The sequence below is a fragment of the Stegodyphus dumicola genome, chromosome 9 (genome assembly GCF_044657685.1).
Source record: "Stegodyphus dumicola isolate Sdum_Otavi_A_Nest chromosome 9, ASM4465768v1".
NCBI classification, from domain to species: domain Eukaryota; kingdom Metazoa; phylum Arthropoda; class Arachnida; order Araneae; family Eresidae; genus Stegodyphus; species Stegodyphus dumicola.
Window position 1 is genome coordinate 84,008,454 of NC_140776.1, and position 72,089 is coordinate 84,080,542.

Below are 72,089 nucleotides of genomic sequence, written 5' to 3' on the forward strand. Positions count from 1 at the left end.
ATTTTTTCACTGGATTATTTGCATACAAAGTTTGCAGCAAATATTCCTGCAACAGAAGTGACAATTTTTATTTTGCCAAGACAGGAAATTTAGTTAGTGAAAGCAGTAACCCTATTTTGAGATGTTAAACAGGAAGGCAAATTTTTGAATTTAAATTGATTTTTGAAGGAAGACTTATTTAGTCTTGCTATCATTCTACGTGGCTCTTAACTTTTTTATGGTATTTATAATTTTATTGTTATTCAGCATTCTGTTTGCTTAGAATGCACATGAATGTAGACTTGAAATATTTTATATTGCAAACTGAGATGCCATTGTTATCATAATTAAAGATTTTTGCTCTGATTTTGGAGGAATTTACTGATAATACTTTTGATTGTGTATTGGTTTCTGGTTTATTGAAATGTGTAAAATAGCCTGTTAATGCATATACGTATGTTAATGACATGTATATGTTTATGAAGTATTCTGTTATATGTATATAGTGTTGTGATTAGTTTTCTGCTTACTCTTTATTTAAGAAAAAGTTATCTGTAAGAAAGTGAATATTCTTTACTATATGTAGGAGTAAAATTGAAAAGGCTAATGCAATATAATTAATACAAAATTAAGTTTTTTCTCATGTACTTAAATACAAACGTAGCCATTAAAGACTTTCTCAACCTTGCAGTTCTAAACAAATCTTAAGTATTTTTCACTTGAAATTATAGGCATTGTGTAAGGTATATAATTGAAGCTTACTGTGTGATAGTGTGAAATTAAATTTTTAGTTACTGAAATGTAAATTTTTAAATATGAAATACTCAGTGCATTTTATATGCATCTTTTAATACTTCAACTATATTTAAAAACTGAAAACCTCTGAAGTGTGAAATTGTTACAAATTTTTCTTTTTCTTGTTTAGGAGCTGTTCTCAAAACATTGGGTGACAAAGAATTCACTTTTACAAAAATTGAGCAGGATATTAAAGACAGCAAACTATAGAACAAATATGGCGAAGCTGCATGAAGTCTATGTTGAATTTTATTATTGAAAAAAATATGCTCTTCAGATTTAATGTTAGTTTTTATTGTTTAACAGTAATTGCAGTTTTTGAATACTTGTAAAATAAACCTAATTCTTAAATTAAATTCATGTGAATTTCTTTTGCAAGTATTACAGTTCATAATACTTCAAACAACTTGAAATTTTATACTTGTTAATTTATGTGGGATATGTTCATAATAATTTTATAATTTAAATAACTCATTGTCATCATATGAGCATAATCTAAAATGCACAGCGTTTGACAACAAATTAATAAAAAATTAGCCAACTTCTAATTGCTTTCTTTTGTCCAGTTGCCTCTTTTTAAATCATTTAATACCATAAAGATATTTGATGAAAAAAATAATTGATATGTCCACATCAACATGCACATTTATAATGATGTTATAGAAAAAGTCACATGAGATAAATATTAAAAAATTCAATATTCCTAAACAAATTAACTTTTTGAAATTTTATCTGGTATATAAGATAAAATAAAGAACATATTTAGGTAATTTTGAATTTGCATAATTTTATGAACTTATTTATGAAATTAACAGTTACCTTGTAAAAGGGAACTTTTTAAAAATACCTCAATAAAGCATTTCTTTTGTAGAGGTGAACTTTTAGTACTGATCTAATATATTTATAAGATTTTAAACTGAAAAAGACAACAATAATAGATTACAATACATTGCAAGATTGACTGATAAATGTAAAATTTTTACATATCATAATTATGTGTGTAATTAAAACAGAAGTTACTCGATTAACTTGCATGCAAATTAATATTTTCTTTAACATGTTTGGGATAAACAGAATTTTAATAAATAAATATGTATAGATTTGTGTATTATCTGAAGATATGAATGAAATATTTGTGACATTAAACATTCATCTTCAAGGAAAATAACAAAGTCAACTTGGTAAACTATTGGAAAAGGTAAGTTTTATACAATTTCCTGGTCTTTTTTAACAATTTTAAAATTTAGCACACTCATTCAAATAATCTAAACGTATGATGTTTTCTTTTGTGCTACATTCGTTTACTGAATTTGTTAATTAACTATATTGTACTTTAGATAGAAATTAACGTAGATATTCCTTGTATTTTACGGTATAAAAACTTATATATTTGATAATAATTGACCTAAATCTCCCTATGTTTTCTTTGCATATACGAATGACTTTGGTAAAAATTTAGTCCGATGTCTTCTCCTCTTTACTGTGTAAAGTGCACATTTTTGGTAAAAAATTTGCATAAATCTCCAATTACGTATTTACTATATTTTTCGTAAAGTGTGCTTATTTTAATCTCTTATTTTTTATATAAATCTATGCAAAAATGTTCTGCATATTATGATTAAAAGATAAAATTAATTTAATATCAAATTTTTACATATCCACCTTTTAGGTATGTACAGCAATATGGAATATATATAACTGGAAAATTTAAATGCAAAAAAATTAATTTCTATTCAAAAATTACATAACACTAAAAGGCTGAAAATCACTTTTAATATTTCATTTAAAAGTGACTACAATATATGCAATAAATTTTGTAAACCTGAGTTCTATGTTTTAAATCAATTAATGCTATCGTTCATTTACATGGCATAAGAAAATGTCCTTCGGAAAAGCAAATAATTTATTTAAAGTGTTATTTAGTAAACAACTGTTTGCTACAGTTGTTTACTAAATTTAAATTTATGAAATGAATTTAGTAAACAAAAATGCAAATGAACGATAGCATTAATTGATTTAAAACACAGAATTGATGTTTACAAAATTTATTGCATATTTTGTAGTCACTTTGAAATGAAATATTAAAAGTAATTTTCAGCCTTTAAGTGTTACATAATTTTTTAATAGAATTTTTTTTTTTTTTTTTCATTTACTAGTGCATTTAAATTTTCCAGTTATATATATTCCATATTGCTGTACATAACTAAAAGGCAGATATGTAAGAATTTGATATAAAAATTATTTTACCTTTTAATCATAGCATACAGAAAGTTTTTGCATAGATTTATATAAAAAATATGAGATTAAAATAAGTACATTTTATGAAAAATGCAGTGAAAAGGTAATTGGAGATTTATGCAAATTTTTTACCAAAAAATGTGCATTTATACACAGTAAAGTGGAGAATACATCGGATTAAATTTTTACCAGTCATTCGCATATGCAAAGAAAATATAGGGAAGATTTAGGTCAATTAGCCAACTTCTAATTGCTTTCTTTTGTCCAGTTGCCTCTTTTTAAATCATTTAATACCATAAAGATATTTGATGAAAAAAATAATTGATATGTCCACATCAACATGCACATTTATAATGATGTTATAGAAAAAGTCACATGAGATAAATATTAAAAAATTCAATATTCCTAAACAAATTAACTTTTTGAAATTTTATCTGGTATATAAGATAAAATAAAGAACATATTTAGGTAATTTTGAATTTGCATAATTTTATGAACTTATTTATGAAATTAACAGTTACCTTGTAAAAGGGAACTTTTTAAAAATACCTCAATAAAGCATTTCTTTTGTAGAGGTGAACTTTTAGTACTGATCTAATATATTTATAAGATTTTAAACTGAAAAAGACAACAATAATAGATTACAATACATTGCAAGATTGACTGATAAATGTAAAATTTTTACATATCATAATTATGTGTGTAATTAAAACAGAAGTTACTCGATTAACTTGCATGCCATATTACTTTTTCACAGGAAAGTAATTTTATTGATCTAACATCTGCATAAATCAAACTTTTTTAAGAATGATTACAGTTTCTAAGCTAACTTAAAATTTTCAGATTTAGAAAATGTATGTTTAATGTAGCATTAGTTTTCCATGGAATAGAAAAGGTTTTCAAAATGTTCAGTTGTTAGAGGGAAATAATATAAATGAGATTGTCCTGATACAGTTTCAGCTGGAAATGAAACTGAATTTTCGGATAGTGAAGATTTCATTTAAGAATTCTGATAAAACTGATTAATGTAATTCCTCTGCATTTAAAAATTCTAATAAAACATTAATGTAAATCCTCTGCATTTAAGAATTCTAATAAAACTCATTAATGTAAATCCTCTGCATTTAAGAATTCTAATGAAACTGAATAATGTAAATCCTATGATTCATGTAGGTATGCTTCTGTTATCAGGAGATTCAGAAATGTGTGTTTATATGCATGCATTTTTAAATGTAGGTGCTTGTGTGTGCATGTGTATATTCTTTATGTATGTATGTGTATATGCGCATACATGCATATACACATGCTTACATATCTACAGTGGAACCCCGAGATACGAGTTTAATTCGTTCCAGCATTCAAATGGTATAGCGAATTTCTCGTATCTAGAAACAAGCTTCCCCATTGAAAATAATGGAAATTCAGTTAACCCGTTCCACACCCCAAAAAATATTAATTTTTATATCATCATTATTTTAATATCAAGTCAATTTTTCCTAATAAATAACACTGGTAAATAATATAACAATAGTTTAACTTTGTTACCAACATTTTAACTCATTCTCATTAATCCACACCAACAACAGCTTCTCAACATCTAGGAGTACTTTTATGGTGCTTGGAAGCAACGATAATTCCTTTGGCTACATCAGGTTTCTTAATTTCTTCCTGCTTCTTCAGAATAGTATAGATTTTCGATATTGAAAGGCCGCAAGTCTTCGCCAATTCCGTCACCATGCTTATGTTTATCTACGATTTCTTTCTTGATATCGACGGCCATGGCCTCCTTATTTTTCTTTGCAGCACTATCTGAGGCAACGATTTTCTTGCGAGGCATCTTGAAATAATTATTTTCACGTTAAATGTCAAAACAATTAACTTGCAAGTGCACAAACACGTATATAAAAGAACATTGAGTGATCTAACGAGGGGATTCCCCGAGTTGAGCCGGATAGGGAAATGGCGCTACCCATACCAACAGCCTGGCTCATTGCTCGTTACTCGAATTAATCTCGTATTTTGCTCACACTTTCCTCGTATCTCGAGGTTTCATTGTACATTTCTGAATCCCATCCTAATAACAGAGGAGTACCTTTGCCAGTATTGCAACAGAGCTAGAATGAATTATTGTGTTAAATATGTGGAAATTGCATGCTTAAAGTACTGTTATTTTCTAAAAATATTATGTATGTCTATTTTTTACAAGAAGAAAAAATAGCTAAAAGCTGTTAATTTACTCGGATTTATTAGTCCAAAGGGGCTTTGTCCCTAAAGAACTATTGTTTTTGTTTTGCATTGGTTCACTATAAATATCTGTTTCACTTTTCAAACTGTTCCTACCAAATGTTAGAGTCCCTAGTGTGGGATTAATACTCTCTATCTTAGTGCCCTCTATAACCTGTATAACCTACAAGGATTGCCAGTTTAGGCGAGATATCTAGGTAGTCATCATAATACGTACCTTATTTTTTATTATTTTTAAATTAAATTGAAAGTAATAAACTAGTTTTCAAGAATGGAGTTAAACTAGATTTGCATTCAACTCTGGTTTATTGTATTAATGATGTTTTGCTGTAACAAATATGAATTTTTTGTTTAGGTATAATAATTTAAAATGTTTTTTCTAGAGAATGAAGTACTGCCACTAAGGTAAAGGTGCTAACTTGCAAGGTAATTTTCTATTCTACATTAACTCAATCTTTATGTCCTGTTACAGATATATTGGCAGAAATAATGAAAACCTGACATTCAAAAAGAAAAGTAATAATGTTGAATGTAGTATATTAGATGGTTAACTGCGGTTTGGCAGCTCATTAATAATCTTACACATATTGAGTACGAATAACTTTGACTATTACCGGTATTTTCAATAGTATAAAATTAGGCAAGAAAGCAGTTTTAGCTTAGCACCGATTTTAAATACAACTCTCTTACCAATATCGGTTTGACAAAGGTAAAATATAATTGAATTTAATAAGTTGGAAATACTGTCTGTCTTTCCATGAGTTAAAAAATAATTTCAAATAAAATTTCTTTTTTTCAGTTTTTCATGTTATTTGTTTAATGTTATTGTAATCTGATTTATCATATTTAGTCACATATTCCATCCCTCTTTGCACCATAGTATATAATTCAAAGGACTTATCAATTTCAGCAATATTTTTTTTACCAGTATACATTTTTACCATAACTCTGTTTCTAAATCATATCCTGAAAAATTAAGGAGTAAAGTACACAAAGAAGGAAAATATGCAAGTAAATAATTGGCATTTAGTGTTGTTTATGTGTCTATTATTTGTACTAGATTGTAAAAATTATATAATTCTATTAGCTTTTTTAAATTATTCTTTTTGAAATTCAGGTGCTTCTTTGCACCCAAATGGTTAAAGCCCTAGTGTGACTTTGGTACTTTGATCTAACTTCTATTCCTAATAAATAATCCAGCTGCATACAGTTTACTCAATTTCTGCTATGTGTAAGGTAAACAATATTAGCTTTTTTTAAATATATCTTTTACAATTATTCCATCAGGTAGATTTCTTTCATATTTTGCCTTAATTGAGTCATCCTGCTAATTAAGAATTTATTAAAGTTAATATGTTAAGTTTTTGTGTGTATAATTCATTTTAAGTATGTGCAAGCAAATGCATACATTAACAGTTATGTAGAATTATGTTTTGGGTATCAAATTCAGAAAATTTGGGGCTGTTTTTAGAAGATTTATTAATGATTTATACTATATTAATATTGGTAAAAAAATTCTGTGGCTTTTATATGAGAGTATATATTTTAAAATAGCTGCATGATATGGTAGAGGTAAAAAGCTTCATGTGGATCATAAATTAATATTATGTGGCAATTTTTCATTTATTTAATAAAGAAAATATTCAAGCCACAATTAAAATTTTTTCACTGGATTATTTGCATACAAAGTTTGCAGCAAATATTTCCTGCAACAGAAGTGACAATTTTTATTTTGCCAAGACAGGAAATTTAGTTAGTGAAAGCAGTAACCCTATTTTGAGATGTTAAACAGGAAGGCAAATTTTTGAATTTAAATTGATTTTTGAAGGAAGACTTATTTAGTCTTGCTATCATTCTACGTGGCTCTTAACTTTTTTATGGTATTTATAATTTTATTGTTATTCAGCATTCTGTTTGCTTAGAATGCACATGAATGTAGACTTGAAATATTTTATATTGCAAACTGAGATGCCATTGTTATCATAATTAAAGATTTTTGCTCTGATTTTGGAGGAATTTACTGATAATACTTTTGATTGTGTATTGGTTTCTGGTTTATTGAAATGTGTAAAATAGCCTGTTAATGCATATACGTATGTTAATGACATGTATATGTTTATGAAGTATTCTGTTATTGTTGTGATTAGTTTTCTGCTTACTCTTTATTTAAGAAAAAGTTATCTGTAAGAAAGTGAATATTCTTTACTATATGTAGGAGTAAAATTGAAAAGGCTAATGCAATATAATTAATACAAAATTAAGTTTTTTCTCATGTACTTAAATACAAACGTAGCCATTAAAGACTTTCTCAACCTTGCAGTTCTAAACAAATCTTAAGTATTTTTCACTTGAAATTATAGGCATTGTGTAAGGTATATAATTGAAGCTTACTGTGTGATAGTGTGAAATTAAATTTTTAGTTACTGAAATGTAAATTTTTAAATATGAAATACTCAGTGCATTTTATATGCATCTTTTAATACTTCAACTATATTTAAAAACTGAAAACCTCTGAAGTGTGAAATTGTTACAAATTTTTCTTTTTCTTGTTTAGGAGCTGTTCTCAAAACATTGGGTGACAAAGAATTCACTTTTACAAAAATTGAGCAGGATATTAAAGACAGCAAACTATAGAACAAATATGGCGAAGCTGCATGAAGTCTATGTTGAATTTTATTATTGAAAAAAATATGCTCTTCAGATTTAATGTTAGTTTTTATTGTTTAACAGTAATTGCAGTTTTTGAATACTTGTAAAATAAACCTAATTCTTAAATTAAATTCATGTGAATTTCTTTTGCAAGTATTACAGTTCATAATACTTCAAACAACTTGAAATTTTATACTTGTTAATTTATGTGGGATATGTTCATAATAATTTTATAATTTAAATAACTCATTGTCATCATATGAGCATAATCTAAAATGCACAGCGTTTGACAACAAATTAATAAAAAATTAGCCAACTTCTAATTGCTTTCTTTTGTCCAGTTGCCTCTTTTTAAATCATTTAATACCATAAAGATATTTGATGAAAAAAATAATTGATATGTCCACATCAACATGCACATTTATAATGATGTTATAGAAAAAGTCACATGAGATAAATATTAAAAAATTCAATATTCCTAAACAAATTAACTTTTTGAAATTTTATCTGGTATATAAGATAAAATAAAGAACATATTTAGGTAATTTTGAATTTGCATAATTTTATGAACTTATTTATGAAATTAACAGTTACCTTGTAAAAGGGAACTTTTTAAAAATACCTCAATAAAGCATTTCTTTTGTAGAGGTGAACTTTTAGTACTGATCTAATATATTTATAAGATTTTAAACTGAAAAAGACAACAATAATAGATTACAATACATTGCAAGATTGACTGATAAATGTAAAATTTTTACATATCATAATTATGTGTGTAATTAAAACAGAAGTTACTCGATTAACTTGCATGCAAATTAATATTTTCTTTAACATGTTTGGGATAAACAGAATTTTAATAAATAAATATGTATAGATTTGTGTATTATCTGAAGATATGAATGAAATATTTGTGACATTAAACATTAATCTTCAAGGAAAATAACAAAGTCAACTTGGTAAACTATTGGAAAAGGTAAGTTTTATACAATTTCCTGGTCTTTTTTAACAATTTTAAAATTTAGCACACTTATTCAAATAATCTAAACGTATGATGTTTTCTTTTGTGCTACATTCGTTTACTGAATTTGTTAATTAACTATATTGTACTTTAGATAGAAATTAACGTAGATATTCCTTGTATTTTACGGTATAAAAACTTATATATTTGATAATAATTGACCTAAATCTCCCTATGTTTTCTTTGCATATACGAATGACTTTGGTAAAAATTTAGTCCGATGTCTTCTCCTCTTTACTGTGTAAAGTGCACATTTTTGGTAAAAAATTTGCATAAATCTCCAATTACGTATTTACTGTATTTTTCGTAAAGTGTGCTTATTTTAATCTCTTATTTTTTATATAAATCTATGCAAAAATGCTCTGCATATTATGATTAAAAGATAAAATTAATTTAATATCAAATTTTTACATATCCACCTTTTAGGTATGTACAGCAATATGGAATATATATAACTGGAAAATTTAAATGCAAAAAAATTAATTTCTATTCAAAAATTACATAACACTAAAAGGCTGAAAATCACTTTTAATATTTCATTTAAAAGTGACTACAATATATGCAATAAATTTTGTAAACCTGAGTTCTATGTTTTAAATCAATTAATGCTATCGTTCATTTACATGGCATAAGAAAATGTCCTTCGGAAAAGCAAATAATTTATTTAAAGTGTTATTTAGTAAACAACTGTTTGCTACAGTTGTTTACTAAATTTAAATTTATGAAATGTATTTAGTAAACAAAAATGCAAATGAACGATAGCATTAATTGATTTAAAACACAGAATTGATGTTTACAAAATTTATTGCATATTTTGTAGTCACTTTGAAATGAAATATTAAAAGTAATTTTCAGCCTTTAAGTGTTACATAATTTTTTAATAGAATTTTTTTTTTTTTTTTTCATTTACTAGTGCATTTAAATTTTCCAGTTATATATATTCCATATTGCTGTACATAACTAAAAGGCAGATATGTAAGAATTTGATATAAAAATTATTTTACCTTTTAATCATAGCATACAGAAAGTTTTTGCATAGATTTATATAAAAAATATGAGATTAAAATAAGTACATTTTATGAAAAATGCAGTGAAAAGGTAATTGGAGATTTATGCAAATTTTTTACCAAAAAATGTGCATTTATACACAGTAAAGTGGAGAATACATCGGATTAAATTTTTACCAGTCATTCGCATATGCAAAGAAAATATAGGGAAGATTTAGGTCAATTAGCCAACTTCTAATTGCTTTCTTTTGTCCAGTTGCCTCTTTTTAAATCATTTAATACCATAAAGATATTTGATGAAAAAAATAATTGATATGTCCACATCAACATGCACATTTATAATGATGTTATAGAAAAAGTCACATGAGATAAATATTAAAAAATTCAATATTCCTAAACAAATTAACTTTTTGAAATTTTATCTGGTATATAAGATAAAATAAAGAACATATTTAGGTAATTTTGAATTTGCATAATTTTATGAACTTATTTATGAAATTAACAGTTACCTTGTAAAAGGGAACTTTTTAAAAATACCTCAATAAAGCATTTCTTTTGTAGAGGTGAACTTTTAGTACTGATCTAATATATTTATAAGATTTTAAACTGAAAAAGACAACAATAATAGATTACAATACATTGCAAGATTGACTGATAAATGTAAAATTTTTACATATCATAATTATGTGTGTAATTAAAACAGAAGTTACTCGATTAACTTGCATGCCATATTACTTTTTCACAGGAAAGTAATTTTATTGATCTAACATCTGCATAAATCAAACTTTTTTAAGAATGATTACAGTTTCTAAGCTAACTTAAAATTTTCAGATTTAGAAAATGTATGTTTAATGTAGCATTAGTTTTCCATGGAATAGAAAAGGTTTTCAAAATGTTCAGTTGTTAGAGGGAAATAATATAAATGAGATTGTCCTGATACAGTTTCAGCTGGAAATGAAACTGAATTTTCGGATAGTGAAGATTTCATTTAAGAATTCTGATAAAACTGATTAATGTAATTCCTCTGCATTTAAAAATTCTAATAAAACATTAATGTAAATCCTCTGCATTTAAGAATTCTAATAAAACTCATTAATGTAAATCCTCTGCATTTAAGAATTCTAATGAAACTGAATAATGTAAATCCTATGATTCATGTAGGTATGCTTCTGTTATCAGGAGATTCAGAAATGTGTGTTTATATGCATGCATTTTTAAATGTAGGTGCTTGTGTGTGCATGTGTATATTCTTTATGTATGTATGTGTATATGCGCATACATGCATATACACATGCTTACATATCTACAGTGGAACCCCGAGATACGAGTTTAATTCGTTCCAGCATTCAAATGGTATAGCGAATTTCTCGTATCTAGAAACAAGCTTCCCCATTGAAAATAATGGAAATTCAGTTAACCCGTTCCACACCCCAAAAAATATTAATTTTTATATCATCATTATTTTAATATCAAGTCAATTTTTCCTAATAAATAACACTGGTAAATAATATAACAATAGTTTAACTTTGTTACCAACATTTTAACTCATTCTCATTAATCCACACCAACAACAGCTTCTCAACATCTAGGAGTACTTTTATGGTGCTTGGAAGCAACGATAATTCCTTTGGCTACATCAGGTTTCTTAATTTCTTCCTGCTTCTTCAGAATAGTATAGATTTTCGATATTGAAAGGCCGCAAGTCTTCGCCAATTCCGTCACCATGCTTATGTTTATCTACGATTTCTTTCTTGATATCGACGGCCATGGCCTCCTTATTTTTCTTTGCAGCACTATCTGAGGCAACGATTTTCTTGCGAGGCATCTTGAAATAATTATTTTCACGTTAAATGTCAAAACAATTAACTTGCAAGTGCACAAACACGTATATAAAAGAACATTGAGTGATCTAACGAGGGGATTCCCCGAGTTGAGCCGGATAGGGAAATGGCGCTACCCATACCAACAGCCTGGCTCATTGCTCGTTACTCGAATTAATCTCGTATTTTGCTCACACTTTCCTCGTATCTCGAGGTTTCATTGTACATTTCTGAATCCCATCCTAATAACAGAGGAGTACCTTTGCCAGTATTGCAACAGAGCTAGAATGAATTATTGTGTTAAATATGTGGAAATTGCATGCTTAAAGTACTGTTATTTTCTAAAAATATTATGTATGTCTATTTTTTACAAGAAGAAAAAATAGCTAAAAGCTGTTAATTTACTCGGATTTATTAGTCCAAAGGGGCTTTGTCCCTAAAGAACTATTGTTTTTGTTTTGCATTGGTTCACTATAAATATCTGTTTCACTTTTCAAACTGTTCCTACCAAATGTTAGAGTCCCTAGTGTGGGATTAATACTCTCTATCTTAGTGCCCTCTATAACCTGTATAACCTACAAGGATTGCCAGTTTAGGCGAGATATCTAGGTAGTCATCATAATACGTACCTTATTTTTTATTATTTTTAAATTAAATTGAAAGTAATAAACTAGTTTTCAAGAATGGAGTTAAACTAGATTTGCATTCAACTCTGGTTTATTGTATTAATGATGTTTTGCTGTAACAAATATGAATTTTTTGTTTAGGTATAATAATTTAAAATGTTTTTTCTAGAGAATGAAGTACTGCCACTAAGGTAAAGGTGCTAACTTGCAAGGTAATTTTCTATTCTACATTAACTCAATCTTTATGTCCTGTTACAGATATATTGGCAGAAATAATGAAAACCTGACATTCAAAAAGAAAAGTAATAATGTTGAATGTAGTATATTAGATGGTTAACTGCGGTTTGGCAGCTCATTAATAATCTTACACATATTGAGTACGAATAACTTTGACTATTACCGGTATTTTCAATAGTATAAAATTAGGCAAGAAAGCAGTTTTAGCTTAGCACCGATTTTAAATACAACTCTCTTACCAATATCGGTTTGACAAAGGTAAAATATAATTGAATTTAATAAGTTGGAAATACTGTCTGTCTTTCCATGAGTTAAAAAATAATTTCAAATAAAATTTCTTTTTTTCAGTTTTTCATGTTATTTGTTTAATGTTATTGTAATCTGATTTATCATATTTAGTCACATATTCCATCCCTCTTTGCACCATAGTATATAATTCAAAGGACTTATCAATTTCAGCAATATTTTTTTTACCAGTATACATTTTTACCATAACTCTGTTTCTAAATCATATCCTGAAAAATTAAGGAGTAAAATACACAAAGAAGGAAAATATGCAAGTAAATAATTGGCATTTAGTGTTGTTTATGTGTCTATTATTTGTACTAGATTGTAAAAATTATATAATTCTATTAGCTTTTTTAAATTATTCTTTTTGAAATTCAGGTGCTTCTTTGCACCCAAATGGTTAAAGCCCTAGTGTGACTTTGGTACTTTGATCTAACTTCTATTCCTAATAAATAATCCAGCTGCATACAGTTTACTCAATTTCTGCTATGTGTAAGGTAAACAATATTAGCTTTTTTTAAATATATCTTTTACAATTATTCCATCAGGTAGATTTCTTTCATATTTTGCCTTAATTGAGTCATCCTGCTAATTAAGAATTTATTAAAGTTAATATGTTAAGTTTTTGTGTGTATAATTCATTTTAAGTATGTGCAAGCAAATGCATACATTAACAGTTATGTAGAATTATGTTTTGGGTATCAAATTCAGAAAATTTGGGGCTGTTTTTAGAAGATTTATTAATGATTTATACTATATTAATATTGGTAAAAAAATTCTGTGGCTTTTATATGAGAGTATATATTTTAAAATAGCTGCATGATATGGTAGAGGTAAAAAGCTTCATGTGGATCATAAATTAATATTATGTGGCAATTTTTCATTTATTTAATAAAGAAAATATTCAAGCCACAATTAAAATTTTTTCACTGGATTATTTGCATACAAAGTTTGCAGCAAATATTTCCTGCAACAGAAGTGACAATTTTTATTTTGCCAAGACAGGAAATTTAGTTAGTGAAAGCAGTAACCCTATTTTGAGATGTTAAACAGGAAGGCAAATTTTTGAATTTAAATTGATTTTTGAAGGAAGACTTATTTAGTCTTGCTATCATTCTACGTGGCTCTTAACTTTTTTATGGTATTTATAATTTTATTGTTATTCAGCATTCTGTTTGCTTAGAATGCACATGAATGTAGACTTGAAATATTTTATATTGCAAACTGAGATGCCATTGTTATCATAATTAAAGATTTTTGCTCTGATTTTGGAGGAATTTACTGATAATACTTTTGATTGTGTATTGGTTTCTGGTTTATTGAAATGTGTAAAATAGCCTGTTAATGCATATACGTATGTTAATGACATGTATATGTTTATGAAGTATTCTGTTATTGTTGTGATTAGTTTTCTGCTTACTCTTTATTTAAGAAAAAGTTATCTGTAAGAAAGTGAATATTCTTTACTATATGTAGGAGTAAAATTGAAAAGGCTAATGCAATATAATTAATACAAAATTAAGTTTTTTCTCATGTACTTAAATACAAACGTAGCCATTAAAGACTTTCTCAACCTTGCAGTTCTAAACAAATCTTAAGTATTTTTCACTTGAAATTATAGGCATTGTGTAAGGTATATAATTGAAGCTTACTGTGTGATAGTGTGAAATTAAATTTTTAGTTACTGAAATGTAAATTTTTAAATATGAAATACTCAGTGCATTTTATATGCATCTTTTAATACTTCAACTATATTTAAAAACTGAAAACCTCTGAAGTGTGAAATTGTTACAAATTTTTCTTTTTCTTGTTTAGGAGCTGTTCTCAAAACATTGGGTGACAAAGAATTCACTTTTACAAAAATTGAGCAGGATATTAAAGACAGCAAACTATAGAACAAATATGGCGAAGCTGCATGAAGTCTATGTTGAATTTTATTATTGAAAAAAATATGCTCTTCAGATTTAATGTTAGTTTTTATTGTTTAACAGTAATTGCAGTTTTTGAATACTTGTAAAATAAACCTAATTCTTAAATTAAATTCATGTGAATTTCTTTTGCAAGTATTACAGTTCATAATACTTCAAACAACTTGAAATTTTATACTTGTTAATTTATGTGGGATATGTTCATAATAATTTTATAATTTAAATAACTCATTGTCATCATATGAGCATAATCTAAAATGCACAGCGTTTGACAACAAATTAATAAAAAATTAGCCAACTTCTAATTGCTTTCTTTTGTCCAGTTGCCTCTTTTTAAATCATTTAATACCATAAAGATATTTGATGAAAAAAATAATTGATATGTCCACATCAACATGCACATTTATAATGATGTTATAGAAAAAGTCACATGAGATAAATATTAAAAAATTCAATATTCCTAAACAAATTAACTTTTTGAAATTTTATCTGGTATATAAGATAAAATAAAGAACATATTTAGGTAATTTTGAATTTGCATAATTTTATGAACTTATTTATGAAATTAACAGTTACCTTGTAAAAGGGAACTTTTTAAAAATACCTCAATAAAGCATTTCTTTTGTAGAGGTGAACTTTTAGTACTGATCTAATATATTTATAAGATTTTAAACTGAAAAAGACAACAATAATAGATTACAATACATTGCAAGATTGACTGATAAATGTAAAATTTTTACATATCATAATTATGTGTGTAATTAAAACAGAAGTTACTCGATTAACTTGCATGCAAATTAATATTTTCTTTAACATGTTTGGGATAAACAGAATTTTAATAAATAAATATGTATAGATTTGTGTATTATCTGAAGATATGAATGAAATATTTGTGACATTAAACATTCATCTTCAAGGAAAATAACAAAGTCAACTTGGTAAACTATTGGAAAAGGTAAGTTTTATACAATTTCCTGGTCTTTTTTAACAATTTTAAAATTTAGCACACTTATTCAAATAATCTAAACGTATGATGTTTTCTTTTGTGCTACATTCGTTTACTGAATTTGTTAATTAACTATATTGTACTTTAGATAGAAATTAACGTAGATATTCCTTGTATTTTACGGTATAAAAACTTATATATTTGATAATAATTGACCTAAATCTCCCTATGTTTTCTTTGCATATACGAATGACTTTGGTAAAAATTTAGTCCGATGTCTTCTCCTCTTTACTGTGTAAAGTGCACATTTTTGGTAAAAAATTTGCATAAATCTCCAATTACGTATTTACTGTATTTTTCGTAAAGTGTGCTTATTTTAATCTCTTATTTTTTATATAAATCTATGCAAAAATGCTCTGCATATTATGATTAAAAGATAAAATTAATTTAATATCAAATTTTTACATATCCACCTTTTAGGTATGTACAGCAATATGGAATATATATAACTGGAAAATTTAAATGCAAAAAAATTAATTTCTATTCAAAAATTACATAACACTAAAAGGCTGAAAATCACTTTTAATATTTCATTTAAAAGTGACTACAATATATGCAATAAATTTTGTAAACCTGAGTTCTATGTTTTAAATCAATTAATGCTATCGTTCATTTACATGGCATAAGAAAATGTCCTTCGGAAAAGCAAATAATTTATTTAAAGTGTTATTTAGTAAACAACTGTTTGCTACAGTTGTTTACTAAATTTAAATTTATGAAATGAATTTAGTAAACAAAAATGCAAATGAACGATAGCATTAATTGATTTAAAACACAGAATTGATGTTTACAAAATTTATTGCATATTTTGTAGTCACTTTGAAATGAAATATTAAAAGTAATTTTCAGCCTTTAAGTGTTACATAATTTTTTAATAGAATTTTTTTTTTTTTTTCATTTACTAGTGCATTTAAATTTTCCAGTTATATATATTCCATATTGCTGTACATAACTAAAAGGCAGATATGTAAGAATTTGATATAAAAATTATTTTACCTTTTAATCATAGCATACAGAAAGTTTTTGCATAGATTTATATAAAAAATATGAGATTAAAATAAGTACATTTTATGAAAAATGCAGTGAAAAGGTAATTGGAGATTTATGCAAATTTTTTACCAAAAAATGTGCATTTATACACAGTAAAGTGGAGAATACATCGGATTAAATTTTTACCAGTCATTCGCATATGCAAAGAAAATATAGGGAAGATTTAGGTCAATTACTATCAAATATATACGTTTTTGTACCGTAAATTACGCAAATATGTACGTTAATTTCTGTCAAATATATACGTTTTTGTACCGTAAAATACGGGGAATATCTATCTTAATTTTTACATAATATGTACGTTTATATACAGTAAAAAATCGGAGAAATTTACGTAAATTTTTACTAAATATATACGCATACGTGAAGCAAAAAATTGAGATTTACGTATATGCGATAAATATACGTAAATTTTTACTAAAAATATACGTAAATCCCTGAAATTTACGTATATTATACGTAAAAGTAGCGAATGAACAGTAGTCTCTCGCGTAAATATACCTAAATTTTACGTAAAAGTTACGTATAGTATAACGTAAAAATATACGTAAATATTAATAATTGCCACTGGACACTTTTTATGATATTTTTACGTTCAACTTGAACGTTTTTTATACGAAAGGCCATTCGTAAATTGCACGTATTTTTCTCGTGCAATTTACGAACGCATGCTGCCTGGGTTCTTGGATGCGACATGAACAAACATGATATTTTTGGTTTTACCCCTTTACATTATGCCTGTCAATTACGATGCAAACTCATCGTGGATATGTTGTTGCTTGCTGGTGCGAATGTTCGGTGTTGCGATCCCAAAACCGTTTTAGAACGCTGGCGAAAAAATGGAAAATTGGAAGAGGAAAATATGCGGTTACTCAATTATGCTGTTGAACCACGTATTCTTAGCCTGGAAAATTTATGTTACATAACTATTAGAAAACATATGAGGCATGTCAAAAGGAATGCTCATCATCTCGGATTACCTGACTTAATGGTAAGACGTCTCACCCTCGAAGAATGGTAATAATATTCTTTAAAATAAGATCCCTTAGCCACCCCGCATTTCCCACTTGAAGAACCCATCCTATCTATTCTTTTTTTAAATGTCTAGGGATGTCATCCGACGCATTCTCTCCACCAAAAAAAACGAGTTCCTCCCACCTACCTCAAAAAGAAGAAGAGGAAATTTGCCATGAGTCTTTTCGAGAACCCTCCCCCCTCTCTCTTCCTATATATAAAAGAAGCCGAGAGAAAAGTTGTCTTTTCTTCTTTTCCATCTCATCCTCAGGAGAGAGAGAGAGAAAACCAAATGCCATGGAGTGGTTACGGCGAGAGTCTTTTTCCCTCGCGATTCGTTTCCGGTTCGCCAAGACGATCCCCCTCACGTTTTACTTGGGGTTGGGCACGCTCTATTTTCGAGGATCGGAACTCGTGACTTGCCTTTCCCAGCAAGGGACTTGGATGAGTCCGAAAGGTCAACGGACCCTTCAGCAATGGATCTCTCGAGCCCCTTTTCGCCCTTACCGATCCTTAACGACGGATCTCTGGATCGATACGTCGGACCGCCCCAGACGGATTCTCCGCCATACCCCTTTTATCACCTTCGATTCCCTGGAAAGACTGCTCAACGATTTGGGTCCAGACGCTCTCCTCTTTTCAACCTGGCTTCAGAGTGTGATGAGAGAACCTCTTCAAATCCAAGAAGATCCTCAGACCGGGGAAACTTATTTTAGTCCCGTGGAGAACAAGGTGATGGACTTTCAGTTTCAAAATTTATCGGAACTGTTTCAATGTGCTTTATGTTTTTATTCTTCTTAAAGAGTTGGGGGGAGGGGAACTAAAAATTGTAGAATAATCATAAAAAATAATTTTGTTTTCTTTAAAAAAATATTGAGATAGTCCAATCTTGGGGAGGAGGTGGATAATTCAAAACTATTATCTAAAACAGATGTGACGGTCAGTCCATTTCGATCCACGGAGGAGGATATGCGTGAGATTCTCTGATCCATAGAGGGTTTCAGAAAAAAAAACTGCAAAAGTTTCCCCCTACCTCCAAAGAATGGGTATCCAGGTTGAATGCACAGTACAGACTGATGGGAAGCCGAAACTCGAGTTCCTTAAATAGAAAAAAATAAGAGCTCCTTCTAGAAACAATTTATATGTCTTGTTTGGATGAGTGAGTCGACTGGGAAAAATTTCTCAGCGCTCTGGAAAAAAATTTTAAGTTATAAAAAAAAAAAAAAAAAAAAACTTTTGGTTAATTTTTATCATGTCTTATAGACATGATATAAATTAACTCTCTCTTCTTTTTGTCTGGGAATGATGTCTCACCGTTTCGAAAAATAGAACATATCCCATTCTTGAAATTCTATTACTCGTATTTTAGAAAGGATGATGAGTGATGGTCTATTTTTCGAAACGGTGAGACATCATTCCCAGACAAAAAGAAGAGAGAGTTAATTTTTATCATGTCTTAAGACATGATAAAAATTAACCAAAAGTTTTTTTTTTTTTTTTTTTTTTTTTCAAATTCAGAAATTTTTCTCTGAGCTTTGCCAATTTTTTCCCAGCCAGCTCCATCAACATCTCTCAAAATCTTTTCTCACTTATCTATTTAAACCACTCGAATTTTGCTTCCAATGAGTCCACGCATCTTGGCCTTTCTTCCACTCTGCTCTGAGAAAGCTAAGGTAGATTGTTTTGGGTGGACCGTCCTGTTGACGCTTGCGATTCATATAGAGAGCTATATATAGATAAGGTCCCTCCTAACTCCCTCTATTATGACTATAAGTCTTTTCTTTTTTTTTCCAAGAAATATACAGAGAATGATCCACAGTTTTTTTCCGTTAATGAAAAAAAAAAAATGCTTCCACCTTCCGACTTCTTTTTAGTACCTCTTTAGGTGTCTCCTCCTTCTGGATCTTTTCCTTCTCCTCTCTTCCTCGCGAGCAGGGAATTGGAAATGCTGTTCAGGATGCAACGCTCGTAAAGGCTCCATTTTCTTCTTGGAGAGGGCGTCTACGGGAAACACCGTCTTGTCATGAAATTGGAGTTGGTAGTAAAGAGGTCCGTGAATAATGTACACTGAGCGAGCTCGCAGTCGATAGGGAATCATACGATACCCGTCGGCTTCTGATTCCATTTCCCATCCATAAAGACGGATGGAAGCTTCTCCGGTTTGAAGAATATGAACCCACTCGGGTGAAACGTAAAACAGTTTTAAAAAGGTTCCAGCATCGACGGCGATCACATTTTCCCATCGCAGATAAACGTGTAAGCGAAAGGTTCCTGCCTCTATCATCGATTGGAAAGCAAAATGCTTGAAAGCTTCGATGGACGAAAAATAATGCAGGGTTTTTCCATCGTAACAGGATAAATAGCACATGGTTTCTTGGACGATTTGTTCCATACGCTCCGGGTCCCGAAACCATTCCTCGAAACGGGAGAGAGGTTCCGATTGATGAGCTCGTTCGAGATGACAGACGGGCGTGATTTCCACCAGGGTAGGTAGAACTGCAACGGCATCGGTCGACATTTTAGTTTTGCTTGGTTGGGAAGGAAGAACGAGAATGAACCCTGTAGGCAGAAAAACTCGGATCTATATAAATACTAGTGGAAAAAAGGCGGGGGGAAGGGAAGTTCTTTCTTCCTCCCAAAGAAAGAAAAGTGGGTGGAAAGAAAAAAATCATTTCGCTCACAGGAAAAAAAAAGAATTTTTTTCTTGTCAACATGTTGTCTAGACATGTTTCTAAAAACAGATTTCCAACAAAGGTTCATTCTTTTCTTAGAAATCTATTTTTAGAAAAGAATTGACATATCCTTCACAACAAATTTCTTTTTTCTTTTTTTTTTTTCTCCCTCCAGCCAACTGGATGGGCAAGCGTTTCGGGTCAGATCAGTCCGTGCTGACATTATTTTTTTTTAAATACAATGGAATTAGTATAGGAATGTACTAGAAACTGACCCAAGGTTGAAAAAAAATATCAAAATCAATACTCACTTCTTGACGATTTCTTTTTCCAAAAACCTGTCGAAGAATTCTTGATGGGTTATCCACTCTCTAGACCTGTCTGAAGGGAATCCACTCTAAGGTGAGCGCGCATTTACCTGACGCGAAACTCGGAATATCTGTATAAATAACAAAACGTCCATTCTTAAAAACTCATCGTCTAGTCCATTGAGTTGGTTGGGGGAGAAAAAATTCTCAGAGCTATGGAAAAAATTTCTGAGTAATGAAAAAAAAAAACTTTTTGTTAATTTTTATCATGTCTTATAGACATGATAAAAATTAACTGTCCCCTCTTTTTGTCAAGGAAGGATGTCTCACCGTTTCGAACATGAAACCATAACTCATCCTTCTCATGGCAATTATTCCAAGAATGAGTCACAGTTTGTTTTTCGAAACGGTGAGACATCCTTCCCAGACAAAAAGAAGAGAGAGTTAATTTTTATCATGTCTAGAAGACATGATAAAAATTAACAAAAAGTTTTTTTTTTTCACTCATAAATTTTTTCCAAAGCTCTGAGAATTTTTTCCCAGCCGACTCGATGATCCAAACAAGACAGATCCAAATTGTTTCTAGAAGGAACTCTCCCTTCTCTATTTAAACCACTCGTGTTTCCAACTTCAGTTCAGTCTGTGCTGTGAATTCGACCTGGATACACACTTCTCCCTCCTGGAAAGAATTTCTGTAAAGGTATGCGAACATTTTTCTCAGCTCTTAGAAAATTTTACCAGCTGACTCGATTGACAAGAGACATCTCGAACATTCTGTTATCTGCGGAAGCCGTTTCATTTTCGTGCAGTCCATGCTGTGGACTCACCTGAATATCCATTGCCCCTCCCTTCTGGAAAGGGTCGTAGCTTTTTTAGATCCTCGTCGCTCTTTTTACGTTTCGTTGGATATCTAGGACGAACTTTTTTACCTTATTCCTTTCAAACTCTAATATTGCGGTTGGAGAGCCATCATGGAAAATCAGCCATGATCCTGACGGATCTAAACCGACTCCTTGAAAGCAGAGCTATGTCATGTTTTTTTGATGACAGATTTCCAAGCTCCGAGTGATGAGAAATTTAGAAATTTTGCAGTGTTAACGGAAAGGAGGAGACAGAAACCTGGAGAATGGAAATGAAGCTGAGAAAAAATGCTAAGAGCTCAGAAAAAAAAAAGGCTCTTTCCAGGAGGGAGGAGAAGCGCGTAACTAGTTGAGTGCACAGCACACACGGATCTGAAGTTGGAAACGCGAGGGGTTTAAATAGAGAAGCGAGAGTTTCTTCTAGAAACAATTTTGGATGTCTTGTTGTTTGGATCATCGAGTCGACTGGGAAAAAATTCTCAGAGCTCTGGAAAAAATTTTCTGAGTGAAAAAAAAAAAAAAAAACTTTTGGTTAATTTTTATCATGTCTTCTAGACATGATAAAAATTAACTGTCCCTCCTTTTTGTCTAGGAAGGTTGTCTCACCGTTTCTAAAAATAATCATGACTCATTCTTGGAATAATTGCCTTGAGAAAGAGTGAGTGATGGTCTATTTTTAGAAAGGGTGAGACTTCCTTCCCAGACAAAAAGAAGAGAGAGTTAACCAAAAGGGTTTTTTTTTTTTTTTTCAATCTGATCTAGAGAAATTTTTCTAGCCGACTCGATCGACAAGACATGACATGACCGTTGTTTTTTTTTTTTTTTTTTTTTTTTTTTTTTAATAATGGACTTTCACCAATTCCTTTCAACCCTCCGAGTTTGGCTTTGGATCCGTGTCCGTGCTTCCACATTCAGAGCTCTTTTCTTCAACATTTCGATGCAGGGGAAGAATCAATTCTTTCACGACGTTTAGATATTCTTTCAGAATGCTAGAAAACTCATTCAAAGAAGAAGTATCTAAGGGTGGAGTTGCCGGTTGAGGAAAATTCACGAGTCTTGGAACCGGATTATGCGAATCCGTCTGTATACCAAACTGTAAAGGAGAACCACCCGCTTTAGGAGAGCAGATAATAGTAAGATCCATCTTTTTCCAATTTTGATTTGAATATACTTGTTTGTTCTTACTCGAAACATTTTCCTTTTTCTTCCTCCTCATCCAGGAACTGAATTCCAGGTGGAACGGAAGCATTTGTAATAAACTGTTGTTTCTTGGTTCCACACGCCTGACATTTTCCCGTGACCATCGGCCGTCGATTTTTGGACATGCGATAGTGGACGTCGACCGTATCGGTCTTGGTTCGGCATTTCACACACCAAATGGAATACGAAACAGGTTCCGCGTCAGAATGCTCCATTGCAGTAACACACTCTTTATTATTTTCTTCTCTTTCGATAGAGAGAGAGAGATCTTAACCAGAAGTGTAGATATAAAATTTAGGATACGTTTCGGATCCGTCGGCTCTTTTCGCATACCCCACTTCTTCACAGAGGTATTCCGTTTGCTGATCCGCTCTTCGAGGATAAAACTCGTTTCCCCAAGCATCGCGAGCATAACGAATTCGATCGCCGGCCGTTAAACAATATTCGACTCCATCCGCCTTTTTAAGATACATTTCATGCCCCGATTCGTCTTTGGCATAAGGGAATAAAACAGACGTATAAAGCGAATACTCGTCCCCATTTTGAAATTTCGGGTAGTATTCTCGTCCAAAAGACGTTCGGGCATACCGTCGAGGAGCTAAAATGTATTGGTTTCCGTTTAAATCTACCGCGTAATTCTCATGACCGTTTTCGTCTCGAGCCAAGATAGGATTTCCTTCAGGATCCGTGACGTATAATTCGTAATGAGGATGTTGGGGGTCGGTCGGGTATCGTTCTTTCCCCGATGCGTCTACTCGATAAACAGACATGCTTAGTTCTCGTCGCCTGCTACTTCCTCCTCCCACTCGAGACCCGTTGAGATGAGGGTATGAGGTTGATATCTATAAAATGGGTTGACCCTTTCAAACTATTCCATTGTTTAAAGACGGGTGGGTTAGGAAAAAAAAATATTAATAAAAGCAAATACCCAGGCAGCATGCATTCGTAAATTGCACGAGAAAAATACGTGCAATTTACGAATGGCCTTTCGTATAAAAAACGTTCAAGTTGAACGTAAAAATATCATAAAAAGTGTCCAGTGGCAATTACTAAATATTTACGTATATTTTTACGTTATACTATACGTAACTTTTACGTAAAATTTAGGTACATTTACGCGAGAGACTACTGTTCATTCGCAACTTTTACGTATAATATACGTAAATTTCAGGGATTTACGTATATTTTTAGTAAAAATTTACGTATATTTATCGCATATACGTAAATCTCAATTTTTTGCTTCACGTATGCGTATATATTAGTAAAAATTTACGTAAATTTCCCCGATTTTTTACTGTATATAAACGTACATATTATGTAAAAATTAAGATAGATATTCCCCGTATTTTACGGTACAAAAACGTATATATTTGATAGTAATTGACCTAAATCTTCCCTATATTTTCTTTGCATATGCGAATGACTGGTAAAAATTTAATCCGATGTATTCTCCACTTTACTGTGTATAAATGCACATTTTTTGGTAAAAAATTTGCATAAATCTCCAATTACCTTTTCACTGCATTTTTCATAAAATGTACTTATTTTAATCTCATATTTTTTATATAAATCTATGCAAAAACTTTCTGTATGCTATGATTAAAAGGTAAAATAATTTTTATATCAAATTCTTACATATCTGCCTTTTAGTTATGTACAGCAATATGGAATATATATAACTAGAAAATTTAAATGCACTAGTAAATGGAAAAAAAAAAAAAAAAGAAAAAGAAAAGAAAAGAAAATTCTATTAAAAAATTATGTAACACTTAAAGGCTGAAAATGACTTTTAATATTTCATTTCAAAGTCACTACAAAATACGCAATAAATTTCATAAACATCAATTCTGTGTTTTAAATCAATTAATGCCATCATTCATTTGCATTTTTGTTTACTAAATTCATTTCATAAATTTAAATTTAGTAAAAAACTGTAGCAAACAGTTGTTTACTAAATAACACTTTAAATAAATTATTTGCTTTTCTGAAGGACATTTTCTTATGCCATGTAAATGAACGATAGCATTGATTTAAAACATAGAACTCAGGTTTACAAAATTTATTGCATATTTTGTAGTCACTTTGAAATGAAATATTAAAAGTGATTTTCAGCCTTTTAGTGTTATGTAATTTTTGAATAGAAATTATTTTTTTTGCATTTAAATTTTCCAGTTATATATATTCCATATTGCTGTACATACCTAAAAGGTGGACATGTAAAAATTTGATATTAAATTTTATCTTTTAATCATAATATGCAGAACATTTTTGCATAGATTTATATAAAAAATAAGAGATTAAAATAAGCACATTTTACGAAAAATGCAGTAAATAGGTAATTGGAGATTTATGCAAATTTTTTACCAAAAATGTGCACTTATACAAAGTAAAGAGGAGAAGACATCGGACTAAATTTTTACCAAAGTCATTCGTATATGCAAAGAAAACATAGGGAAGATTTAAGTCAATTATTATCAAATATATAAGTTTTTGTACCGTAAAATACAGGGAATATCTACGTTAATTTCCATCTAAAGTACAATATAGTTAATTAACAAATTCAGTAAACGAATGTAGCACAAAAGAAAACATCATACGTTTAGATTATTTGAATGAGTGTGCTAAATTTTAAAATTGTTAAATATAGACCAGGAAATTGTAAAAAACTTACCTTTTCCAATAGTTTACCAAGTTGACTTTGTTATTTTCCTTAAAGATTAATGTTTAATGTCACAAATATTTCATTCATATCTTCAGATAATACACAAATCTATACATATTTATTTATTAAAATTCTGTTTATCCCAAACATGTTAAAGAAAATATTAATTTGCATGCAAGTTAATCGAGTAACTTCTGTTTTAATTACACACATAATTATGATATGTAAAAATTTTACATTTATCAGTCAATCTTGCAATGTATTGTAATCTATTATTGTTGTCTTTTTCAGTTTAAAATCTTATAAATATATTAGATCAGTACTAAAAGTTCACCTCTACAAAAGAAATGCTTTATTGAGGTATTTTTAAAAAGTTCCCTTTTACAATGTAACTGTTAATTTCATAAATAAGTTCATAAAATTATGCAAATTCAAAATTACCTAAATATGTTCTTTATTTTATCTTATATACCAGATAAAATTTCAAAAAGTTAATTTGTTTAGGAATATTGAATTTTTTAATATTTATCTCATGTGACTTTTTCTATAACATCATTATAAATGTGCATGTTGATGTGGACATATCAATTATTTTTTTCATCAAATATCTTTATGGTATTAAATGATTTAAAAAGAGGCAACTGGACAAAAGAAAGCAATTAGAAGTTGGCTAATTTTTTATTAATTTGTTGTCAAACGCTGTGCATTTTAGATTATGCTCATATGATGACAATGAGTTATTTAAATTATAAAATTATTATGAACATATCCCACATAAATTAACAAGTATAAAATTTCAAGTTGTTTGAAGTATTATGAACTGTAATACTTGCAAAAGAAATTCACATGAATTTAATTTAAGAATTAGGTTTATTTTACAAGTATTCAAAAACTGCAATTACTGTTAAACAATAAAAACTAACATTAAATCTGAAGAGCATATTTTTTTCAATAATAAAATTCAACATAGACTTCATGCAGCTTCGCCATATTTGTTCTATAGTTTGCTGTCTTTAATATCCTGCTCAATTTTTGTAAAAGTGAATTCTTTGTCACCCAATGTTTTGAGAACAGCTCCTAAACAAGAAAAAGAAAAATTTGTAACAATTTCACACTTCAGAGGTTTTCAGTTTTTAAATATAGTTGAAGTATTAAAAGATGCATATAAAATGCACTGAGTATTTCATATTTAAAAATTTACATTTCAGTAACTAAAAATTTAATTTCACACTATCACACAGTAAGCTTCAATTATATACCTTACACAATGCCTATAATTTCAAGTGAAAAATACTTAAGATTTGTTTAGAACTGCAAGGTTGAGAAAGTCTTTAATGGCTACGTTTGTATTTAAGTACATGAGAAAAAACTTAATTTTGTATTAATTATATTGCATTAGCCTTTTCAATTTTACTCCTACATATAGTAAAGAATATTCACTTTCTTACAGATAACTTTTTCTTAAATAAAGAGTAAGCAGAAAACTAATCACAACACTATATACATATAACAGAATACTTCATAAACATATACATGTCATTAACATACGTATATGCATTAACAGGCTATTTTACACATTTCAATAAACCAGAAACCAATACACAATCAAAAGTATTATCAGTAAATTCCTCCAAAATCAGAGCAAAAATCTTTAATTATGATAACAATGGCATCTCAGTTTGCAATATAAAATATTTCAAGTCTACATTCATGTGCATTCTAAGCAAACAGAATGCTGAATAACAATAAAATTATAAATACCATAAAAAAGTTAAGAGCCACGTAGAATGATAGCAAGACTAAATAAGTCTTCCTTCAAAAATCAATTTAAATTCAAAAATTTGCCTTCCTGTTTAACATCTCAAAATAGGGTTACTGCTTTCACTAACTAAATTTCCTGTCTTGGCAAAATAAAAATTGTCACTTCTGTTGCAGGAAATATTTGCTGCAAACTTTGTATGCAAATAATCCAGTGAAAAAATTTTAATTGTGGCTTGAATATTTTCTTTATTAAATAAATGAAAAATTGCCACATAATATTAATTTATGATCCACATGAAGCTTTTTACCTCTACCATATCATGCAGCTATTTTAAAATATATACTCTCATATAAAAGCCACAGAATTTTTTTACCAATATTAATATAGTATAAATCATTAATAAATCTTCTAAAAACAGCCCCAAATTTTCTGAATTTGATACCCAAAACATAATTCTACATAACTGTTAATGTATGCATTTGCTTGCACATACTTAAAATGAATTATACACACAAAAACTTAACATATTAACTTTAATAAATTCTTAATTAGCAGGATGACTCAATTAAGGCAAAATATGAAAGAAATCTACCTGATGGAATAATTGTAAAAGATATATTTAAAAAAAGCTAATATTGTTTACCTTACACATAGCAGAAATTGAGTAAACTGTATGCAGCTGGATTATTTATTAGGAATAGAAGTTAGATCAAAGTACCAAAGTCACACTAGGGCTTTAACCATTTGGGTGCAAAGAAGCACCTGAATTTCAAAAAGAATAATTTAAAAAAGCTAATAGAATTATATAATTTTTACAATCTAGTACAAATAATAGACACATAAACAACACTAAATGCCAATTATTTACTTGCATATTTTCCTTCTTTGTGTACTTTACTCCTTAATTTTTCAGGATATGATTTAGAAACAGAGTTATGGTAAAAATGTATACTGGTAAAAAAAATATTGCTGAAATTGATAAGTCCTTTGAATTATATACTATGGTGCAAAGAGGGATGGAATATGTGACTAAATATGATAAATCAGATTACAATAACATTAAACAAATAACATGAAAAACTGAAAAAAAGAAATTTTATTTGAAATTATTTTTTAACTCATGGAAAGACAGACAGTATTTCCAACTTATTAAATTCAATTATATTTTACCTTTGTCAAACCGATATTGGTAAGAGAGTTGTATTTAAAATCGGTGCTAAGCTAAAACTGCTTTCTTGCCTAATTTTATACTATTGAAAATACCGGTAATAGTCAAAGTTATTCGTACTCAATATGTGTAAGATTATTAATGAGCTGCCAAACCGCAGTTAACCATCTAATATACTACATTCAACATTATTACTTTTCTTTTTGAATGTCAGGTTTTCATTATTTCTGCCAATATATCTGTAACAGGACATAAAGATTGAGTTAATGTAGAATAGAAAATTACCTTGCAAGTTAGCACCTTTACCTTAGTGGCAGTACTTCATTCTCTAGAAAAAACATTTTAAATTATTATACCTAAACAAAAAATTCATATTTGTTACAGCAAAACATCATTAATACAATAAACCAGAGTTGAATGCAAATCTAGTTTAACTCCATTCTTGAAAACTAGTTTATTACTTTCAATTTAATTTAAAAATAATAAAAAATAAGGTACGTATTATGATGACTACCTAGATATCTCGCCTAAACTGGCAATCCTTGTAGGTTATACAGGTTATAGAGGGCACTAAGATAGAGAGTATTAATCCCACACTAGGGACTCTAACATTTGGTAGGAACAGTTTGAAAAGTGAAACAGATATTTATAGTGAACCAATGCAAAACAAAAACAATAGTTCTTTAGGGACAAAGCCCCTTTGGACTAATAAATCCGAGTAAATTAACAGCTTTTAGCTATTTTTTCTTCTTGTAAAAAATAGACATACATAATATTTTTAGAAAATAACAGTACTTTAAGCATGCAATTTCCACATATTTAACACAATAATTCATTCTAGCTCTGTTGCAATACTGGCAAAGGTACTCCTCTGTTATTAGGATGGGATTCAGAAATGTACAATGAAACCTCGAGATACGAGGAAAGTGTGAGCAAAATACGAGATTAATTCGAGTAACGAGCAATGAGCCAGGCTGTTGGTATGGGTAGCGCCATTTCCCTATCCGGCTCAACTCGGGGAATCCCCTCGTTAGATCACTCAATGTTCTTTTATATACGTGTTTGTGCACTTGCAAGTTAATTGTTTTGACATTTAACGTGAAAATAATTATTTCAAGATGCCTCGCAAGAAAATCGTTGCCTCAGATAGTGCTGCAAAGAAAAATAAGGAGGCCATGGCCGTCGACATCAAGAAAGAAATCGTAGATAAACATAAGCATGGTGACGGAATTGGCGAAGACTTGCGGCCTTTCAATATCGAAAATCTATACTATTCTGAAGAAGCAGGAAGAAATTAAGAAACCTGATGTAGCCAAAGGAATTATCGTTGCTTCCAAGCACCATAAAAGTACTCCTAGATGTTGAGAAGCTGTTGTTGGTGTGGATTAATGAGAATGAGTTAAAATGTTGGTAACAAAGTTAAACTATTGTTATATTATTTACCAGTGTTATTTATTAGGAAAAATTGACTTGATATTAAAATAATGATGATATAAAAATTAATATTTTTTGGGGTGTGGAACGGGTTAACTGAATTTCCATTATTTTCAATGGGGAAGCTTGTTTCTAGATACGAGAAATTCGCTATACCATTTGAATGCTGGAACGAATTAAACTCGTATCTCGGGGTTCCACTGTAGATATGTAAGCATGTGTATATGCATGTATGCGCATATACACATACATACATAAAGAATATACACATGCACACACAAGCACCTACATTTAAAAATGCATGCATATAAACACACATTTCTGAATCTCCTGATAACAGAAGCATACCTACATGAATCATAGGATTTACATTATTCAGTTTCATTAGAATTCTTAAATGCAGAGGATTTACATTAATGAGTTTTATTAGAATTCTTAAATGCAGAGGATTTACATTAATGTTTTATTAGAATTTTTAAATGCAGAGGAATTACATTAATCAGTTTTATCAGAATTCTTAAATGAAATCTTCACTATCCGAAAATTCAGTTTCATTTCCAGCTGAAACTGTATCAGGACAATCTCATTTATATTATTTCCCTCTAACAACTGAACATTTTGAAAACCTTTTCTATTCCATGGAAAACTAATGCTACATTAAACATACATTTTCTAAATCTGAAAATTTTAAGTTAGCTTAGAAACTGTAATCATTCTTAAAAAAGTTTGATTTATGCAGATGTTAGATCAATAAAATTACTTTCCTGTGAAAAAGTAATATGGCATTGAACAACACGATTTTACACATCAAGATATACTGAGTGAAAATTCCTGAAATGTTTTATTTCTTGGTATCTCTGCAAGAATTGTATAAATAAGACTACCTCCCTTTTATAAAAAAAAAAAAAAAAAAAAAAAAAAAATGTTTAGTAAATATACTATGAAGAAAATTTGTTACATTATTTACAGTTCATAATTAATAGAAAATAAATCATTTCTTATCTTATCAGAATTTATTTTTATCACATTCATAAACAGTACTAATTTAAACAAACATACCATTACGATTTCAATAACTATGAACTAGAAAATCCAAATCTGCATCTTTGCTGGTTAGTAGATTGGACGTCTCGTTTACTACAATTCAGCAGGGTGCTGACTCCCCAGACTGTAATATATATAGATAATTAATTTACAAGGGAAAAAGCAACAAAAATATAAACAATTTCTTCGTTTTATATAAGCATTTCTGCACATTTACAATTTAAATTTTTTTAACTATCTAGTTATATCAAAATACATGATTTTGTAAAATATCATTCAAATAATTTAAGGTATTTTAGATCATATACCAATTTTTCAATAAATTTTTTCATGCAAGTCTAATAATCAACATAACTATCAAGTTTTGACTTCGAAAATTATGTTTAGAGAAACTTGAAGCTGCAGTAAATAGTAATAAATTTATTCAAAACTGAAAGTAAAGCATTCTTACTTTATTTTCTTTCTTTAACTATGGCAGATCTTTTAAAACAACAAAATCAAACAAACAAAAAAGAAATGCATTCATGAAAGGACTTAGGACTTACTTATTATTCATGAAAGGATATATTTCAGTAATTACTAGTGCATAAAAATTCAGTATATATATAAAAAAAAAAATGAACACAGATTTGGAACAAAGTACCTGTGTTTCTATGGCATAAAGTTTCCTTTTTTAATAGCACAATATCTTTGAGTTAAAGATTATATATTAAAGCAAATTTATAAAACTAAATTCAAAAATAAGAAATTAAATTATTTTTAGGGAAAACACTAAGCAAATAAAAAATTTTGAATTTCATAAATAAATGAAAGTTACATGCTTTATTTTTTGGCATAAGGTAGATAACATTTCCATAACAGATTTCTGAACAATTAGTCATGTTAATATTGGCTTTCTTTTTCCATTAAAAGCTATTTCCTGCTTAATTACAGTATGCTTTAAGATAAATATTAAAACGTTTGAGTAAAAATAATATAACTATAAAAAGATGAGACACATACAAAAAGGAGTGACACAAACAGTAAGAAACAGACTAGTGCAAAATTTAACAGTACCAAATCCTGAAAATGAATCATTAGGCACGTACACAAAAGAACAACACATGGAAAATCACATTTCCTACACAGACGCTATTTATAAAATTTTATATAGGTGAAAAAGGTACGAGTATTAAACACTGAAAATATAAAATATTGGGTTTTCATCCGCAGAGAACCCGTTGGCGCCGTTGCGATGAGCCGAGCCGCAAACGTGATATTTTGTAAACGTGATTTTTAGTGCATGTAAATTCAAGTTAGCAGACAAAACAATATATTAAGCATATGGTAGTAGAAATTCACAGATAATAAGCATGTAGATGTAAAACTAACCTGTTAAACGTGATATACGAAAATTATATTAAATTCAATTTAGCACAGAAAACAATATATTAAGTATAAGACAATATAAAGCATTTATAACGGAAATAAAAATTCATTTGAAAAATATAAATTAGTATTAATGTACTGAAATTAACCTGTTAAACGTGATAAACAAAAACAAACAAAAAAAATTGTTTTAAATTCCAGTTAACACAGAAAACAATATATTCCTTACACCAGCAGTGGTTTGCAAATTTTGATGACCATGGTGATGCATCAAACTATTCTGTCATGTTAGATAATCAATATTTTTTATTTCAATTTAATCATCTATTTATGTCACACTTGCCATCCTCTGAAAGGTTAATGTTAGAAAAGCATTAACAATATATTATCTTGTTAAAATTTTACGCCAGAAAATTGATTTATTCTCATAATTTTAGATGACAATAGCCAATAATAAAAATAAAAGCATTACTTAGTAATTTAAATTGCTGGTTCTTAGAGCTGTTAATAATTAAGAACACAACGTGAACAGCCGTGTTATAAATTAGCTTCACCCCTCCCGCCGTATTTTCTTCCTTTCATCCCGAACCGAGAACCGGCATCTATCTACGAAAATATTTCTATCTATTCGTTGTTAAAAAATTCAGAAAAAATAATAATAAGTAAGAGAATAATAATATAAATCTGCAAATGCGAACAACGACAGTAATAATTCAACAAAATGAACGCAAGAGGAATGGTTGCAAACTTCGAACAAGCGAATAGGATAAATCCGCTGGGTTACCAGGTTTGAACTATTATCGCCAAAGTTGGCGATGTTTACATTTACCGGGTTATCTGCGGAAGTGCTTCCAAAATATTCACTTACTTTCTTCAAATAATTAGTAACTTCGATGGATTCTGTCACAAACGCCAATCCACGAACAAACAGTATTCTTTGCGACTTTACCATTTTTTTTGACCGCCATTGCTGAGTGCTGACTTCACAAATATCCCGCCACAACCGGAAGTAGAAAGTGTCTGCTTTGCCATTGGTCAGTGAACAAGAATTGCAACGCTTTTTTTTTCTTTATAATTAAACATATTAAGAAAGCAAGGAGGTTAGAATAGAAGGAGGGAAGGTTCAACTCAAACGGTGAAGCTTGGCGGCCATCTTCCTGTTATCACCGTGACTTGTGCAAGGAAGTCTGTCATTGCAACATTTTTTTCTTTTCTTTTTGAAGCATGTCAGCTTGTATTGCATATGGATGCACAAATAGATTCTCGAAAAAAATTCCGGGTATTATTTTTAACACGTAAGTATTAATTTTCTTTTTTTATGTAATATGACAACTATGTCAAAAAATATCACAATGTCATGTGGTTTTCTTTCCAGATGTGGAAAAAAAGGACTTAAAATAGGTTATTTAATATAACTATAATCAAAATATATTAAATACATTTTAATGTTTCTGTTTATAGCTCGTATCTTCGTTCCTTAAGATACAATGCTATATGGTAGGATTTAAATTGTATAATTTGAACGTTTTAGTTAATTCGTTTTATAACTTTCATGAAAAGTAAGAAATCAATTGTTACTATTTTTATTAATTGTAAAGGTGTTAAATAAAGCAATGCTTTTCTTTATATATTAATTATTATTCATTTTTTTAAGTTAAGATAAACTGTTGTGTTGTTAAAAATTTTTTGCATAAACTTACAAATTTCTGGGCAGTATAGTGATAAAATTAAGTAAAATATTTACACCATTGAACATGTGGAAAGATGTATCCAAAAACTTATATAGGTGTATTTCTGTAATTCAACTTTATTAAAGGCAGTTTCTTTGAGATTAATAAATATGAAATGCGCATAAACTGAAATCAATGAATTCACATAAATTTGTTTCATTTTATTAAGATTTATTTTCTAACCTAAGCGAATCCGTGAAATATGCAGAAACATCATTTTTTAAAGGCTTTAATGTTATGCGCATGCATTTAGATTTCGAACTATTTCTTAATAATTTGCTGTACATAGTAAATTATGGATATCATCTTTATTACTTTAAAACAAAAATTCAACAATAGCGAGGGATTTCATTATAAATTTAACATATTTTTACTGGAAAATAAATGCACAGAACAGCTTAGAAACACGTACAGTCGGTCACAAAAGTATTCGAACACCGGTACCCATTCAGAAAATTTACTTTTCCGTTGAGAAACAAAATTGTCTCCAGAGTCCATCTTGGTTCGATAGAAAAAAAAAAACAAAAGGATGGCTCATGTCCAAAATTGGCTAGGTGTATGAAACAAAATACAACATGACCTATCTGGGTGAGATGGGAAACAAAATGGCTGCTCACGTGATCCTTTATTGCGCTCAGAGAAAACGCAATGTGTCGCTGCGGCTCGTCTCGGTTCGCGAAGAGTGAAAACCCAAAACGGTCTGCAGTGTCTATCTTTGTTGGATGAGAAAACAAAAGGATGGCTCATGTCCAATTTATTTAGGTGTGGGAAAAAATATAACGTGACCTATCTGGGTGAGATGTCTCCAGCGATCCAGTATAGACTTTTTCCCCATCTGCAATAGGTGACATCTATAAACAATTTCATTGAAATCTCCTCGAAATATAAGAAACAGCTAGCTCGTGAAATTGTAAGGTATTCCCAAAGAATTCCACTTCTTGAAGAAGGAAAAACATGCTAGATGCAGATGAAGTAGAGAGAGAGAGAAAAAGCATGTTGCACTATGGAGAGCCCGCACGGTTCTGAACAGAAAACGTGGAATGCTTTTATAGAAAAGAGTTGAAAGTGAAAGTAAAAGCCGATTGGAAATTTTTCACTTGGTTGCCGACTGGGAAAAAATTTTCAGAGCTCAGAAAAAAAAATCTGAGATGTAAAAAAAAAAAAAAAAAAAAAAAAAAAACTTTTTGTTAATTTTTATCATGTCTTCTAGACATGATAAAAATTAACCCTACGCCCCTTTTGTGTGGGAATGTTGTGTCACTGTTTCTAAAAATAGACCATGACTCATTCTAGGAATTATATGTTTTAAAAAGGATGAGTTTAAAGTTTATAAGATAAGATAAGTTTTTAAAAAGGATATGTTTTAAAAAGTCTTTGGGTTTCTCCATTCCAAAGTAAACAAAGTGAAGACATCAAATTAATAGAAAAAAAAGGAAAAGTTTTTTTTTCTTTTTTTCTTTTTTTCTTTTTTTTATATATATAGCTCTGGAAATATTTTTCCAATTCAACAGCCAAGAAATATTTCCATCCAATACAATTTCATTTTTACTTTCACTTTCAATTCATTTCTTATATCTATAAGAACATTTCATTTTTCTGTTCAGATCAGTGTGGGTTGTTCAAGATGCAGCAACTCTACTCCATCCCACAACCAGGAAAAAAAGATGTTCTTTTGGCTTTCGAAAACAATGATGAAATGATGATTGTAATACATTTCGGTTCTCATGTCCCATGCTTGAACTCAGAATTATTTCCAGAACTCTGAGAATTTTTCCTAGTCAGCTCGATAACCCAACTTTCGTATATTTATTTTTTAAGCCACTCGAGTTTCGACTTCCCATCCGTGTGTGCTGTGCATTCAACCTGGAGACACATTCCCTGAGCTCTAAGAAAATGTTTCCCAGTAGACTCAATCCCTGAAATGGATTAAAAAAATTCTTTCATACATTTTTAAAGCTCAAGAGTGTTAGGTGTCATGGAAAGAACCTTTTTTTTCCCTGAGCTCTAAGAAAATGTTTCCCAGCAGACTCAATCGCTGAAATGGATTAAAAATAAATTTGTTCCTATATTTTTAAAGCTCAAGAGTGTTAACTGTCATGGAAAGAGCCTTTTTTTTCCCTGAGCTCTAAGAAAATGTTTCCCAGTAGACTCAATCGCTGAAATGGATTAAAAATAAATTCTTTCATACATTTTTAAAGCTCAAGAGTGTTAGCTGTCATGGAAAGAGCCTTTTTTTTTACCTGAGCTCTAAGAAAATGTTTCCCAGCAGACTCAATCGCTGAAATGGATTAAAAATAAATTCTTTCATACATTTTTAAAGCTCAAGATTGTTAGCTGTCAGGGAAAGAGCCTTTTTTTCCCTGAGTTCTGAGAAAATATTTCCCAGTAGACTCAATCGCTGAAATGGATTAAAAACAAATTCTTTCATACATTTTTAAAGCTCAAGCGTGTTAGCTGTCATGGAAAGGGCCTTTTTTCCCCACCAGTCCACTCAATAGCTGAAATGGATTAAAAATAACTTCTTTTATACATTTTTAAAGCTCAAGCGTGTTAGCTGTCATAGAGCTGCAGATGAGGTAGAGAGAGAAAAAGCATGCTGCACCATGGAGAGCCCGCACGGTTCTGAACAGAAAACGTGGAATGCTTTTATAGAAAAGAGTTGAAAGTGAAAGTAAAAGCCGATTGGAAATTTTTCACTTGGTTGCCGACTGGGAAAAAATTTTCAGAGCTCAGAAAAAAAAATCTGAGATTAAAAAAAAAAAAAAAAACTTTTTGTTAATTTTTATCATGTCTTTCTAAACATGATAAAAATTAACCCTACCCTATTTTGTGTGGGAATGTTGTCTCACTGTTTCTAAAAATAGACCATGACTCGTTCTAGGAATTATATGTTTTAGTCATAGTCTTTGGGTTTCTCCATTCCAAAGTAAATAAAGTGAAGACATCAAATTAATAGAAAAAAAGGAAGATTTTTTTTTTCCAGCTGTGGAAATATTTTTCCCATTCAACAGCCAAGAAATATTTCCAGCCAATACAATTTCATTTTTACTTTCACTTTCAGTTCATTTCTTATATCTATAAAAACATTTCATATTTCTGTTCAGATCAGTGTGGGTTGTTCAAGATGCAGCAACTCTACTCCATCCCACAAGCAGGAAAAAAAGATGTTCTTTCATGAGGAATTCTTTTGGCTTTCGAAAACAATGATGACATGATGATTGTAATACATTTCTGTTCTCATGTCCTATGCTTGAACTCAGAACTATTTCCAGAGCTCTGAGAATTTTTCCTAGTCCACTCGATGACCCAAATTTCGTATATTTATTTAAGCTACTCGAGTTTCGACTACCCATCCGTGTGTGCTGTGCATTCAACCTGGACACACATTCCCTGAGCTCTAAGAAAATGTTTCCCAGTAGACTCAATCCCTGAAATGGATTAAAAAAATTCTTTCATACATTTTTAAAGCTCAAGAGTGTTAGGTGTCATGGAAAGAACCTTTTTTTCCCCTGAGCTCTAAGAAAATATTTCCCAGCAGACTCAATCGCTGAAATGGATTAAAAATAAATTCTTTCATACATTTTTAAAGGTCAAGAGTGTTAGCTGTCATGGAAAGAGCCTTTTTTTTTACCTGAGCTCTAAGAAAATATTTCCCAGTAGACTGAATCGCTGAAATGGATTAAAATTAATTTCTTTCATACATTTTTAAACCTCTAGAGTGTTAGCTGTCATGGAAAGAGCCTTTTTTTTACCTGAGCTCTAAGAAAATGTTTCCCAGCAGACTCAATCGCTGAAATGGATTAAAAATAAATTCTTTCATACATTTTTAAAGCTCAAGAGTGTTAGCTGTCAGGGAAAGAGCCTTTTTTCCCCTGAGCACTGAGAAAATATTTCCCAGTAGACTCAATCGCTGAAATGGATTAAAAACAAATTCTTTCATACATTTTTAAAGCTCAAGCGTGTTAGCTGTCATGGAAAGGGCCTTTTTTCCCCACCAGCCCACTCAATCGCTGAAATGGATTAAAAATAACTTCTTTTATACATTTTTAAAGCTCAAGCGTGTTAGCTGTCATAGAAAGGGCCTTTTTTTCCCAGCCCACTCAATCGCTGAAATGGATTAAAAATAACTTCTTTCATACATTTTTAAAGCTCAAGCGTGTTAGCTGTCATAGAGCTGCAGATGAGATAGAGAGAGAAAAAGCATGCTGCACTATGGAGAGCCCGCACGGTTCTGAACAGAAAACGTGGAATGCTTTTATAGAAAAGAGTTGAAAGTGAAAGTAAAAGCCGATTGGAAATTTTTCACTTGGTTGCCGACTGGGAAAAAATTTTCAGAGCTCAGAAAAAAAAAATCTGAGATTAAAAAAAAAAAAAAAAAAAAAAAAAAAAAAAAAAAAAAAAACTTTTTGTTAATTTTTATCATGTCTTCTAGACATGATAAAAATTAACCCTACCCTATTTTGTGTGGGAATGTTGTCTCACTGTTTCTAAAAATAGACCATGACTCATTCTAGGAATTATATGTTTTAGAAAGGATGAGTCATAGTCTTTGGGTTTCTCCATTCCAAAGTAAATAAAGTGAAGACATCAAATTAATAGAAAAAAAGGAAGAGTTTTTTTTTTTTTTTTCAGCTGTGGAAATATTTTTCCCATTCAACAGCCAAGAAATATTTCCAGCCAATACAATTTCATTTTTACTTTCACTTTCAGTTCATTTCTTATATCTATAAAAACATTTCATATTTCTGTTCAGATCAGTGTGGGTTGTTCAAGATGCAGCAACTCTACTCCATCCCACAAGCAGGAAAAAAAGATGTTCTTTCATGAGGAATTCTTTTGGCTTTCGAAAACAATGATGACATGATGATTGTAATACATTTCTGTTCTCATGTCCTATGCTTGAACTCAGAACTATATCCAGAGCTCTGAGAATTTTTCCTAGTCCACTCGATGACCCAAATTTCGTATATTTATTTAAGCTTAAGTTTCGACTACCCATCCGTGTGTGCTGTGCATTCAACCTGGACACACATTCCCTGAGCTCTAAGAAAATTTTCCGAGCCCAATCAATCGCTGAAATGGATTTAAAATAAATTGTTTCATACATTTTTAAAGCTCAAGAGCGTTAGGTGTCATGGAAAGAGCCTTGTTTTTCCCTGAGCTCTAAGAAAATGTTTCCCAGTCCCCTCAATCGCTGAAATGGATTAAAAATAAATTCGTTCATACATTTTTAAAGCTCAAGAGTGTTAGGTGTAATGGAAAGAGCTTTTTCCTTTCACAGCCCACTCAATCACTGAAATCGATTAAAAACAAATTCTTTCATACATTTTTAAAGCTCAAGAGTGTTAGGTGTAATGGAAAGAGCTTTTTCTTTTCACAGCCCACTCAATCACTGAAATCGATTAAAAACAAATTGATTCATACATTTTTAAAGCTCAAGAGTGTTAGGTGTAATGGAAAGAGCTTTTTCTTTTCACAGCCCACTCAATCGCTGAAATCGATTAAAAACAAATTCTTTCATACATTTTTAAAGCTCAAGCGTGTTAGCTGTCATGGAAAGGACCTTTTTTTCACAGCCCACTCAATCGCTGAAATGGATTAAAAATAAATTCTTTCATACATGTTTAAAGCTCAAGCGTGTTAGCTGTCATGGAAAGGACCTTTTTTTCACAGCCCACTCAATCGCTGAAATGGATTAAAAATAAATTCTTTCATACATGTTTAAAGCTCAAGCGTGTTAGGTGTAATGGAAAGAGCTTTTTCCTTTCACAGCCCACTCAATCACTGAAATCGATTAAAAACAAATTCTTTCATACATTTTTAAAGCTCAAGAGTGTTAGGTGTAATGGAAAGAGCTTTTTCTTTTCACAGCCCACTCAATCACTGAAATGGATTAAAAACAAATTCTTTCATACATTTTTAAAGCTCAAGAGTGTTAGGTGTAATGGAAAGAGCTTTTTCCTTTCACAGCCCACTCAATCACTGAAATCGATTAAAAACAAATTCTTTCATACATTTTTAAAGCTCAAGAGTGTTAGGTGTAATGGAAAGAGCTTTTTCTTTTCACAGCCCACTTAATCACTGAAATCGATTAAAAACAAATTGATTCATACATTTTTAAAGCTCAAGAGTGTTAGGTGTAATGGAAAGAGCTTTTTCTTTTCACAGCCCACTCAATCACTGAAATGGATTAAAAACAAATTCTTTCATACATTTTTAAAGCTCAAGAGTGTTAGGTGTAATGGAAAGAGCTTTTTCCTTTCACAGCCCACTCAATCACTGAAATCGATTAAAAACAAATTCTTTCATACATTTTTAAAGCTCAAGAGTGTTAGGTGTAATGGAAAGAGCTTTTTCTTTTCACAGCCCACTCAATCACTGAAATCGATTAAAAACAAATTGATTCATACATTTTTAAAGCTCAAGAGTGTTAGGTGTAATGGAAAGAGCTTTTTCTTTTCACAGCCCACTCAATCACTGAAATGGATTAAAAACAAATTCTTTCATACATTTTTAAAGCTCAAGAGTGTTAGGTGTAATGGAAAGAGCTTTTTCCTTTCACAGCCCACTCAATCACTGAAATCGATTAAAAACAAATTCTTTCATACATTTTTAAAGCTCAAGAGTGTTAGGTGTAATGGAAAGAGCTTTTTCTTTTCACAGCCCACTCAATCACTGAAATCGATTAAAAACAAATTGATTCATACATTTTTAAAGCTCAAGAGTGTTAGGTGTAATGGAAAGAGCTTTTTCTTTTCACAGCCCACTCAATCGCTGAAATCGATTAAAAACAAATTCTTTCATACATTTTTAAAGCTCAAGCGTGTTAGCTGTCATGGAAAGGACCTTTATTTCACAGCCCACTCAATCGCTGAAATGGATTAAAAATAAATTCTTTCATACATGTTTAAAGCTCAAGCGTGTTAGCTGTCATGGAAAGGACCTTTTTTTCACAGCCCACTCAATCGCTGAAATGGATTAAAAATAAATTCTTTCATACATGTTTAAAGCTCAAGCGTGTTAGGTGTAATGGAAAGAGCTTTTTCCTTTCACAGCCCACTCAATCACTGAAATCGATTAAAAACAAATTCTTTCATACATTTTTAAAGCTCAAGAGTGTTAGGTGTAAAGGAAAGAGCTTTTTCTTTTCACAGCCCACTCAATCACTGAAATGGATTAAAAACAAATTCTTTCATACATTTTTAAAGCTCAAGAGTGTTAGGTGTAATGGAAAGAGCTTTTTCCTTTCACAGCCCACTCAATCACTGAAATCGATTAAAAACAAATTCTTTCATACATTTTTAAAGCTCAAGAGTGTTAGGTGTAATGGAAAGAGCTTTTTCTTTTCACAGCCCTTTCAATCACTGAAATCGATTAAAAACAAATTGATTCATACATTTTTAAAGCTCAAGAGTGTTAGGTGTAATGGAAAGAGCTTTTTCTTTTCACAGCCCACTCAATCACTGAAATGGATTAAAAACAAATTCTTTCATACATTTTTAAAGCTCAAGAGTGTTAGGTGTAATGGAAAGAGCTTTTTCCTTTCACAGCCCACTCAATCACTGAAATCGATTAAAAACAAATTCTTTCATACATTTTTAAAGCTCAAGAGTGTTAGGTGTAATGGAAAGAGCTTTTTCTTTTCACAGCCCACTCAATCACTGAAATCGATTAAAAACAAATTGATTCATACATTTTTAAAGCTCAAGAGTGTTAGGTGTAATGGAAAGAGCTTTTTCTTTTCACAGCCCACTCAATCACTGAAATGGATTAAAAACAAATTCTTTCATACATTTTTAAAGCTCAAGAGTGTTAGGTGTAATGGAAAGAGCTTTTTCCTTTCACAGCCCACTCAATCACTGAAATCGATTAAAAACAAATTCTTTCATACATTTTTAAAGCTCAAGAGTGTTAGGTGTAATGGAAAGAGCTTTTTCTTTTCACAGCCCACTCAATCACTGAAATCGATTAAAAACAAATTGATTCATACATTTTTAAAGCTCAAGAGTGTTAGGTGTAATGGAAAGAGCTTTTTCTTTTCACAGCCCACTCAATCGCTGAAATCGATTAAAAACAAATTCTTTCATACATTTTTAAAGCTCAAGCGAGTTAGCTGTCATGGAAAGGACCTTTTTTTCACAGCCCACTCAATCGCTGAAATGGATTAAAAATAAATTCTTTCATACATGTTTAAAGCTCAAGCGTGTTAGCTGTCATGGAAAGAGCCTTTTTTTCCCAGCCCACTCAATCGCTGAAACGGATCAAAAATAAATTATTTCATACATTTGTTTCAACCTCAAGACTCTTAGCTGTCATGGAAACTGAAATTTATGTCACGGTTTGTGTGTCACACGTCGTCAACGGTATGATTTGAGGTGAAAATTGAAAACCCGGTATGAAAAATCTCTTTAACTTCACTTTAGATGAAGGTGTGGGATAGAGAGATTTCGTAATGGGAAAATATCTTTCAATGTCCGTCGATGAAATCCAAACGAGGGGTCCTAGCTTTTCAAATGGGAAACATTTTTCCCTAAAAGGAGGAATGATTTCTATTCTGTGAGACGTCAAAAATTGGAAAAAAGGTTGTGTTCACAGAAGCTCTTTCTAGAAGAGTGGTCCTGGGTCCAGATGAGGTAGAGAGAGAAAAAGCATGCTGCACCTTGGACAGCCCGCACAGTTCTGAACAGAAAACGTAGAATACTTTTATAGAAAAGTGTTGAAAGTGAAAGTAAAAGTCTTGGCTGGAGAATTTTCACTTGGTTGCCGACTGGGAAAAATTTTTCAAAGCTCAGAAAAAAATTTTGAGATGTAAAAAAAAAAAAAAACTTTTTGTTAATTTTTATCATGTCTTCTAGACATGATAAAAATTAACCCTACCCCCCTTTTGTGTGGGAATGTTGTCTCAGTGTTTCTAAAAATAGACCATGACTCATTCTAGGAATTATATGTTTTAGAAAGGATGAGTCATGGTCTTTGGGTTTCTTCATTCCAAAGTAAACAAAGTGAAGACATCAAATTAATAGAAAAAAAAGAAGAGATTTTTTTTTTAAAGCTTTGGAAATTTTTTTCCAATCAACAGCCAAGAAATATTTCCAGCCAACACGATTTCATTTTTACTTTCACTTTCAGTTTATTTCTTATATCTATAAAAACATTCCACATTTCTGTCCAGATCAGTGTGGGTTGTGGATGATGCAACATCTCTACCTCATCTCACAACCAGGAAGAAAAGATGTTGTTTCATGAGGAATTGTTTTGTCTTTTTCTGTTCTAATCCGTGGGGTTTGTGGAAAATACATTCTCGGTACGCAATCCCCCACCCAGGAAGAACAGAAAATGTTTTAAAAGGAATACTTTGGCCTGACTTTTGAAAAAAACAATGATCACAGGGCTGCTGGGATAAGATTGAGAACCCATGATGATGTTGTGCGATGGGGCTAATCGTTTTTACTTAAACGGATCTTCTTCTAAACATCCAAGGTATGATTGTTTCCCTAGATGAAAGAAAACAATACTTTTTTTCTTTTTTACAAGAAAAGTATCCTCAATAATGTTACTGAAAAGATTAAAGCGATATTTTGTCATGGAACTATTAGACCGCTCGTCTATAGTCATGTTGCACCTTGGACAGCCCGCACGGTTCTGAACAGAAAACGTGGAATACTTATATAGAAAAGAGTTGAAAGTGAATGTAAATCGCGTTGGCTGGAAACATTTCTGTTGGCTGTCGACTGGGAAAAAAATTCTCAGAGCTCAGAAAAAAATTCTGAGATGAAAAAAAAAAAAAAAAAACTTTTTGTTAATTTTTATCATGTTTTCTAGATATGATAAAAATTAACTCTACCCCCTTTTATCTGGGAATGTTGTCTCACCCTTTCTAAAAATAGACCATGTATACCAATATACTGAAAACAGGCCTTAAATTCCGTTTGTAGTATATTCCTATAAAAATTTGAAGGTAAAATTAAAAAAAAAGACATCTTTTTGGGGAAAAGGGAGTAAATTTGTATAGGAATATACTACAAACGGAATTTAAGGCCTGTTTTCAGTATATAGCTATACAAATTGGAAGGTAAAAAAAAATAAAAAAAGACATCTTTTTTTTTTCGGGGGGGGGGGGGAAGGCAGTGAATTTGTATAGGAATATACTACAAACGGACTTTAAAGCCTGTTTTCAGCATATAGCTATACAAATTGGAAGGTAAAAAAAAATAAAAAAAAGACATCTTTTTTTTTTTCGGGAAATTAAGTGAATTTGTATAGGAATATAATACAAACTGACTTTAATGCCTGTTTTCAGTATATAGCTATACAAATTGGAAGGTAAAAAAAAATAAAAAAAAGATATCTTTTTTGGGGAAAAGGAGTGAATTTGTATAGAAATATACTACAAGAACATCAATAAAAGAACATCATGGGTCCAAGAATTGAAACTGAAAGTCCAAAAACGAAATGTTAACGACTGGGAAGAAAATTTTCAAAGCTGAAAAAAAGATTTAAAAAAAAAAAAAATACTTGCTTTTTCTTTCTTAATTTGAAGTCTTCATTCTTTTGACCTTGTAGAAATAAAAAAAGTGAAGACATCAAATTAAGAAAGAAAAAAGGAAGGTTTTTTTTTTTTTTTTTTTAATGTGTTAAAATTTTTCCAGAGCTCTGAGAATTTTTCCCAGTCGGTTTCTAGAAGAAACTCGTTAATGTATTTAAACCACTTGCGTTTCAGTTTCAGATCAGTCTGTGCTGTGCACTCAACGTGGATACACGCTTCTCACTCTCCTGGGAAGAGCTTCTGTGAAGGTATGTGAACATTTTTTTCTTACTCTTTTGTATTTCATAGACTACAAATATTTATTGAGTCACCCATTTTATAGAAATGTATTCTTATTTCCTTTTAATACTTTGAGGTAGGGTAATATTTTTTCCCCTGCTACTGTTTTGTTTTTCAAGGCTAGAAATGTTTTACTCAATAGCTGTTTTTATAGAAAACATGCTATTATTTCATATACTGATATATTTTGTGAAACTTTAACAAATTCCTTTCAAGAAGCCAAGATCTCGTGATCCACAGCTGGCTAGATACGTCAGTGTAATCGGATCACGATTGTTCCATCATATACTGATATATTTTGTGAAACTTTAACAAATTCCTTTCAAGAAGCCAAGATCTCGTGATCCACAGCTGGCTAGAAACGTCAGTGTAATCGGATCACGATTGTTTCATCATATACTGATATATTTTGTGAAACTTTAACAAATTCCTTTCAAGAAGCCAAGATCTCGTGATCAACAGCTGGCTAGACCCGTCAGTGTAATCGGATCACGATTGTTCCATCCTATACTGATATATTTTGTGAAACTTTAACAAATTTCTTTCAAGAAACCAAGATTTCGTGATCCACAGCTGACTCCATTAGTCAGGGAAAACGCATCAGGATTTTATCAATCGTATACTGATATATTTTGTGAAACTTTAACAAATCCCTTTCAACAGGGCAAAATCTCGTGATCCATAGCTGGCTAGAGCAGTCAGGATCAATGGATCACGATTGTCCCATCGTATACTGATATATTTTGTGAAACTTTAACAACGCAAGATCTCGTGATCCACAGCTGGCTAGACTAGTCAGGATTAACGGATCACGATTTTATCAATCGTATACTGATATATTTTGTGAAACTTCTTTAACAAATCCTTTTCAATAAGGCAAGATCTCGTGATCCACAGCTGGCTAGAGCAGTCAGTATAATCGGATCACGACTGTTCCCTCGTATACTGATATATTTTGTGAAATTTTAACAAATGACTTTCAAGAAGGCAAGATCTCGTGATCCAGAGCTGACTCAATCAGTCAGGATTAACGGATCACGATTGTTCCATTGTATACTGATATATTTTGTGAAACTTCTTTAACAAATGACTTTCAAGAAGGCAAGATTTCGTGATCCACAGCTGACTAGACTTGTCAGAATTAACGGATCACGATAGTTCCATTGTATACTAATATATTTTGTGGAACTTTAACAAATCCTTTTCAAAAAAGGCAAGGTCTTGTGATCCACAGCTGACTCCATCAGTCAGGATAACGGATCACGATGGTTCCATCTTATACTCATATATATTTTGTGAAACGTTAAGAAATGTCTTTTAAGAAGGCAAGATCATGTGATTCAATAGAATTGTTCAATCGTATACTGATATATTCTGATAAAACAACAGAATGATCCAATTTTGAATACGATCCCAATATGTTTTTATAAAATCCATTTCATATTTTGTAAAACGTGAACGACTGACTTTCAAGCTGGCTGCATGGGTGTTTTCTTTTCGTGGTTTTTCCCCATGTGTAACGTGAATACGAGCCAGTTTCCCTTCCAAAGTCCTCCACGAAGGCATTTCTTAAGGCAAATAGCCCTCAAATGCTTTACCGTCATCCGAATCGACTTGACCTCTCTCCAAATTCCACGGTGTCATTTGAACTATCGAGTCGGCTGTTGGAAGAAAATGTCTGACAGCTGAAAACAATTCAGCTCCAGTGCACAGCACAGACTGATTTAAAGCTGAAACGCGAGTGGTTTAAATAGATGAGAACCCTCTATAGAAATAATTTGAATATATCTGGTTTTGTGAATCAAGCCGACTGGGAAAAAATTCTCAGAGCTCAGAAAAAAATTCTGAGATGTAAAAAAAAAAAAAAAATCTTTTTGTTAATTTTTATCATGTCTTCTAGACATGATAAAAATTAACTCCCTTCTCTTTTTGTCTGGGAATGTTGTCTCACTCTTTCTAAAAATAGACTATGACTCATTCTTGTGGAATTCTGTTGGGATTTTACTTTCGATTGGCTTTTGACTTTGTTTCAATAACTGGGGATAACTGGACATGATCAATAGATAACTGGGGAAGTTATCTATAAAAGCATTCCGCGTTTCACTTCAGATCCGTGTGGGCTGTGGAAGAGGCAACACGTCTCTCTCTTTACCCAATCTCATGATATTCTTTAAGAATTTCTTAGCCATTTGTCAAAGAAGGGGACTATAATTGAAGAATTTATGAATTTGGGAACATGTCACCCATGGCAAATCTAAAATCTTGGCACTGGATACTGGAAAGCCCCGCTCTGATTATAATTCTGAGTTCTAGCATGGGACATTTTTTAAATCAATAAGCTAAACTATTTTTCTAGTCTCATATTCTCTCGTGACTAGGGTTCCAGATTTGGGTAGAGAGAGACATGTTGCCTCATCAACAGCGCGCACTGTTCTGAACAGAAACGTGGAATGCTTTTATAGAAAAGTGAAGAGTTGAAAGTGAAATTCGAAAAACGAAATGGGATCGGCTAGGAAAAATTTCTGAGAGCTCAGAAAAAAATTCTGAGATGTAAAAAAAAAAAAAAAAAAAAAAAAAAAAAAAAAAAAAAATCTTTTTGTTAATTTTTATCATGTCTTCTAGATATGATAAAAATTAACTCCCTTCTCTTTTTGTCTGGGAATGTTGTCTCCCACTTTCTAAAAATAGACCATGACTCATTCTTTCTAAAGAATAGAATTCGAAGAAAAGATTGGATGAGTCATGGTCTATTTTTAGAAAGTGGGAGACAACATTCCCATACAAAAGGGGGATGAGTTAATTTTTATCATGTCTAGAAAACATGATAAAAATTAACAAAAAGTTTTTTTTTTTTTTTTTTTTTTTTTTTTTTTTTTTTTTTTACATCTCAGAATTTCTTTCTGAGCTCTGAAAATATTTTCCCAGCCGATCTCATTTCGTTTTTCGACTTTCACTTTCAATTCTTCTCTTTTCTATAAAAGTATTTCGAGTTTCTGTTCAGAACACTGTGGGCTGTTGAAAAGGTAACACGTCTCCCTCTCTACATTAATGGGGAATCCAAGATGTTCTAAAGAAGAATTCTTTGAGAATCTCTTAACCTTTCTGAACTTTAGAAGAGCTAGCTGGATATTTCTTCATTTCTTTTTCAAGTATGGGTTCAAAGGATTCTTTTAAATAGTTCCAAGTAAGACGTTGTATCATTTTCTGTTGATCATGAATCTATTAAAAAAATTTCAATGCCTAGTTTTAGGGCTACCTATACCCAACATGATTCATATGTTTTACTCTACGTTTTAGATGAGACCCTCTCTTAAAAACATGATTTTCCTATTCAAAGTTGAAATGGTTTTCCAAAAGCATGATCCTTTAAAAAAAACATGTGTGTTTGTGTATGTGTGGTGGGACGGTTAGCTTTCTTTCTTACGAGATAGTCATCTCCACGAGATGTGTTTTGGATATCTTCTCCACCCTCTCGTGGTCACTGAAATCTCGTGATGGCTCAAGTGAAAAGGGTTCGTTTATTTTGACTCACAACCACGTTATATTTTTTTGGATATCTCCTCCAACGACTCGTGGAACTCTTTTCCCTGAAATGAGGTATGTTTAGAAGTGCACGCCCTCTGAAGTGAAGCTCGGAATACTTTGACAAATCCTGTCGAGTGGATTATGAAACCATTTTTAAAGGACCTCAGAGAAACACCCATGAAGACGATACCAACGTGTCGTTTTTCAGAAAGCATGAAGGTTGTTCATGGTGAGAGATGAGATGGTAAAATAGTTTTTTTCTTAGAAAGTTGAAAAAATGGAGAGTAGTAAGACACAGTCTCTTTTTCCGAAACTGAGTAGGAGGGTCATTTTGAGATGAGCTGGAAAATATTTTCTGAGAGATTTGAAAAAAAATTTTAAAAATAAAAAATATATATATTATATAATATATATATGATAAATACTTTTTGTTCATTTTTATTATGTCTTCAGACATGATAAAAATGAACGACATCTCTCTTTTTTTCTTTGAAACCTCTCTCAAGCTATCTCGTCCTGTTTTTCAAGTAACATTCCTTTCCTGAAAAGCTAATTTCTTTAGAAACCTAAGACAACTCCTTTCCTGAAAAGTTAATTTCTTTAGACACGTAACACAACAGGTAGAGACATACTTCGAACCAAAAAGAGAGTAGAGATCCTTTTGAATAATGTCAAATAGACAAAACACGAGTAGCCATTTCAGTTCTATGCTTTTTCCTAGGGACGATCCACGAAAGGGTCCTCTTTTGTTCACGAAGCGTAGTTCACCCATGAATGAAACACGTAGGCTCGAAACTTTCTAATATCTCTACCTCCACGGTGCAGTTTGAAAGGAAGGTGACCCACCCATCACCCCAGCTATGAAATGAAACGTCAAAACAGTGCACACGTTCTAGAATAAGAACCCTTGTAGACATTTGGGGGCTCTACAACACAGACTCAACAGAAACAAAACGATAAAAACTTTCATAGATCCCAGAGACTGGATGCTTAAAAATAAGGTGATGGCTCGTCGATCAAATCAGCTGTAAATAAATGTCTAAGAGCTGTGAAGAATGGATGGCCTACCTTCACAAAAGCTCTTTCTAGGAGGGAAAAGTATGTATCCAAGCAGAATACACAGCACAGACTGATGTTAAGTCGAAACTGGAGTGATTTCAATACACAAGTATGAATTCGTTCTAATAGCCCTTTAGATAGGTCTCGTTTGACTCATCGAGTCGAGGGGGAAAACATTGACGTGTTGCTTTTCCAACAGCCCACACTGTTCTGAACAGAAACGTAGAATGCTTTTATAGATAAGAGAAGAATTGAAAGTGAAAGTAAAAAAACGAAATCGGATGGGCTGGGAAAATTTCTGAGCCGAGAAAAAATTTTGATTCAGAAAAAAAAAAAAAAAAAAAAAAAAAAAAAAAAAAAAAAAAAACTGCCTTTTTCTTTATTAATTTGATGTCTTCACTTTTTGACTTTCTACAAGGTCAAAAGAGTGAAGACATCAAATTAATAAAGAAAAAGGAAGAGTTTTTTTTTTTTTTTCAATCTCATAATTTTTCCTGAGCTCTGAAAAATTTTTTCCCAGCCGATCCCATTTCGTTTTTTGACTTTCACTTTCAATTCTTCTCTTTTCTATAAAAGTATTGCGCGTTTTTGTTCAGAACAGTGTCGGCTGTTGAAAAGGTAACACGTCTCCCTCTCTCTTTACCCAAATCTGGAACCCATGATGATCTTAAGAAGAATTCTTTAAGAATCTCTTACAATTCCTGAACCTTAGACAAGCTGAATGTTTCTTTATCGTATTTCGAAGCTATTGATGGATCAAAGAAGAAGATTTCAATGGAATGACTTCATCGTTCTAGGATAGAATATTTTTTCGAAATCTCTTCCTACTTTCGTCTACACAGAAATGCTTTTCACGAAAGTTTGCTCCTCTTTTACATTTACTTTTTAAATAGTTGTTCAAAGTGATTTTCGTTCTGCTGATTCAGGTTTCCCGCGCTTCACGCTACCCATCCTCACCCATTTCTATAGGATCTCAGAGAAAATTAAGAGGGAAAGAAATAGCCTCCAGTGAACACAACTCCAACAACGACAGTGGATAGTTTTTTTCTGTCCTTCCAGAGATATCACCGGTGACCGATAGGTTGTTCAGCCACACGGGTGTCGTGAAAAGGCACACCATGCCTGTTTCCCTCCCAAAAATTTTTCTTGGGAAAAGGGAAAGTTTTTTCCCCACCCCTTTGGAGATTCCTTTTCCGCATCGATACCCAAACCCATCGGCCAGAAAAATAAATTTTTTTAAAGAACATTTCCATTCTTGAAACTCAATATAAGATACATATTCAGTCTAATATTTTTAACAAATCACGCATACATGTATTTTACGAGCTTATCTATTATTTCTTACAATGCTTCGTCAATCTTACGTAAGGTAGCTTGGAAGAACCGTATTATTATTTCTTTCTTCTAACCTCTTACAACTATATTGTTTAAAGTTTCTAAGGAATTTCTAATACATTGTATATACAATTTAGCTAAAACCTGTGACAAGATGAATTTAATTCCCCCCCTCAAAACAATTTATATACAGTCAGTTTGAGTTAGCTGGATCCGTGAAATAGTTAGATAATATTTATGTCACGTAAATTATTTGCTAACATAACATATTTTTCCTTCTTATCATGCTATTTCAACCATTTTGTTTAGCAATCATCCATCTCAAATAAAAAGGATTTGACGAGACACAATATACTTAAAAGATTGATAAAATAACACTAAAATCTCATGTTGTTGGAATCATTTAAGAAATTTAGAGTTTACAGACTATTTCATCCAATGAAGGTAAAATATTAAAATGAATACGTATGTTTGTAATATATTTCAGAAACCTCATGTTCTTAAAAAAAATTTATTTTTCTGGCCGATGGGTTTGGGTATCGATGCGGAAAAGGAATCTCCAAAGGGGTGGGAAAAAAACTTTCCCTTTTCCGAAGAAACATTTTTGGGAGGGAAACAGGCATGGTGTGCCTTTTCACGACACCCGTGTGGCTGAACAACCTATCGGTCACCGGTGATATCTCTGGAAGGACAGAAAAAAACTATCCACTGTCGTTGTTGGAGTTGTGTTCACTGGAGGCTATTTCTTTCCCTCTTAATTTTCTCTGAGATCCTATAGAAATGGGTGAGGATGGGTAGCGTGAAGCGCGGGAAAACTGAATCAGCAGAACGAAAATCCCTTTGAACAACTATTTAAAAAGTAAATGTAAAAGAGGACCAAACTTTCGTGAAAAGCATTTCTGTGTAGACGAAAGTAGGAAGAGATTTCGAAAAAATATTCTATCCTAGAACGATGAAGTCATTCCATTGAAATCTTCTTCTTTGATCCATCAATAGCTTCGAAATACGAAAAAGAAACATTCAGCTTGTCTAAGGTTCAGGAATTGTAAGAGATTCTTAAAGAATTCTTCTTAAGATCATCATGGGTTCCAGATTTGGGTAAAATGAGAGGGAGACGTGTTACCTTTTCAACAGCCCACACTGTTCTGAACAAAAACGCGCAATACTTTTATAGAAAAGAGAAGAATTGAAAGTGAAAGTCAAAAAACGAAATGGGATCGGCTGGGAAAAAATTTTTCAGAGCTCAGGAAAATTTATGAGATTGAAAAAAAAAAAAAAAAAAAACTCTTCCTTTTTCTCTATTAATTTGATGTCTTCACTCTTTTGACCTTGTAGAAACTCAAAAAGTGAAGACATCAAATTAATAAAGAAAAAGGAAGAGTTGTTTTTTTTTTCTGACTCAGAATTTTTTCTCGGCTCAGAAATTTTCCCAGCTGATCCGATTTCGTTTTTTTACTTTCACTTTCAATTCTTCTCTTATCTATAAAAGCATTCTACGTTTCTGTTCAGAACAGTGTGGGCTGTTGGAAAAGCAACACGTCAATGTTTTCCCCGTCGACTCGATGAGTCAAACGAGACCTATCTAAAGGGCTATTAGAACGAATTCATACTTGTGTATTGAAATCACTCCAGTTTCGACTTAACATCAGTCTGTGCTGTGAATTCTGCTTGGATACATACTTTTCCCTCCTAGAAAGAGCTTTTGTGAAGGTAGGCCATCCATTCTTCACAGCTCTTAGACAATTATTTACAGCTGATTTGATCGACGAGCCATCACCTTATTTTTAAGCATCCAGTCTCTGGGATCTATGAAAGTTTTTATCGTTTTGTTTCTGTTGAGTCTGTGTTGTAGAGCCCCCAAATGTCTACAAGGGTTCTTATTCTAGAACGTGTGCACTGTTTTGACGTTTCATTTCATAGCTGGGGTGATGGGTGGGTCACCTTCCTTTCAAACTGCACCGTGGAGGTAGAGATATTAGAAAGTTTCGAGCCTACGTGTTTCATTCATGGGTGAACCACGCTTCGTGAACAAAAGAGGACCCTTTCGTGGATCGTCCCTAGGAAAAAGCATAGAACTGAAATGGCTACTCGTGTTTTGTCTATTCGACATTATTCAAAAGGATCTCTACTCTCTTTTTGGTTCGAAGTATGTCTCTACCTGTTGTCTTACGTGTCTAAAGAAATTAACTTTTCAGGAAAGGAGTTGTCTTAGGTTTCTAAAGAAATTAGCTTTTCAGGAAAGGAATGTTACTTGAAAAACAGGACGAGATAGCTTGAGAGAGGTTTCAAAGAAAAAAAGAGAGATGTCGTTCATTTTTATCATGTCTGAAGACATAATAAAAATGAACAAAAAGTATTTATCATATATATATTATATAATATATATATTATATAATATATATATTTTTTATTTTTAAAATTTTTTTTCAAATCTCTCAGAAAATATTTTCCAGCTCATCTCAAAATGACCCTCCTACTCAGTTTCGAAAAAAGAGACTGTGTCTTACTACTCTCCATTTTTTCAACTTTCTAAGAAAAAAACTATTTTACCATCTCATCTCTCACCATGAACCACCTTCATGCTTTCTGAAAAACGACACGTTGGTATCGTCTTCATGGGTGTTTCTCTGAGGTCCTTTAAAAATGGTTTCATAATCCACTCGACAGGATTTGTCAAAGTATTCCGAGCTTCACTTCAGAGGGCGTGCACTGCTAAACATACCTCATTTCAGGGAAAAGAGTTCCACGAGTCGTTGGAGGAGATATCCAAAAAAATATAACGTGGTTGTGAGTCAAAATAAACGAACCCTTTTCACTTGAGCCATCACGAGATTTCAGTGACCACGAGAGGGTGGAGAAGATATCCAAAACACATCTCGTGGAGATGACTATCTCGTAAGAAAGAAAGCTAACCGTCCCACCACACATACACAAACACACATGTTTTTTTTAAAGGATCATGCTTTTGGAAAATCATTTCAAATTTGAATAGGAAAATCATGTTTTTAAGAGAGGGTCTCATCTAAAACGTAGAGTAAAACATATGAATCATGTTGGGTATAGGTAGCCCTAAAAGTAGGCATTGAAATTTTTTTAATAGATTCATGATCAACAGAAAATGATACAACGTCTTACTTGCAACTATTTAAAAGAATCCTTTGAACCCATACTTGAAAAAGAAATGAAGAAATATCCAGCTAGCTCTTCTAAAGTTCAGAAAGGTTAAGATTCTCAAAGAATTCTTCTTTAGAGCATCTTGGATTCCCCATTAATGTAGAGAGGGAGACGTGTTACCTTTTCAACAGCCCACAGTGTTCTGAACAGAAACTCGAAATACTTTTATAGAAAAGAGAAGAGTTGAAAGTGAAAGTCGAAAAACGAAATGAGATCGGGTGGGAAAATATTTTCAGAGCTCAGAAAAAAATTCTGAGATGTAAAAAAAAAAAAAAAAAAAAAAAAAAAAAAAAAAAAAAAAAAAAACTTTTTGTTAATTTTTATCATGTCTTCTAGACATTTTATCATGTCTTCTAGACATGATAAAAATTAACTCATCCCCCTTTTGTATGGGAATGTTGTCTCCCACTTTCTAAAAATAGACCATGACTCATCCAATCTTTTCTTGGAATTCTATTCTTTAGAAAGAATGAGTCATTGTCTATTTTTAGAAAGTGGGAGACAACATTCCCAGACAAAAAGAGAAGGGAGTTAATTTTTATCATGTCTAGAAGACATGATAAAAATTAACAAAAAGATTGTTTTTTTTTTTTTTTTTTTTACATCTCAGAATTTTTTTCTGAGCTCTCAGAAATTTTTCCTAGCCGATCCCATTTCGTTTTTCGACTTTCACTTTCAACTCTTCACTTTTCTATAAAAGCATTCCACGTTTCTGTTCAGAACAGTGCGCGCTGTTGATGAGGCAACATGTCTCTCTCTACCCAAATCTGGAACCCTAGTCACGAGAGAATATGAGACTAGAAAAATAGTTTACCTTTTTGATTTAAAAAATGTCCCATGCTAGAACTCAGAATTATAATCAGAGCGGGGCTTTCCAGTATCCAGTGCCAAGATTTTAGATTTGCCATGGGTGACATGTTCCCAAATTCATAAATTCTTCAATTATAGTCCCCTTCTTTGACAAATAGCTAAGAAATTCTTAAAGAATATCATGAGATTGGGTAAAGAGAGAGACGTGTTGCCTCTTCCACAGCCCACACGGATCTGAAGTGAAACGCGGAATGCTTTTATAGATAACATCCCCAGTTATCTATTGATCATGTCCAGTTATCCCCAGTTATTGAAACAAAGTCAAAAGCCAATCGAAAGTAAAATCCCAACAGAATTCCACAAGAATGAGTCATAGTCTATTTTTAGAAAGAGTGAGACAACATTCCCAGACAAAAAGAGAAGGGAGTTAATTTTTATCATGTCTAGAAGACATGATAAAAATTAACAAAAAGTTTTTTTTTTTTTTTTTTTTTTTTTTTTTTTTACATCTCAGAATTTTTTTCTGAGCTCTGAGAATTTTTTTCCAGTCGGCTTGATTCACAAAACCAGATATATTCAAATTATTTCTATAGAGGGTTCTCATCTATTTAAACCACTCGCGTTTCAGCTTTAAATCAGTCTGTGCTGTGCACTGGAGCTGAATTGTTTTCAGCTGTCAGACATTTTTTTCCAACAGCCGACTCGATAGTTCAAATGACACCGTGGAATTTGGAGAGAGGTCAAGTCGATTCGGATGACGGTAAAGCATTTGAGGGCTATTTGCCTTAAGAAATGCCTTCGTGGAGGACTTTGGAAGGGAAACTGGCCCGTATTCACGTTACACATGGGGAAAATCCACGAAAAAAAAACACCCATGCAGCCAGCTTGAAAGTCAGTCGTTCACGTTTTACAAAATATGATATGGATTTTATAAAAACATATTGGGATCGTATTCAAAATTGGATCATTCTGTTGTTTTATCAGAATATACCAGTATACGATTGAACAATTCTATTGAATCACATGATCTTGCCTTCTTGAAAGTCATTTGTTAACGTTTCACAAAATATATACCAGTATAAGATGCAACCATCGTGATCCGTTATCCTGACTGATGGAGTCAGCTGTGGATCACAAGACCTTGCCTTTTTTGAATCCATTGTATACTAATATATTTGTTAAAGTTCCACAAAAAAGGATTTGTTAAAGTTCCACAAAATATATTAGTATACAATGGAACCATCGTGATCCGTTAATTCTGACAAGTCTAGTCAGCTGTGGATCACGAAATCTTGCCTTCTTGAAAGTCATTTGTTAAAGAAGTTTCACAAAATATATCAGTATACAATGGAACAATCGTGATCCGTTAATTCTGACAAGTCTAGTCAGCTGTGGATCATGAGATCTTGCCTTCTTGAAAGTCATTTGTTAAAATTTCACAAAATATATCAGTATACAATGGAACAATCGTGATCCGTTAATCCTGACTGATTGAGTCAGCTCTGGATCACGACATCTTGCCTTCTTGAAAGTCATTTGTTAAAATTTCACAAAATATATCAGTATACGAGGGAACAGTCGTGATCCGATTATACTGACTGCTCTAGCCAGCTGTGGATCACGAGATCTTGCCTTGTTAAAGTTTCACAAAATATATCAGTATACGATGGGACAATCGTGATCCATTGATCCTGACTGCTCTAGCCAGCTATGGATCACGAGATCTTGCCCTGTTGAAAGGGATTTGTTAAAGTTTCACAAAATATATCAGTATACGATTGATAAAATCCTGATCCGTTTTTCCTGACTAATGGAGTCAGCTGTGGATCACGAGATCTTGGCTTCTTGAAAGAAATTTGTTAAAGTTTCACAAAATATATCAGTATAGGATGGAACAATCGTGATCCGATTACACTGACGTATCTAGCCAGCTGTGGATCACGAGATCTTGGCTTCTTGAAAGGAATTTGTTAAAGTTTCACAAAATATATCAGTATATGATGAAACAATCGTGATCCGATTACACTGACGTTTCTAGCCAGCTGTGGATCACGAGATCTTGGCTTCTTGAAAGGAATTTGTTAAAGTTTCACAAAATATATCAGTATATGATGGAACAATCGTGATCCGATTACACTGACGTATCTAGCCAGCTGTGGATCACGAGATCTTGGCTTCTTGAAAGGAATTTGTTAAAGTTTCACAAAATATATCAGTATATGAAATAATAGCATGTTTTCTATAAAAACAGCTATTGAGTAAAACATTTCTAGCCTTGAAAAACAAAACAGTAGCAGGGGAAAAAATATTACCCTACCTCAAAGTATTAAAAGGAAATAAGAATACATTTCTATAAAATGGGTGACTCAATAAATATTTGTAGTCTATGAAATACAAAAGAGTAAGAAAAAAATGTTCACATACCTTCACAGAAGCTCTTCCCAGGAGAGTGAGAAGCGTGTATCCACGTTGAGTGCACAGCACAGACTGATCTGAAACTGAAACGCAAGTGGTTTAAATACATTAACGAGTTTCTTCTAGAAACCGACTGGGAAAAATTCTCAGAGCTCTGGAAAAATTTTAACACATTAAAAAAAAAAAAAAAAAAAACCTTCCTTTTTTCTTTCTTAATTTGATGTCTTCACTTTTTTTATTTCTACAAGGTCAAAAGAATGAAGACTTCAAATTAAGAAAGAAAAAGCAAGTATTTTTTTTTTTTTTTAAATCTTTTTTTCAGCTTTGAAAATTTTCTTCCCAGTCGTTAACATTTCGTTTTTGGACTTTCAGTTTCAATTCTTGGACCCATGATGTTCTTTTATTGATGTTCTTGTAGTATATTTCTATACAAATTCACTCCTTTTCCCCAAAAAAGATATCTTTTTTTATTTTTTTTTACCTTCCAATTTGTATAGCTATATACTGAAAACAGGCTTTAAAGTCCGTTTGTAGTATATTCCTATACAAATTCACTGCCTTCCCCCCAAAAAAAAGATGTCTTTTTTTTATTTTTTTTTTACCTTCCAATTTGTATAGCTATATGCTGAAAACAGGCTTTAAAGTCCGTTTGTAGTATATTCCTATACAAATTCACTGCCTTCCCTCCTCCGAAAAAAAAAAGTCTTTTTTTTATTTTTTTTTACCTTCCAATTTGTATAGCTATATACTGAAAACAGGCCTTAAATTCCGTTTGTAGTATATTCCTATACAAATTTACTCCCTTTTCCCCAAAAAGATGTCTTTTTTTTAAATTTTACCTTCAAATTTGTATAGCTACATACTGAGAACACGCGTTCAAGTCCGTTTGTAGTATATTGGTATACATGGTCTATTTTTAGAAAGGGTGAGACAACATTCCCAGATAAAAGGGGGTAGAGTTAATTTTTATCATGTCTAGAAAACATGATAAAAATTAACAAAAAGTTTTTTTTTTTTTTTTTTTTTTTTTTTTTTTCATCTCAGAATTTTTTTCTGAGCTCTGAGAATTTTTCCCCCAGTCGACAGCCAACAGAAATGTTTCCAGCCAACGCGATTTACATTCACTTTCAACTCTTTTCTATATAAGTATTCCACGTTTTCTGTTCAGAACCGTGCGGGCTGTCCAAGGTGCAACATGACTATAGACGAGCGGTCTAATAGTTCCATGACAAAATATCGCTTTAATCTTTTCAGTAACATTATTGAGGATACTTTTCTTGTAAAAAAGAAAAAAAGTATTGTTTTCTTTCATCTAGGGAAACAATCATACCTTGGATGTTTAGAAGAAGATCCGTTTAAGTAAAAACGATTAGCCCCATCGCACAACATCATCATGGGTTCTCAATCTTATCCCAACAGCCCTGTGATCATTGTTTTTTTCAAAAGTCAGGCCAAAGTATTCCTTTTAAAACATTTTCTGTTCTTCCTGGGTGGGGGATTGCGTACCGAGAATGTATTTTCCACAAACCCCACGGATTAGAACAGAAAAAGACAAAACAATTCCTCATGAAACAACATCTTTTCTTCCTGGTTGTGAGATGAGGTAGAGATGTTGCATCATCCACAACCCACACTGATCTGAACAAAAATGTGGAATGTTTTTATAGATATAAGAAATAAACTGAAAGTGAAAGTAAGAATGAAATCGTGTTGGCTGGAAATATTTCTTGGCTGTCGAATGGAAAAAAATTTCCAAAGCTTTAAAAAAAAAAAACTCTTCTTTTTTTTCTATTAATTTGATGTCTTCACTTTGTTACTATTTTTATCATGTCTAGAAGACATGATAAAAATTAACAAAAAGTTTTTTTTTTTTTTATACTCAAAATTTTTTTCTGAGCTTTGAAAAATTTTTCCCAGTCGGCAACCAAGTGAAAATTCTCCAGCCAAGACTTTTACTTTCACTTTCAACACTTTTCTATAAAATTATTCTACGTTTTCTGTTCAGAACTGTGCGGGCTGTCCAAGGTGCAGCATGCTTTTTCTCTCTCTACCTCATCTGTACCCAGGACCACTCTTCTAGAAAGAGCTTCTGTGAACACAAGCTTTTTTCCAATTTTTGACGTCTCACAGAATAGAAATCATTCCTCCTTTTAGGGGAAAATGTTTCCCATTTGAAAAGCTAGGACCCCTCATTTGGATTTCATCGACGGACATTGAAAGATATTTTCCCATGACGAAATCTCTCTATCCCACACCTTCTTCTAAAGTGAAGTTAAAGAGATTTTTCATACCAGGTTTTCAATTTTCACCTCAAATCATACCGTTGACGACGTGTGACACACAAACCGTGACATAAATTTCAGTTTCCATGACAGCTAAGAGTCTTGAGGTTTAAACAAATGTATGAAAGAATTTATTTTTGATCCGTTTCAGCGATTGAGTGGGCTGGGAAAAAAAGGCTCTTTCCACGACAGCTAACACGCTTGAGCTTTAAAAATGTATGAAACAATTTATTTTTAATCCATTTCAGCGATTGAGTGGGCTGTGAAAAGAAAAAGCTCTTTCCATGATACCTAACACTCTTGAGCTTTAAAAATGTATGAACGAATTTATTTTTAATCCATTTTAGCGATTGAGGGGACTGGGAAACATTTTCTTAGAGCTCAGGGAAAAACAAGGCTCTTTCCATGACACCTAACACTCTTGAGCTTTAAAAATGTATGAAACAATTTATTTTAAAACCATTTCAGCGATTGAGTGGAATCGGAAAATTTTCTTAGAGCTCAGGGAATGTGTGTCCAGGTTGAATGCACAGCACACACGGATGGGTAGTCGAAACTCGAGTAGCTTAAATAAATATACGAAATTTGGGTCATCGAGTGGACTAGGAAAAATTCTCAGAGCTCTGGAAATAGTTCTGAGTTCAAGCATGGGACATGAGAACAGAAATGTATTACAATCATCATGTCATCTTTGTTTTCGAAAGCCAAAAGAATTCCTCATGAAAGAACATCTTTTTTTCCTGGTTGTGGGATGGAGTAGAGTTGCTGCATCTTGAACAACCCACACTGATCTGAACAGAAATATGAAATGTTTTTATAGATATAAGAAATGAACTGAAAGTGAAAGTAAAAATGAAATTGTATTGGCTGGAAATATTTCTTGGCTGTTGAATGGGAAAAATATTTCCACAGCTGAAAAAAAAAAAAAAAACTCTTCCTTTTTTTCTATTAATTTGATGTCTTCACTTTATTTACTTTGGAATGGAGAAACCCAAAGACTATGACTCATCCTTTCTAAAACATATAATTCCTAGAATGAGTCATGGTCTATTTTTAGAAACAGTGAGACAACATTCCCACACAAAATAGGGTAGGGTTAATTTTTATCATGTTTAGAAAGACATGATAAAAATTAACAAAAAGTTTTTTTTTTTTTTTTTTTTTTTTTTTTTTTTTTTTTACATCTCAGATTTTTTTTTCTGAGCTCTGAAAATTTTTTCCCAGTCGGCAACCAAGTGAAAAATTTCCAATCGGCTTTTACTTTCACTTTCAACCCTTTTCTATAAAAGCATTCCACGTTTTCTGTTCAGAACCGTGCGGGCTCTCCATGGTGCAGCATGCTTTTTCTCTCTCTACCTCATCTGCAGCTCTATGGTAGCTAACACGCTTGAGCTTTAAAAATGTATGAAAGAAGTTATTTTTAATCCATTTCAGCGATTGAGTGGGCTGGGAAAAAAAAGGCCCTTTCTATGACAGCTAACACGCTTGAGCTTTAAAAATGTATAAAAGAAGTTATTTTTAATCCATTTCAGCGATTGAGTGGGCTGGGGGGAAAAAAAAGGCCCTTTCCATGACAGCTAACACGCTTGAGCTTTAAAAATGTATGAAAGAATTTGTTTTTAATCCATTTCAGCGATTGAGTCTACTGGGAAATATTTTCTCAGAACTCAAGGAAAAAAAAGGCTCTTTCCATGACAGCTAACACTCTTGAGCTTTAAAAATGTATGAAAGAATTTATTTTTAATCCATTTCAGCGATTGAGTCTACTGGGAAACATTTTCTTAGAGCTCAGGTAAAAAAAAAGGCTCTTTCCATGACAGCTAACACTCTTGAGGTTTAAAAAATGTATGAAAGAATTTATTTTTAATCCATTTCAGCGATTGAGTCTGCTGGGAAACATTTTCTTAGAGCTCAGGGAAAAAAAAGGCTCTTTCCATGACAGCTAACACTCTTGAGCTTTAAAAATGTATGAAAGAATTTATTTTTAATCCATTTCAGCGATTGAGTCTACTGGGAAACATTTTCTTAGAGCTCAGGGAAAAAAAAGGCTCTTTCCATGACAGCTAACACTCTTGAGCTTTAAAAATGTATGAAAGAATTTATTTTTAATCCATTTCAGCGATTGAGTCTACTGGGAAACATTTTCTTAGAGCTCAGGGAAAAAAAAGGCTCTTTCCATGACAGCTAACACTCTTGAGCTTTAAAAATATAGGAACAAATTTATTTTTAATCCATTTCAGCGATTGAGTCTGCTGGGAAACATTTTCTTAGAGCTCAGGGAAAAAAAAGGTTCTTTCCATGACACCTAACACTCTTGAGCTTTAAAAATGTATGAAAGAATTTTTTTAATACGTTTCAGGGATTGAGTCTACCGGGAAACATTTTCTTAGAGCTCAGGGAATGTGTCTCCAGGTTGAATGCACAGCACACACGGATGGGAAGTCGAAACTCGAGTGGCTTAAAAAATAAATATACGAAAGTTGGGTTATCGAGCTGACTAGGAAAAATTCTCAGAGTTCTGGAAATAATTCTGAGTTCAAGCATGGGACATGAGAACCGAAATGTATTACAATCATCATGTCATCATTGTTTTCGAAAGCCAAAAGAACATCTCATGAAAGAACATCTTTTTTTCCTGGTTGTGGGATGGAGTAGAGTTGCTGCATCTTGAACAACCCACACTGATCTGAACAGAAAAATGAAATGTTCTTATAGATATAAGAAATGAATTGAAAGTGAAAGTAAAAATGAAATTGTATTGGCTGGAAATATTTCTTGGCTGTTGAATTGGAAAAATATTTCCAGAGCTATATATATAAAAAAAAAAAAAAAAAAAAAAAAAAAAACTCTTCCTTTTTTTTCTATTAATTTGATGTCTTCACTTTGTTTACTTTGGAATGGAGAAACCCAAAGAGTTTTTAAAACATATCCTTTTTAAAAACTTATCTTATCTTATAAACTTTAAACTCATCCTTTTTAAAACATATAATTCCTAGAATGAGTCATGGTCTATTTTTAGAAACAGTGAGACAACATTCCCACACAAAAGGGGGGTAGGGTTAATTTTTATCATGTCTAGAAGACATGATAAAAATTAACAAAAAGTTTTTTTTTTTTTTTTTTTTTTACATCTCAGATTTTTTTTTCTGAGCTCTGAAAATTTTTTCCCAGTCGGCAACCAAGTGAAAAATTTCCAATCGGCTTTTACTTTCACTTTCAACTCTTTTCTATAAAAGCATTCCACGTTTTCTGTTCAGAACCGCGCGGGCTCTCCATAGTGCAACATGCTTTTTCTCTCTCTCTCTACCTCATCTGCATCTAGCATGTTTTTCCTTCTTCAAGAAGTGGAATTCTTTGGGAATACCTTACAATTTCACGAGCTAGCTGTTTCTTATATTTCGAGGAGATTTCAATGAAATTGTTTATAGATGTCACCTATTGCAGATGGGGAAAAAGTCTATACTGGATCGCTGGAGACATCTCACCCAGATAGGTCACGTTATATTTTTTCCCACACCTAAATAAATTGGACATGAGCCATCCTTTTGTTTTCTCATCCAACAAAGATAGACACTGCAGACCGTTTTGGGTTTTCACTCTTCGCGAACCGAGACCAGCCGCAGCGACACTTTGCGTTTTCTCTGAGCGCAATAATGGATCACGTGAGCAGCCATTTTGTTTCCCATCTCACCCAGATAGGTCATGTTGTATTTTGTTTCATACACCTAGTCAATTTTGGACATGAGCCATCCTTTTGTTTTTTTTTTCTATCGAACCAAGATGGACTCTGGAGACAATTTTGTTTCTCAACGGAAAAGTAAATTTTCTGAATGGGTACCGGTGTTCGAATACTTTTGTGACCGACTGTACAAATCACTGCCGTAATGCAATGTTTTGAAGTCATGCTCAGTGTATAATCGTAAATCCGGTTAATTTTTATAGCGTAAAATTAACTATGCAAGTTTTGAGTTCATTTAACTGGACCCTTGTACTTATTCTGTAGATCTCCATATTAAGAATGTCTTTAACTGTTTCAGGAAAAATATAAAATATAATATAATTATTTATTTACATTATTTATTAATTTTTTCCTCATATAAAAATTATTAAAATCGCTATATCATTTTTTCCGTACATTAAACAAAATTTTAAAAAATTAGCCTCATATGATTTTTATAACAAAGATTAAAGGAACTGAAATATATGTAAAATATCAGGATTCAGCTTGCAATTTCGTAGAGTTATTATTATTATTATTAAATAAAAATATTAGTATATCTTTGATTATAATTAATGATCCTTTGGTCTACATTAAACTATTGTTCAAGAAGTTAAACGTTTTCGAGCATCTTCTGCTGTATTTATTATTATATTCCTTGACATCAAAGATTTGCTAGTCTTATTCCAATTCAATTGCCCACATTTGCTAAATAAAATAAGGCGAGTATTGTACCAAACTCAGTAAGTACACAAATTTAATATACAGCTTATTCCAGTTAAATGGGTAATAGGATTTTTCATAAAAGAAATTAAATTGTGTAAATTAATATAAGTGTTGATATGAATAAAAATAACAAATTTGATATAAGAAAATAAATAAGTTATTTTGAAGATGTTTAAATTAAGAAAATATAATTTTTTGCAAAAATGCACGTAAAGATTTAGCTCACATGTTAAAATTTATAGAAAAATTTTAGCCTCATATATGACTGCCCCTTTTTTCATGTTCGTGGACAAGGAAAACAAAGTGAAATGCCAGAAATACACTAAATATTTTGAATTAATAAACTTCATTTTCAATCTTTTTAGACTTCGTATAATATCCGTAAAAGTGACGAATGAAATATACCATCATGGCGGTAGTTTTATCAGTACATTCGGATTCGTATAATTTTCGTAAAAATAACGTGTGGAAAATAACGATCAAGAGTCAACAGTAACTTCAGCCTTTTTCATTCGTATAAATTTCGTAAAAGTAACGTGCAAAAAATACCATACCCTTATTTCACCAAAATTATACGTATATTTTTGGAGACGTGCTGCTTGGGAATCAGTTGCCGAACGATATCATCCATGGAGAACAAAATAGCGAAATGTAAAGCATTTCTTTTCGTGCCTCTGTGTTCATAAAAGACGGGTGGTTTCGCGTTTATTATTAATTTTGTGAATATCCATTGATGAAAACTGTTAGAAAAACTCATATTGAATTCAACTCTATTAAATTTACGCGTAGCTTCTTTGATAGATAGGTAGGAGATATCCTTAAATTCTTCACTGGACGGGCTTCTTGAGAAGAGAGGGTAGAACCATGTTGGAGAGCACACACTTATTCTAAAAGGAAATACGGATTGAACTAAAGCGAAACTCGGAATGCTTAAATAGATGAGCGATAGTCGTTCTTAAAAAATTGGATGGTTTTGTCCATCGAGTTGGCTGGGAAAAATTTCTCAGAGCCAAGAAAAAAATTTATACACCTTGAAAAAAAAAAAAAAAACTTTTGGTTAATTTTTATCATGTCTTCTAGACATGATAAAAATTAATTACTCCCTTTTTGTCTGAGAATGATGTCTCATCCTTTCGAATATGTTTCTAAAAATAAATTTCCAAGAAAGAAATGAGTCATGTTCTATTTTTAGAAGCATATCGAGACAACAGGTTAATATCATTTGAAAAAGAGGGTATAGTTAATTTTTATCATGTCTAAAGACATGATAAAAATTAACAAAAAGATTGTTTTCTTTTTTTTTTTTTTTTTTTTTTTTTTTTACATCTCAGAATTTTTTTCTGAGCTCTGAGAAATTTTTCCTAGCCGATCCCATTTCGTTTTTCGACTTTCACTTTCAACTCTTCACTTTTCTATAAAAGCATTCCACGTTTCTGTTCAGAACAGTGCGCGCTGTTGATGAGGCAACATGTCTCTCTCTACCCAAATCTGGAACCCTAGTCACGAGAGAATATGAGACTAGAAAAATAGTTTAGCTTATTGATTTAAAAAATGTCCCATGCTAGAACTCAGAATTATAATCAGAGCGGGGCTTTCCAGTATCCAGTGCCAAGATTTTAGATTTGCCATGGGTGACATGTTCCCAAATTCATAAATTCTTCAATTATAGTCCCCTTCTTTGACAAATGGCTAAGAAATTCTTAAAGAATATCATGAGATTGGGTAAAGAGAGAGACGTGTTGCCTCTTCCACAGCCCACACGGATCTGAAGTGAAACGCGGAATGCTTTTATAGATAACTTCCCCAGTTATCTATTGATCATGTCCAGTTATCCCCAGTTATTGAAACAAAGTCAAAAGCCAATCCCAACAGAATTCCACAAGAATAAGTCATAGTCTATTTTTAGAAAGAGTGAGACAACATTCCCAGACAAAAAGAGAAGGGAGTTAATTTTTATCATGTCTAGAAGACATGATAAAAATTAATAAAAAGTTTTTTTTTTTTTTTTTACATCTCAGAATTTTTTTCTGAGCTCTGAGAATTTTTTCCCAGTCGGCTTGATTCACAAAACCAGATATATTCAAATTATTTCTATAGAGGGTTCTCATGTATTTAAACCACTCGCGTTTCAGCTTTAAATCAGTCTGTGCTGTGCACTGGAGCTGAATTGTTTTCAGCTGTCAGACATTTTTTTCCAACAGCCGACTCGATAATTCAAATGACACCGTGGAATTTGGAGAGAGGTCAAGTCGATTCGGATGACGGTAAAGCATTTGAGGGCTATTTGCCTTAAGAAATGCCTTCGTGGAGGACTTTGGAAGGGAAACTGGCTCGTATTCACGTTACACATGGGGAAAAACCACGAAAAAAAAACACCCATGCAGCCAGCTTGAAAGTCAGTCGTTCACGTTTTACAAAATATGATATGGATTTTATAAAAACATATTGGGATCGTATTCAAAATTGGATCATTTTGTTGTTTTATCAGAATATACCAGTATACGATTGAACAATTCTATTGAGTCACATGATCTTGCCTTCTTGAAAGTCATTTGTTAACGTTTCACAAAATATATATCAGTATAAGATGCAACCATCGTGATCCGTTATCCTGACTGATGGAGTCAGCTGTGGATCACAAAACCTTGCCTTTTTTGAAAAGGATTTGTTAAAGTTCCACAAAATATATTAGTATACAATGGAACTATCGTGATCCGTTAATTCTGACAAGTCTAGTCAGCTGTGGATCACGAAATCTTGCCTTCTTGAAAGTCATTTGTTAAAGAAGTTTCACAAAATATATCAGTATACAATGGAACAATCGTGATCCGTTAATTCTGACAAGTCTAGTCAGCTGTGGATCATGAGATCTTGCCTTCTTGAAAGTCATTTGTTAAAGAAGTTTCACAAAATATATCAGTATACAATGGAACAATCGTGATCCGTTAATCCTGACTGATTGAGTCAGCTCTGGATCACGACATCTTGCCTTCTTGAAAGTCATTTGTTAAAATTTCACAAAATATATCAGTATACGAGGGAACAGTCGTGATCCGATTATACTGACTGCTCTAGCCAGCTGTGGATCACGAGATCTTGCCTTATTGAAAAGGATTTGTTAAAGAAGTTTCACAAAATATATCAGTATACGATTGATAAAATCGTGATCCGTTAATCCTGACTAGTCTAGCCAGCTGTGGATCACGAGATCTTGCCTTGTTAAAGTTTCACAAAATATATCAGTATACGATGGGACAATCGTGATCCATTGATCCTGACTGCTCTAGCCAGCTATGGATCACGAGATCTTGCCCTGTTGAAAGGGATTTGTTAAAGTTTCACAAAATATATCAGTATACGATTGATAAAATCCTGATCCGTTTTTCCTGACTAATGGAGTCAGCTGTGGATCACGAGATCTTGGCTTCTTGAAAGAAATTTGTTAAAGTTTCACAAAATATATCAGTATAGGATGGAACAATCGTGATCCGATTACACTGACAGGTCTAGCCAGCTGTGGATCACGAGATCTTGGCTTCTTGAAAGGAATTTGTTAAAGTTTCACAAAATATATCAGTATAGGATGGAACAATCGTGATCCGATTACACTGACGAGTCTAGCCAGCTGTGGATCACGAGATCTTGGCTTCTTGAAAGGAATTTGTTAAAGTTTCACAAAATATATCAGTATATGATGGAACAATCGTGATCCGATTACACTGACGTATCTAGCCAGCTGTGGATCACGAGATCTTGGCTTCTTGAAAGGAATTTGTTAAAGTTTCACAAAATATATCAGTATATGATGGAACAATCGTGATCCGATTACACTGACGTGTCTAGCCAGCTGTGGATCACGAGATCTTGGCTTCTTGAAAGGAATTTGTTAAAGTTTCACAAAATATATCAGTATATGATGGAACAATCGTGATCCGATTACACTGACGTATCTAGCCAGCTGTGGATCACGAGATCTTGGCTTCTTGAAAGGAATTTGTTAAAGTTTCACAAAATATATCAGTATATGAAATAATAGCATGTTTTCTATAAAAACAGCTATTGAGTAAAACATTTCTAGCCTTGAAAAACAAAAACAGTAGCAGGGGGGAAAATATTACCCTACCTCAAAGTATTGAAAGGAAATAAGAATACATTTCTATAAAATGGGTGACTCAATAAATATTTGTAGTCTATGAAATACAAAAGAGTAAGAAAAAAATGTTCACATACCTTCACAGAAGCTCTTCCCAGGAGAGTGAGAAGCGTGTATCCACGTTGAGTGCACAGCACAGACTGATCTGAAACTGAAACGCAAGTGGTTTAAATACATTAACGAGTTGCTTCTAGAAACCGACTGGGAAAAATTCTCAGAGCTCTGGAAAAATTTTAACACATTAAAAAAAAAAAAAAAACCTTCCTTTTTTCTTTCTTAATTTGATGTCTTCACTTTTTTTATTTCTACAAGGTCAAAAGAATGAAGACTTCAAATTAAGAAAGAAAAAGCAAGTATTTTTTTTTTTTTTTAATCTTTTTTTCAGCTTTGAAAATTTTCTTCCCAGTCGTTAACATTTTGTTTTTGGACTTTCAGTTTCAATTCTTGGACCCATGATGTTCTTTTATTGATGTTCTTGTAGTATATTTCTATACAAATTCACTCCTTTTCCCCAAAAAAGATATCTTTTTTTTACTTTTTTTTACCTTCCAATTTGTATAGCTATATGCTGAAAACAGGCTTTAAAGTCCGTTTGTAGTATATTCCTATACAAATTCACTGCCTTCCCTCCTCCGAAAAAAAAAAGTCTTTTTTTTATTTTTTTTTACCTTCCAATTTGTATAGCTATATACTGAAAACAGGCCTTAAATTCCGTTTGTAGTATATTCCTAAACAAATTTACTCCCTTTTCCCCAAAGAGATGTCTTTTTTTTTAATTTTACCTTCAAATTTGTATAGCTACATACTGAGAACACGCGTTCAAGTCCGTTTGTAGTATATTGGTATACATGGTCTATTTTTAGAAAGGGTGAGACAACATTCCCAGATAAAAGGGGGTAGAGTTAATTTTTATCATGTCTAGAAAACATGATAAAAATTAACAAAAAGTTTTTTTTTTTTTTTTTTTTTTTTCATCTCAGAATTTTTTTCTGAGCTCTGAGAATTTTTTCCCCAGTCGACAGCCAACAGAAATGTTTCCAGCCAACGCGATTTACATTCACTTTCAACTCTTTTCTATATAAGTATTCCACGTTTTCTGTTCAGAACCGTGCGGGCTGTCCAAGGTGCAACATGACTATAGACGAGCGGTCTAATAGTTCCATGACAAAATATCGCTTTAATCTTTTCAGTAACATTATTGAGGATACTTTTCTTGTAAAAAAGAAAAAAAAGTATTGTTTTCTTTCATCTAGGGAAACAATCATACCTTGGATGTTTAGAAGAAGATCCGTTTAAGTAAAAACGATTAGCCCCATCGCACAACATCATCATGGGTTCTCAATCTTATCCCAACAGCCCTGTGATCATGGTTTTTTTCAAAAGTCAGGCCAAAGTATGCCTTTTAAAACATTTTCTGTTCTTCCTGGGTGGGGGATTGCGTACCGAGAATGTATTTTCCACAAACCCCACGGATTAGAACAGAAAAAGACAAAACAATTCCTCATGAAACAACATCTTTTCTTCCTGGTTGTGAGATGAGGTAGAGATGTTGCATCATCCACAACCCACACTGATCTGAACAAAAATGTGGAATGTTTTTATAGATATAAGAAATAAACTGAAAGTGAAAGTAAAAATGAAATCGTGTTGGCTGGAAATATTTCTTGGCTGTCGAATGGAAAAAAATTTCCAAAGCTTTAAAAAAAAAAAAAAAAAAAAAAAAAAACTCTTCTTTTTTTTCTATTAATTTGATGTCTTCACTTTGTTACTATTTTTATCATGTCTAGAAGACATGATAAAAATTAACAAAAAGTTTTTTTTTTTTACATCTCAAAATTTTTTTCTGAGCTTTGAAAAATTTTTCCCAGTCGGCAACCAAGTGAAAATTCTCCAGCCAAGACTTTTACTTTCACTTTCAACACGTTTCTATAAAAGTATTCTACGTTTTCTGTTCAGAACTGTGCGGGCTGTCCAAGGTGCAGCATGCTTTTTCTCTCTCTACCTCATCTGGACCCAGGACCACTCTTCTAGAAAGAGCTTCTGTGAACACAAGCTTTTTTCCAATTTTTGACGTCTCACAGAATAGAAATCATTCCTCCTTTTAGGGGAAAATGTTTCCCATTTGAAAAGCTAGGACCCCTCGTTTGGATTTCATCGACGGACATTGAAAGATATTTTCCCATGACGAAATCTCTCTATCCCACACCTTCTTCTAAAGTGAAGTTAAAGAGATTTTTCATACCGGGTTTTCAATTTTCACCTCAAATCATACCGTTGACGACGTGTGACACACAAACCGTGACATAAATTTCAGTTTCCATGACAGCTAAGAGTCTTGAGGTTGAAACAAATGTATGAAAGAATTTATTTTTGATCCGTTTCAGCGATTGAGTGGGCTGGGAAAAAAAGGCTCTTTCCATGACAGCTAACACGCTTGAGCTTTAAACATGTATGAAAGAATTTATTTTTAATCCATTTCAGCGATTGAGTGGGCTGTGAAAAGAAAAAGCTCTTTCCATGACAGCTAACACGCTTGAGCTTTAAACATGCATGAAAGAATTTATTTTTAATCCATTTCAGCGATTGAGTGGGCTGGGAAAAAAAGTCCTTTCCATGACAGCTAACACGCTTGAGCTTTAAAAATGTATGAAAGAATTTGTTTTTAATCGATTTCAGCGATTGAGTGGGCTGTGAAAAGAAAAAGCTCTTTCCATTACACCTAACACTCTTGAGCTTTAAAAATGTATGAAAGAATTTGTTTTTAATCGATTTCAGTGATTGAGTGGGCTGTGAAAAGAAAAAGCTCTTTCCATTACACCTAACACTCTTGAGCTTTAAAAATAAAGGAACGAATTTACTTTTAATCCATTTCAGCGATTGAGTGGGCTGGGAAACATTTTCTTAGAGCTCTGGGGAAAAAAGGCTCTTTCCATGACACCTAACACGCTTGAGCTTTAAAAATGTATGAAACAATTTATTTTTAATCCATTTCAGCGATTGAGTGGGCTGTGAAAAGAAAAAGCTCTTTCCATGACAGCTTACACGCTTGAGCTTTAAACATGCATGAAAGAATTTATTTTTAATCCATTTCAGCGATTGAGTGGGCTGGGAAAAAAAGGTCCTTTCCATGACAGCTAACACGCTTGAGCTTTAAAAATGTATGAAAGAATTTGTTTTTAATCGATTTCAGCGATTGAGTGGGCTGTGAAAAGAAAAAGCTCTTTCCATTACACCTAACACTCTTGAGCTTTAAAAATGTATGAAAGAATTTGTTTTTAATCGATTTCAGTGATTGAGTGGGCTGTGAAGAGAAAACGCTCTTTCCATTACACCTAACACTCTTGAGCTTTAAAAATATAGGAACGAATTTACTTTTAATCCATTTCAGCGATTGAGTGGGCTGGGAAACATTTTCTTAGAGCTCTGGGGAAAAATGGCTCTTTCCATGACACCTAACACGCTTGAGCTTTAAAAATGTATGAAACAATTTATTTTTAATCCATTTCAGCGATTGAGTGGGCTGTGAAAAGAGAAAGCTCTTTCCATTATACCTAACACTCTTGAGCTTTAAAAATGTATGAACGAATTTATTTTTAATCCATTTCAGCGATTGAGGGGACTGGGAAACATTTTCTTAGAGCTCAGGGAAAAACAAGGCTCTTTCCATGACACCTAACACTCTTGAGCTTTAAAAATGTATGAAACAATTTATTTTAAAACCATTTCAGCGATTGAGTGGGCTCGGAAAATTTTCTTAGAGCTCAGGGAATGTGTGTCCAGGTTGAATGCACAGCACACACGGATGGGTAGTCGAAACTCGAGTAGCTTAAATAAATATACGAAATTTGGGTCATCGAGTGGACTAGGAAAAATTCTCAGAGCTCTGGAAATAGTTCTGAGTTCAAGCATGGGACATGAGAACAGAAATGTATTACAATCATCATGTCATCTTTGTTTTCG

General features: G+C 31.9%; 3 long non-coding RNA genes across 6 annotated transcripts; 2 read left to right on the plus strand and 1 right to left on the minus strand.

The window, feature by feature from the left end:
• The first annotated feature begins 3,696 nt into the window (after nucleotides 1-3,696).
• On the plus strand, nucleotides 3,697-8,050 carry LOC146995398 (uncharacterized). 2 transcript variants are annotated; one of them, XR_015043020.1, is made up of 2 exons: nucleotides 3,697-6,492; nucleotides 7,811-8,050. It is a non-coding gene; the product is annotated as an uncharacterized LOC146995398 (long non-coding RNA). The 2 variants fall into 2 exon arrangements; XR_015043019.1 differs by having other exon boundaries at nucleotides 3,697-5,682.
• A 2,552-nt stretch (nucleotides 8,051-10,602) lies between these two features.
• LOC146995399 (uncharacterized) lies at nucleotides 10,603-14,956 on the plus strand. 2 transcript variants are annotated; one of them, XR_015043022.1, is made up of 2 exons: nucleotides 10,603-13,398; nucleotides 14,717-14,956. It is a non-coding gene; the product is annotated as an uncharacterized LOC146995399 (long non-coding RNA). The 2 variants fall into 2 exon arrangements; XR_015043021.1 differs by having other exon boundaries at nucleotides 10,603-12,588.
• An 11,482-nt stretch (nucleotides 14,957-26,438) lies between these two features.
• LOC146995400 (uncharacterized) lies at nucleotides 26,439-33,133 on the minus strand. 2 transcript variants are annotated; one of them, XR_015043024.1, is made up of 5 exons: nucleotides 32,850-33,133; nucleotides 32,607-32,726; nucleotides 31,025-31,133; nucleotides 28,817-28,859; nucleotides 26,439-26,678 (listed from the first exon to the last, which is right to left on the minus strand). It is a non-coding gene; the product is annotated as an uncharacterized LOC146995400 (long non-coding RNA). The 2 variants fall into 2 exon arrangements; XR_015043023.1 differs by having other exon boundaries at nucleotides 32,607-33,127.
• Nucleotides 33,134-72,089: the final 38,956 nt, after the last annotated feature.